Genomic DNA, 67,249 nt, shown 5'->3' with positions numbered 1-67,249 from the left:
TTGGCCAGGCCGACCGAAGCAGCAGGTACCCTTAAGAACTACGGTGTGTACCACAGTCAGATAGGGGTGTGCCACATTCACTACCCTACTGTAGGCTCTCCAGAGTACTCCACGCCCCCAGCCTGTGTGCCCCAGGCTCTATCCGAAGCGCGCCCAGCTCCCGATAGGAACCCCAGGGTGGCCCCAAGGGAACCAACGTCATCGCCGCCGCCTTGCACACTAGCGGCCGGGCTGGGTTATAGAAGTGGCGAGGCATGAACCTGCAGAGGGAACATGGCCACCCGGTTGCCCACGTAGCCACGGACTACATGGCTCTGAATAGAGAGCACCCGGCACTCGCCCTCCATGCCGGGCTAGCCTTGGTTGCTGAGGTCACAGTTGCTGTTACGGTCTGCGGATCAGCTCGCTTGTCCCTCCGCGCAGGCGTAGTTTTTGGACTTGGGTGAACTGAGTCTTGGAGTCCCGCTCCGCTAGGGGTGAGCTGGAGGCGGGGCCTCGCTCGTGCCTCGCCTCTCCGGGAAACCAGCTCTGTGGTACTGACCCCTACCCGCTCCTCTGAGCTAGTGCAGCACATCGGCGCCCAAGCCCTCTCTGCACACCCAGGTTAGCACCAAGCCATCTCATCTGGGATTCGCTCCTCAGTGTGGTTAATTCATTCCACGCTGTTCCAACCCGTTGGCCTATGGCGCTGATCACCCCATGGGTGGCACTCCTAAATGCTGCTGTCTAAAAGCTCCCACCCAGCTCCAGTGCTGTAAGACCCTCAGAGATCGGGTGGACTCCTCCAGCCTCATGGCCTCCGTGGAATCCCAGACCCGGTCAGCCGTGTGCTCGGCTGTCTGAACTCTGAACCCCGGGGGTACCTATTCCAGCGATTTCCGGGCTCATGTTCACCTTCTTAGAGCCACTCATGGGTACAACAGACTTGAAGCTGCTGCTCTGGCTTTCCTATTTTCATGCCTCCCCACACACGTGCAATCCTCTCAGTCTTAGAGAAAGTGCACCTCTCTGTCCCATCTCCAGACCTACACTTGGCACTCCTGTGGTCACGGACACATCAGGTTCACAGATCAGCGGCACAGGCCAGCGTGTAAAGTTTGCTTTGTCTTAATGAAATTACTGGGGATGAATGAGGCCAGAGTGAGTGGGGCTAAGAGAAGAAAGGAAGAAAGGAAGGAAGGAAGGAAGGAAGGAAGGAAGGAAGGAAGGAAGGAAGGAAGGAAAGAAGACAGAAAGAAAGAAAGAAAGAAAGAAAGAAAGAAAGAAAGAAAGAAAGAAAGAAAGAAAGAAAGAAAGAAAGAACGAACTGGGGACCAGATCTGCTCTGAAGAGAAAGGAGGAACCCCATTGCTTGGGGAACAGATCAGAAAGAGGAAGTGGTATTGAGGCTCCGTTGGTGGAGTGCATATCAAGGTCCTAGCTTTAACCCCAATCCCTAAAAAGGCAAACAATAAGGAGAAACACATTGTAAGGAATTGTCTTAGTCAGGATTTCTATTCCTGCATAAACATCATGACCAAAAAGCAAATTGGGGGCCGGGCGTGGTGGCACACGCTTTTAATCCTAGCACTTTGGAGGCAGAAGCAGGCAGATTTCTGAGTTCGAGGCCAGCCTGGTCTACAAAGTGAGTTCCAGGACAGCCAGGGCTACACAGAGAAACCCTGTCTCAATAAACCCAAGGGGGGAAAAAAAAGCAAATTGGGGAGGAAAGGGTTTATTCAGCTTACACGTGGCTGTGCATCACCAAAGGAAGTCAGGACTGGAACTCAAGCAAGTCAGGAAGCAGGAGCTGATGCAGAGGCCATGGAAGGATGTTACTTATTGGCTTGCTTCCCCTATCTTGCTCAGCTTGCTTTCTTATAGAACCAAAGACTATCAGCCCAGGCATGGTACCACCCACAATGGACCCTCCCACCCTTGATCACTAATTGAGAAAATGCCTTACAGCTGGATCTCACGGAGGTTCCTCAAGGGAGGCCCCTTTCTCTGTGAAAACTCCAGCTTGTGTCAAGTCAACACAAAATCAGCCAGTACAGGGATGCTTGCCTGGAATAAACTAAATGGAATTGCATTGTAGGAATAATTGTTTGCTGATAGTAACATTTGCTAGATAATATGTATGTGCTGAACACTCCTTGTAACATTTCCTGGAGCAATGGTGCACATTTATAATCCCAGAATTTGGGAGGTAGAGGCAGAAGGATTAGAAGGTTAAGGTCATGCTCAGCTACACAGCAAGCCAGAGGACAGTCTGGGCTACAGGAAACGTAAGACCTGGAGTGGAGGGCAGGGCAGCAGATCTTTGCAATACCCCAGTAAAGTCATTTCACAAACATGGGTCAGGAGAGACCAAAAACCAGTACCATTTTGAAAATAAGGAAAAGAGGGGCTGGAGAGATAGATGGCTAAGCAATTAAGAGCACTGACTGCTCTTCAAGAGGTCCTGAGTTCAATTCCCAGCAACCCCATGGTGGCTTACAACCATCTGTAGTGGAATCTGGTGCCCTCTTCTGGTGTGTCTGTTTGAGTGTTTTTCTGCCTTTGGATGAGGATGTAAGATTTCAGCCCTATTCCTGCCTGCTGCCGTTCTCCATGCCTTATGGCCATTGACCTACCCTCTGAGACTGTAAGCAAAACCCTGGTGCTTTTTGTTTGCTTGCTTGCTTACTTGTTTCCTTGGTCATGGTGTCTCTTCACAGCAATAGAATAGTCATTGAAACACTAGCTGTGGTGGCCATGGAGCGCACGATTGGTAATGATTTAAGAAAACCTTCTCTTTGCAACCACCCAGATGTTTACGAGCACATGCCAGTAACGACTAATTGCCAGTCCCTATCTGTCCACTCTTTCAAGATCTTTTGATTTACCTGAACTAAAGTTGTGATGGGGAGTGGGGGGGGGGGGTTCTTCTTGGCTTTGTTTGTTGTAATCATGATGCAGACTTGCCAGCATTAGAACTCAGTATACAGCCTAGGCTGACTTCTCATGGGTATCTGACTGTTTCCATGCCCAGTGAAGAGACTGTTTAGGAAGTTTGCCCTGTGAGGGAGCAGGGGCATATGTGGCTGATCTAGGGAGGGGGAGGGAGGGAGATGCATATGCATGTGGATCTGGACACAGCATCAGTGCCCTTGCACTTGGATATAACATCCAGAGAATGTTTGAGCAACAGCCTCCCAGCCAACTCGAGGTTCCCTGCGTCAGCACAAGGACCATTATAATTCCTCTTCCATAAAATGAGTGATGCTCTGGTCTTGTATTTGGCCAGCAGTGCCAACAAGTGAGCAGCTGGGGTTGTGATCACAGACTACAGCTTGATGGAGCAGCTCAACTGCCAGAATTCCCTTCCCCCTTCTAGAGGCTTATGAGTCTGAGATCAAAGTGCTGATAGATCCATTCCTGGAGAGGGCCTGGTATACCCACGACCTTCAAGGTGCCTGGGACTGATGCATTCAAAGAGCTGTGTTTTAGCAGACCATTTTAATAAACCCAAGCTAGTCAAATGGCACTGACTACCGAAATGACTGCTAACTTTGTAGGCTTGCCTGCTTCTACCATGACATAGCTGAAAAATCCCACATGAAGACAGGAAAGGGGAGTAAACCCCACTCCTAGAAAAGTCAAACCCACTTCTAGAATTCTCTTTTTCGGTTCTTTTTTTTTAAAGATTTATTTATTTATTATATGTAAGTACACTGTAGCTGTCTTCAGACACTCCAGAAGAGGGCGTCAGATCTTGTTACAGATGGTTGTGAGCCATCATGTGGTTGCTGGGATTTGAACTCCTGACCTTCGGGAGAGCAGTCGGGTGCTCTTACCCACTGAGCCATCTCACCAGCCCTCTTTTTTTTAAAGTACTTTTTTTGTTTCATTTTTTTGTTTTTTGTTTTTTTCAAAACAGGGTTTCTCTGTGTAGCCCTGGCTGTCCTGAAACTCACTCTGTAGACCAGGCTGGCCTCGAACTCAGAAATTCACCTGCCTCTGCCTCCCAAGTGCTGGGATTAAAGACGTGGGCCACCACCGCCCGGCTTTCAAAGTATTTTTTAATTTATCTACTTAATGTATATGAGTACACTGTTGCTATCTCCAGCCACACCAAAAGAGGGCATCAGATCCCATCACAGATGATTGTGAGCCACCATGTGGTTGCTGGGAATTGAACTCAATCAGGGCCTCTGGAAGAGCAGTCGGTGCTCTTAACTGCTGAGCCATCTCTCCAGCCCTCTTTTTCCTTTCCTTTTTTTTAAATTTTTTTATTTATTATGTATACAGTGTTCTCCCTGCATGTATGCCTGCAAGCCAGAAGAGGGGCATCAGATCTCATTATAGATGGTTGTGAGCCAACATGTGGTTGCTGGGATTTGAACTCAGGACCTCTGGAAGATCGGCCAGTGCTCTTAACCTCTTAACCATCTCTCCAGTCCTCTTTTTCTCCTCTCTCTCTCTCTCTCTCTCTCTCTCTCTCTCTCTCTCTCTCTCTCTCTCTTTCTATCTTTCTTTCTTTCTTTCTTTCTTTCTTTCTTTCTTTCTTTCTTTTGTTTTTTGTTTTTTTGGTGTTTTGGGTTTCTGGAGACAGGGTTTCTCTGTGTAGCCCTAGCTGTCCTCACTCTGTAGACCAGGCTGGCCTCGAACTCAGAAATCCACCTGCCTCTGCCTCCCAAGTGCTGGGATTAAAGGCATGTGCCACCACTGCCTGGCTCTTTTTCATCTATTAAACATGGATAATCCTACTACCATTAAAATTTGTCCATAAGACACAATCCCATGATGCAGTTCTCCATGTTCCCTCTGAGAAGCCTACACCTTCCCTTGCATGTATACTGGAGACGGGGGAGGGGGGGCGGTGGGTTGTTTGTTGTTGTTTGTTTGTTTGTTTGTTTTTGAGACCTAGTCTCTTTATACAGCTATGCAGCTCTGGCTGTCTTGCAATTTGCTCTGAAACCAGGCTGGCCTTGATCTCAGAGATTCACCTGTCTCTGCCTCCCAGGTGCTAGGATTAAAGACATAGGCTACTACTATGTCTAACTAGAGTGAGATTAGCTTAATATTAGTATTAAATCTGTATCACAGCCTTTTCTTAATAAACCTAACCTTTTTGTGTGGTTTGGTTTGGTTTGGTTTGGTTTGGTTTGGTTTGGTTTGGTTGGAGACAAGGTCCCAACAGCTTGCCAAGGGCAGACATTAAAGGTGTTACGATGCCCAAAGCAACTGTTTTAAATGAACTCATCTCCAAATCCTTTCCTTTGGTTAAGCTCAGGATCCAGTTTCTCCTGAGGGGAGTCGTCTTTAAAAAGAACTCTGGCTCCACAGAGCCAGAGCTGCTTCTCCTACTAGTCAAAAGAAAGAAAAAAAAAAAAAAAGAAAGAAAAAGAAAAGAAAAAAGAAAAAAAAAACACCTCTCTTCCTCTTTTTTTGTATAGACATTAATCTCACCACATGACTTTTCCTCTCATGACCAATTCTGACTTGATCTTCTTTCTCGCTAAGGGCCAACTTCCTTCCCACACCACCACGTGTGGTTAGGCAAGGCTTCCCCACCCTGCTAACATGTTAATCCAGCTGCCTCATCTTTAGAGAAGAGTCCCGTGGACTGACTGACCTGGGAGAACACAATTCTACTTTCGTATCAGGATCACATTCTTCCCTGAGAAACCTTGCACATAACTGACTATGACAAGTCAGTCCCTGTCCCATTATACCTCCTGCCTCTGGGAACTCACATGTTGAGGTCCCAACCCCCAGGACTGCAGCACACAACCTCAGTGAGGTCTGTGCAGTGACTCTAACCCAGTATGACCAGCGTCAATAGCAGCAGGGACGGAGTCCCTTGTAGCCCACAGCAGTCTGAAGATTTCTCTTTATCCCTTAAAGCTATCCACACATAAAGCTAAGTCTTTGGGTTTCCATGAAGAAAGGAATTCCAGGATGAGCCAATGGGAAGGAGAGGTGTGATTTATTAGAGAGATTTTAGCCCGGCAGTGTTAACACATGCCTTTAATCCCAGAGCTCGGGAGGCAGAGGCAGGTAGATCTCTGAATTGGAGGCCAGCCTGGGCTACAGAATGCTTTCCAGGACAGTGAAGGCTACACAGAGAAACCCTGCCTCAGGGGGCAAGGTGGGGAGAGAATTAAACTATATTTTAAGTACAAGAGTAAGAGAAAGAAAGGCATTTTGAGAGGAAAGTAAGAAATAGTCAAGAGTGTGCCGTGTGGGCATCTCTACATCTCAAGCCTTCTCATCTTTATAATAATCACACGCACCATTGTGGTGGGTTTTGAAGCTAACATCTTCAAAAGGTTGCTGAAGGAACCTGAAGGGGTGACAGGGTGGATCCTGAGTGTACCTGATATGATCATGGCTGATAAGTTAAGACTCTAGATCTCAGGAATGCAGGAAGCTTGGATATCTCTGATGCTAACAAAAATGTCCCACGCGGCAGATGCCTAGAAAGTGCCTAGGGGAAGGATGGGACCCTAACCATGGTCATATACAGCCAGGACTTAGGTCTGGTCCCTTGTTATTTAATATGAAATCTCTCTGTACCGAAAGGATATTGTTTCTTTGTTGGCAACCTTCACAGCAAATGTCACTGGTGCTGGGATTCTTGCTTCTTAGACTCTAAGACGAGGGGTTCTTTTCCCAATCCACATCCCTATTAAGTCTTCTAATTCTATCTTGCCTCACTTATACAAAGGGTAAGTTTGGTGGCTCGCATACCTGTAACCACAGCGCTAAGGAGGCTGAGGTAAGAGCAATCTTGAGTTCAAGGCTAGACTGGGCTACACAATGAATGTTATCTTGAGCAACATGGGGGCAGGGGGAAGCCCCTGTCTCAAACTAAAAGGTGGGGAGAGTCAGGGATAAGGGCCTATCATAGTAGTGTACACCTTTAATCTCAGCGTTCAGGGGGCAGAGGAAGGGGGGAATCTCTGAGTTCAAGGCCAACCTGGTCTACAGAGTGAGACCTACTCTCAAAAAAAAAAAAAAAAAAAAAAAAGCAGAAAGATGGTGGTATGAAGACAGAAGAAGAGAGTAACCTCTAAGTCAAGGGGCAGAGTCTGCAGTAGATTCTTTAGGAAGAAACCAATCTAACCAACACCTTATTTTAGAGCCTGTTCTCCAGAAATGTGAAAGAGAACATCCCTATACATTGAGCCATCCAGCGTGTGGTACATTGCCATTCCCTGGCCAGCTGGTATACCTTGAGTGTGATTGAGGATGCCATGCTGCTGGGTGTGTGTGTGTGTGTGTGTGTGTGTGTGTGTGTGTGTGTGTGTGTGTGTGAATTCTGATTTCACTCTAACATTGCAACTGCTAGGCATCAAGCTTGTACACAATGATTCCAGGACATTGACATCGAACCCTATAGGTTCAGACAGTGCGTGCCAACAGGTTGTCAGCGCCTTTGCCAGTTTCAAGTGCTCTGTGCACTGAGCAGACTCTGGATGCTGAAGCCCGCTAAACACAGAGTGATGGTGGGCAGCTGTGGGCAGGAAGACAGTGTGAACCAGAACTCTGTCAATTGGCACTTGAACCTTGAACTTTCAGCTCCGGCAACAGCGAGGAAGTAATTCCTGAGAAATTCCTCGATCCTGTATTTTGCTCTAAGCAGATTAAGAAGCACTCAGAATGGCTTCTCAGCCAGGGTCTGGGTTCCACGACTATAATCCCAGCCCTCAGAAGCTGAAGCAGGAGGATTGTGAACTCAAAGCCAACCTGGAGAGTAACCAATAAGCAAGCAGAAACCACTCCTTTTGCCTTCTGGATCTTGGCTATTCTCCTCCTCCCCTGCCCCTCCTTTTTTTTTTTTTTTTTTTTTCTTTTTTTGAGTCAGAGTCTCTGAAAATATGAGTTCAAAAAATACATAATTTCTCAACTATGCAAAATATAAGGATGCAATACAAATTATTTGAGGGGCTTCTCGAATCTAAAGGGGAAAAAAAGCAGCCTTGCTGAGAGAAAGATCGGAAAGATACTAAGTGAGGAAGATAAGGAGATTTAGGGTGTGGCATTGATCTCAGGAGATCCCACCCACCTACGTATTTTGTTTTGTTTTGTTTTGTTTTGTTTTGTTTTGTTTTGTTTTGTTTTGTTTAGGCTTACAAAGAGCAGACAGATTCCTGAGTCCAAGGTCTGCCCCAGACAGAGGGAATTTAGGTTCAGACCCAGACTTGGAAGAAATGTTAATTTCAGGGCGGGATTCCACCCAGCTACCTTAAGTCTGTGCAAAGGCAGAATTCTGAAAGTTTTTGCAATATTAAAAAAAAAAAAGTGTGTGCTTGCTTGCTTGCTTGCTTTCTTCTAAGAATTAAGGGGCTGGAGTCATGGGCAAACCAAAAGGAAACCTGGAGTAAATGACTGGATTGATAAGTAAAATAACAGATTGGGCTTATGATCTGCAGGAGATGAGCTATGCAAAGAATTTTTTAGAATAGTAAGAGAACTGTTTGGAAAACTGTCTTGAGCAGAATGGGAGAGAGAGAGGGAGAGAAGGAGAGAGGGGAGAGAGAGAGAGGGAAGAGGAGGAGGGGGGAAGGAGGAGGAGGGGAGGAGAAGGAGGGGGAGGAGGAGGAGGAGGGAGGACAGGGGGAGAGGGAGAGAGAAAGAGACAGAGAGAGGGAGGGAGAGAGAGCTATCTAGAGATCTCCAAAAAAAACACAAAAAAACAGAGCGGAGAGAAAGCAGTCTGGGAAGCTGTCTCAAGCAAAAGATAGGTCGCCAGCTTGGATCCACGATTTGACTTCAGGTCCTTTGTTTCATGGCTCTCAGACACTCTTGGGTTCCCTGAGAACGCAAGCTGAGGCTGGTCCTTGGCACCAGACCACTCGCTCCCTCCCTATGGAGTGGACTTTGTTTCATTTGGCTGGGGAATGGCTGTTTTGAACTTGTAATGCTCTAGTTGTTTCTTGATGAGGGCAAACATTTTTATAGTGCACACCTACCTACCTTCTGGAGTTTAAGGCTCTGTGGACCAGCCCTTCCTAGATGCTTGGCTTGGCTTCCAGTTGGAGGTTGATGATTCAAGTCACAAACACGCCTGTCTTGCATCTTGGAGTGAATGGTGGGCCACATTCCACCTGAGATAGCTTCCAGACCTCTGCCCTCTGAGATAACCATTTGCTAACCCTCCACTCAGAGATACAGCCATGAGCTGAGCCTCTACTCCTGGCCACATGTGACACCTTATGTTTAGTGTCACACTCTCCTTGCAATCCAAGCACTAGAGAAGCAGAGATGGGAGGATTGCTATGAGTTCTAAAGCAGCCAAGACATGAATCTGTTCATGGTGGTACCTTTACAAAACAGAAGCAGAAAGACCACTGGGATTCCTAGACCAACCTGGTCTAATGGCAAAATCCTGTGTCAAAAAACTAAAAGCAGGGCAGAATGTATGGCAAGCCTGAGTCCTAAATTCAATTCCTATAACCATCATATACAAACTAACTTTTGGCCAGGCATTGTGAGGCAAGACTGTAGTCCTAGTACTTGTGAGAAAGAGGCAGAGGCAGGAGGATCGCATCAAGCTGGAAACTAGCCTGGCCTACCTGTCAAGCTGCAGGCGGGACAGAGCTGTAGAGAGAAACTCTTGTCTAATACAAACAAACAAAAATGTAATGAAATTAAATGCCCTAAATTCCAGGACCTTGCATATCAGATTCAATAAAACCAGACACAAGGTGAAAGCTAACTTAGAGGAATTCCAAGGCTTCAGGAATGGCCACCCTCCAGGTTCATTCCAGCCCCCAGCAGGGCAGCGGTCCTGCATACCCAGAGAGCTGCTGCTACAGAGGTCTGCAAAGGCTAAAAGAAGTCCAATATCTGCTGCTGGACGGACCAGCCCTTCACTGGGGCTGGAGGGGTCTGATGTGAGCCCCAGCAGCTAGGGTGGCCTGACACCATATGTGCCAAACCCGATTGGCTCTTGAACTTGGAAACCCACCAGGGGTCACAGATACCTCCTAACCCCTCAGGGATGTAGGTAGAAGGACCTGGGAAGGGGACAACTCAGCCCCATCACTAATGCTGTGCCCTGCCCAGCACCTGAGGCTTCCTCCCTTCTCCCCCCACCTCCTCTGTTCAGCATGTCCTACTTTTCTCTGATGCTTGAATTGGACCCACCCCCCACCCCCCGCAAAAAAAACCACCTCTCTCATGATCTCTGTTCTGCAGGCTGCTGGGCACAGGATCCTGGCTGGATGAAGGCAGGAACATGTCCTCATAGACAGGGACTTACTTGGCTGTGCAACTGGATGGATGCCAGGGAGTTCTTAGTCAAGGAGGCCTTGCACTTCAGAGCTAAACCTAGAAATGCTGTGGAGGTCAGAGGACAAATTGTGGGAGTTGATTCTCTCCTTCCACCAGGTAGGTCATGGGGATTGAACTCGGGTCATCAGGCTTAGCTGCAAGCACCCTTACCCACTGAGGCATCTTTCTGGCCTTATTTTGTGAGGCAGACTCTCTGTGTCGCCAATGCTGATCTCTGATTAATAATTCTCCTGCCACAGCTTCATGAGTGCTGGGATTATAGGTAAGTACTTGCACAACAAGAAAATCCTTTTTCTCCTTCTTCCTCTTCCTCCTCCTCTTCATCTTTTTTCCTCTTCTCCTTCTTCTTCTTCCTCTTCCTCCTCCTTCCCCTCCCACTTCTCCTCCTCCTTCTTCCTTTGACACAGGGTCTCACTGTGTATCCCTAGCAGGCTTAGAACTCACTAAGTAGACCCAGCTGGACTTGAACCCACAAAGCTCTGCCCGAATTTGCCTCCTATGTACTGGGATTAAAGATATGACTGGCAAATGCACATACCTATTGGGGTGACTTGGATACTGCAGAAGTCATCTATGTGTCTGTTTCAACAATGAGAGTCTTGTGGGAAGTAGGACACAGCCAACTGGCTTGTGGGGAGCAATAGTACTTTAAACAGGGGGTGGTGAATGATAAGGCTGAAGAGGGCATGAGGCTGAGACAAAGAATTTGAACTTGGCTAATCGAGTCTCGAGAGAGCCACCACACAAACACACCTGAATCCCGCCCCATCTCAGACACTGCTTCACAGCTTGTGTCTCAGCAGATCTCAGCACAAAATAATTTAAGACAAAGTCAACTTGTGCGACTGCCTTAGGGAGCAAATTGCATTCTGGGAAGTCAGATGAGTAACAGGCCACTGCCTTCCGAAAGTTATCACCGCCACTGTGCTGCCATGCAATCAATACTGCCCACTCTTTGGAAGGTGCAGCTTAAGCAGGAAGTGTCTCTGGTCACTTCCGGTTGAATACCTCTTCAGCTTTTGTTCCTGAGACCCAACACTGAGAACTAACGACAGGATTTTAAGATTGACAGACCCCGAAGCATTAGTCACCAGGCAATGAGTAACTCCAGGAAGAACTGAAGCAATTTTTAGCCTGGGTTCAGAAAGGCAGCGAGTCCCGAGAACAAAAGGCTCATTCTGAGCCTGGGAGGAACGCCAGCGCTGTGTCCATCAAGACGTAGGTGGTCCAGCCCCTGCTCGGTCCTCCCCGCTGCAGAAGTCAGGGACCCAACGTGATCTGCCTCCTCAGTGAAACGTGTCCCTGAGGAGAAGTGGGTACAGCTGACTGCTGGGGCAGTCTCCCCCAACCCCAGCAACTAGACACAGAGTGAGGCCAGCTTTCCTACCGCAGCCTGGCTCCAGGATTTTGGTCTCCCTTCCTACAGCTGCCTGCATCCCTATCTGCTGTCCATGGACTAGTGACTTCTGTGTAGCCCAGAAAGACTGACTTACTGGTGGAGAGTCTCCGGTTGGGTTACTATGGAAACAGACCCATGGTTCACAAGACCCTCAAGTCCCTCTTGAGAGCTATCCACCACATTGCAGGGGTTCAGGAAATCTAGGAGCCCTCCTGCCTAACAGGTGTGGAGGTCAAAAATTGTCTCCTCCCAGGTCGCTTCTTCCTCTTCTCTCCTTCCTCTCTTTGACCTCTCTTTGATCCTTTATCCTTTCTCCCATCTCCTTCCTCTTCCCTCTTCTCTTTTTCTCTTTATTTTCTGAGACAGGTCTCACTCTGCAGTCCAGACTAGCCTGGAATTCAAGGCAATCCTCCTGCCTCAGCTTGAGTGCTGAGATTACAGGTATAGGTCGTGTGCCCAGCACCCAGGTGACCCAGGGCATTGTCAGGGTAGAAATATGAAGTGATGGACACTTCAGTAGTGACCTTTCCTCTGTCTACTCTCTTGTCACCTCCTCCATCAACCAAAGCAGCCCTTCCCCTGCCTTCCTGAAGCCTCAAGTCCAGCTGTTCCTCCAGCTGGGGCCCAGTCCCACCTCTTCCTCCACCCAATCTTCCTCCAGAGGTCACCACAGAACCTATCCTGAACTCTAGCAATGTCAGGCTCCTGCATACTCCCACCGGTCTCCACAGCCTTCCTGACTGGCCTGTACCTGTCCAGTCCTCTGTTCTCTGCTATCCCAGATTTTTATGCCTATGACCTCTCTTCACACCTTGCCTCAGGGTTCCCTCTGTTCCTACTCCCAGCTTGTCGATGGATAACATCCTTCCACCTTTGGGTGTAGAGCAGCCTTGGCCTTTATCACGGCTGTGAGCCATGAGTGGGCTGGTTCCTTGTGACAGATGTCTGGGATGCAAGCACACCTGGCTTTCTGAGCCGGTGGCAGAACTACTGTCGATCACCTAGACTTGTTATATGGATTACACATTGGAATGATAACTTTTTGGTATTTCAGAGTAAATTTCTTTTTGTTGTTGTTGTTTTGTTTTGTTTTTCCAGACAGGGTTTCTCTGTATAGCCCTGGCTGTCCTGGAACTCACTTTGTAGACCAGGCTGGCCTCAAACTCAGAAATCTGCCTGCCTCTGCCTCCCGAGTGCTGGGATTAAAGGCGTGTGCCACCACTCCTGGCACCAGAGTAAATTTCAATTAATGTAGTATGCCAGTTTCCTTTTCCTTCTTCCCCTCCCCCAAGGTACCTCAAGATAATCTTACAACTATGGCTGGGTTAGTCTTGAAGTCATAAGTTCAAGGATCCTCCTGTCTCAGCTTCCAGAGGGTGGGAGATACAGACCTTTGTCCCTGTAGTGAGTTTTTTGTTATAAAGTGTGCCCATTAGGTGACCAAGTGGGTCACGCCTGTCATCCCAGGTGCCAGGTGTTAGGAAGCTGAGACAAGAGGGTTGCCACAAGTTCAAGGTCAGCTTGGGCTACATAGGGAGTATCAGGGTAATCAGAGCTTCACAGAGAGATCCTGCCAATAAGAGAGAGAAAAAAAAAAAGCTGGGCAGTGGTGGCACACGCCTTTAATCCCAGCCCTTGGGAGGCAGAGGCAGGCAGATTTGTGTGTTCGAGGCCAGCTTGAGTTCCAGGACAGCCAGGACTACACAGAGAAACCCTGTCTCACAAAACCAAGAGAGAGACAGAGACAGATTCAGAGACACACACAGAGAGATCTGGTATCCATCTTTCTTTCTTTTTTTGTTTTTTTGAGACAGGGTTTCTCTGTGTAGTCCTGGCTGTCCTGAAACTTAGGCTGCAGACCAGGTTGGCCTCGAACTCAGAAATCTACCTGCCTCTGCCTCCCAAGGGCTGGAATTAAAGGCGTGCGCCACCACTGCCCGACGCTGGTGCACATCTTTAAACCCAGCCCTGGGGAGGCAAAAGTAAGCAGATCTCTGTCAGTTCAGGGCCAGCCTGGTCTACATAGTGAGTTCTAGGACAACCAGGGCTATATAGTCAGATTCTGCCTAAAAGCCCTAAGTAAGTGAGCAAGTGAAGTATCTACCAGGAAAATGGAGGGGCCAGCAGGGGCAGTGGCTTGAGACTGTGACTTCTGTCGCACACCCCAGTCTGTGGGCATCTTTCCCATATCTCTTGGTGCCTGTCACTGGGCACTTGGCAGGGGCCAGATGTGGTTGCCCCAGGATAGCCCAATGATACCCTCTGTACTCACCTTCTACAAGAAGGGCTGTAGCTGCCGCTTGTCACCGTGTCTGCTGGCCCAAAGCCTGGTGGTAGCTGGTGTTGTGGCTGAGAGGTGCCCTGCCCAATCCTGAGGAGTCTCCAGTGAATTCAGGGAGCCACAGCAGAGCTTCTGCTGACTTTCGAGGGCTCAGAGAACACAAGTCCAGTTACTTTCTCCCTGCAGCTTTGAGGGCCTTTTGCTTGCTTGTTTGTTTTTGAATCAGTTCTTCTGATGTAGCCTGGGCTAGCCTGAACTCGAAAGCCTGCAGACTTAACCTCCCTAGTGCTGGAACCACAGACTCAGCTGCCCTGGGCTTTTAAACTAAACTTTGGCTTGTCTCAGGTTTCATTTACAGAGAGACACAGTATGTAGTTGGGGATGGAGAAAGCAAAATTTCCTCCAGTGCTCTGTCTGCTTGCTGTGCTAGCTCCCCCCATCCCCCATGGATGCAACCTGAGACTGTCCTGACCTCTTAGGTCCTAGGTTATACCCACATCTTCAGAGAGAGGTTTGTCCTTGTTCAGCTGCAGGGCCTGTTGGGAATGGTGATTTGTTGGGATGTGCTGCATCCCCACAGTGCCTGGCTCCATGCCCTGACTGGGTGTGGACCGGCTCCTTCGTGTGTTCCTAGAGATCATGCTGGCCTTGTTACTCAGAGCTGCTCTGAACTGCCAGGGCTGCCTCTCAAGCTGTAGGGATTCACATCCTGATACTGTCAGTGTGTGTGTGTGGGGGGGTGTCTGTCTGTCTGTCTGTCTGCCTTACCTAGAGCTGAAATAAAGGCCTTTTCTAGGCTAGCTTCCTGAGAGAGCCAGGAGGCTAATACTGGAAAAGTCATGGTAAGCAGCCCATCAGCGAGGCACTTGCCACAGAAAGGTCATAGCTCCCCTGCACCCCCAGAGCTGGACTACCTCAGGGCTGCCAGAGTCCACCAAGGGGCTATAATGTCCTTTAGATTTATGGAAAGGTCCTGTCTAGGTTTCATAGTCAGTGACTCTTGTCACCAAATATTGGAGACCAAGGCAGGGATCTGAGTTTGAAGCCTGTTTGAATTATATAGGGAAATCCTGCCACAAACCAACCCCACTCAGCAGAGAATGTGCTAAGGCAAAGCAGGGACTACTTCCTGACTGCACTGGGACTAAGGGAGAAATGCTAGTTGGTTTGTGATCTCCTGGAGTCACACTGCAGTCTGGCCACACTCTAGTCCATGTCACGTTACAGAAGGCTCAACACAGAGTGGCAAAGGCCTGAGGCTACTCCATGCCGAATGAGCAGAAAGAGGAAAAAAAAAAAAATGAAGGGACAGAAATCCTGAATAAGGCCACTTGCTTGCAGGAGCCTTATGCCAGGGAGCTCTGTCCACATTCAATCCCTAAATCCAAGTCCTCAGATGACCCACAGAGGAGGCAAGCCTATGCAGGAGAACTGAGGCTCAGCTCTGGGCTCCACGCACTGCCTGTCTGAAGGTGTCCTGCAGAATCTGAGAGCTGCGTATAAACGCCCCACAGTTCCCTGGGCTAGGGGACAGAAGGACATATGAGCTCTGAGTCACATTTATTCTTATTAACAGTGACAATGTCAACCATTCAAGAGCTGTCCTTTAGAGTTTCTTCTTAACCCTCCCTCGACCCAGCATGCCAAGCAAAAAACAACTGAATCACTAAGATGTCAAAGGTTTAAAAAAATTGTGTAATCCAGGGAGCAAGTAATTGACTAAGGTGAGAGCGCTTGGCACAAAACCAGGATTTGTGGATTCCTGGAACCCACACGGTGGAAGGAAAGAACCAACTCCTCCTGCAAGTTGTCCTCTGACCTCCGCATGTGCACCGTGGCGTGTGTGTGCACCACTCGCACTTGAATTAAATACAAATGTAAATTTAAAACTTTTTGCCCGGGCACGGTGGCACACCCCTTTAATCTCAGTACTCAGGGGGTGAAGAGTGGTAGATCTGATTCTGAGACCAACTCAGAGTACATAGCAAGTTCGAGTCCAGCCAGGACTACATAGTGAGTCCTTGCCTAAACAAACAAACAAAAGAACAGAATTTATTTATTTATTGGGTTTTTATTTTTTGAGACAGGTTTTGTCTGTATAGCCCTAGTCGTCCTGAAACTCATTCTGTAGACCAGGCTATTCTCGAACTCAGAAATCTGCCTGCCTCTGCCTCCCAAGTGCTGGGATTAAAGGTGTGAGCCACCACTGCCTGGTTAGAACAGCATTTGTAACCTCAGCAATGAGGAATAGAAACAGGTAGATCCCAGGGGCTTCATAACCAGGAAGCCTAGACAAACTAAGAGAGAACTTCCGGGTCCTAGTAGGGTATCTAAGTAAATGAATACATAAAATAAATCCAAGGCAGTTCCAGGTGTGGTGGCATACACCTTTAATCCTGGCACTCAAGTTAGGTGGGTCTCTGAGTTCAAAGCCAGCTTGGCTTAGATAGTGAGCTGGATCAGGGAGAGAGACATCATGAGACCTTGTCTCAAAAAAGCTAAAGAAAAGCTCAAAGTGAATTGCCCCTCCCTAAGTATAACACCAGAGGTCTTCTATACACATACACAAACACAGAAATGCCGGGATTATAAATGTACACCATTGCTCCAGGCTAGCAAGATTCAGTTACAAGAAATGTTTAGCACATACATAGTATCCAGCAAACGTTACTATCAGCAAGCAATTAATTATTCCTCCAATGTACTTCCATTTAGTTGATTCCAGTCAAGCCTTCCTAACAACTTGGTTCTTCTTTACAGCTTTTCTGGTGCTGGGGCCTTGGTATGCACCCCACCAACGGAGCCTCAAAACCACTTCCTTTTTCTGATCTGTTCCCCAAGCAATGGGAATGTTCCTTTCTCTTCAGAGCAGATCTGGTCCCCAGTACTCTCTCTCACCAAGATAAAGCAAACTTGACATACTGGCCTGTGCCACTGATCTGTGACCCTGGTGTGTCCGTGACCACAGGAGTGCCAAGTGTAGGTCTGGAGATGGGACAGGAAGAGAGGTGCGCTTTCCCTAGGACTGAGAGGACTTGGTGGGTAGTGAAGAGGGGAAGACCAGTGCAGCCCCTTCAAATCTGTCCCCATGAGTGGCTCTAAGCAGACTTGAGCCTAGAGAAGATCTCTTATTATATTGAGAAGGGGCACGTGACTCCTGACTCAGGGTAGCCTGAGATCAGATGCCTGTGAGCCCTACTGGGTCTGGGATTCCACGCAGGCCGCGTGGCTGGAAAGGATCTCCTGATCTCTGAGGGTCTTCAGGCTCTGGAGCTCAGTGGAAACTCTTTGGACAGCAGCTCCGGAGTATGCCACCCATGGAGTGATCAGCGCCGCGGGCCAAGGAGGTGGAACAGTGTGTACTGAAAGTACCGTGCTGTGGAGTGTGATACAGGCGAACCCCCTGACGCACAGACAGATCTGCAAAAAGGGATGTGAGGCCACGTGATGGAGCACAGAGGAAGGAGCTCATGTGCTGGATTCCACAGGTCCCGTTGCCCGGAGGGGCGGGGCCTGCGTGAGGCACCGCCTTCAGCCCGCCCCTCGCCGCGCGGGACTCGCGGGTTAGCAGCCGGCCTGTTGAGGTCAGAGGAGGCGGGGAGCGCGTCCAAGCCTAGCGACTGCGCGTGCTTAAAGCGCTCGGAGCAGAATCCGAGCGAGCGGCCTGAGCAACCCCAGCCTGTGACACCACCTGGACCACGCGCCACTACAGCTTTCCCGGCATGGAGGGCGAATGCCGGGTGCTCTCCATCCAGAGCCATGTTGTCCGTGGCTACGTGGGTAACAGAGCGGCCATGTTCCCTCTGCAGGTATGCGCTCCACTGCTTATGTAACCGGGCCGGGCTGCTCACTTGCGGGTCTACGGGTTCGCTGCGTGGCCTTTTCCGACTAATGACCTTGGCCCCCTGTGGCCATCCTTTTGGGTCCCTATTGAGCGCTGGGCGCGCTGAGGGCAGATCCTGGCGCAGGCAGGCCGGGGGCGTGGACTACCCTGGGGAGCTTACAGCGGGGTGGTGCAGGTGGCACGAAGCCCCCTGCCCGGCTGTGGCGCACACGGTAGCGCCTGAGGGTCCCTGTTGCTTCCGTCTGCCTGACCAACAGTGGGCAGGGGCTTCCCGAAGCGTTAAAATGCTGAGCTGGGAGAATCCTTTCCTTTGGGAGCGCGGAGAGCCTCTTGGTAGACACATTGGCTAGTGATTGCTCGCTCTCTGCAGACATCCACGTTCTGCTTCTACCCATTCTATGAACTTGGACCAAGGAGGAAGCTGGGCCCACGCTTGGGTCTGAACACTCTTAGGGTGGTCTGTCACCCGCAGAGATGGGGCTGGAACTCTGCACCTCCCGCGTGCTTGCTTTTATTCCTAAAAGACAGCATAGTTTGCTGAGTTTGGCTTTGGAAGCAACCTGTTAGAAGGGCTGTAGCCTTTTCTTCCCAGATCCTATCTCCTGTGAGATGTGTGATGAATGAGGCTATCTCTGATCATTTCTGGCAGGTGGTGCTTCCTGCTTGTGACTGGTTGCCCTTGGAGGGAACCAGGTTGTCATGGGCATTAGAATAGGGGTCATAGGCAATATCAGCTGACTGGAGCTTCCTTGCCTGGCCGGTCCAGCAGGAAGATTGGGCTGGCCTGGGCAACCAGGTGGTGGCCTCTTGCAATGTATCTTTTTTGGCTGGTCACTGAGCAGGGTGGCAGGTCCCCGTTCCCCTTCCGCTCATGTCTAGCCATTAAACTGATTCCTGGGAGATGTTAGGGTGTAGCCTCTGGCTACCATGGACCTGAAAGAAGGACTTGGAAGGAAAACAGGTGGCTGGAACTGCATTTAAGGACAATAGAGGACTGTCCTGAATCAGGCTTGCTTGCCAGACAAATAGAGCAATTGATTGTTATTATACAGCATAGGAGATCAAAGTCTGTAGGCAAGGGCAGTTGCTGAGTGTTTGAGCGCCTGTTGGTTGATAAACAGTGCTTCACCCACACGGTCTAGTGTAGGCATTCTTGTTCTATCCAGAATGCACTGGTCTGGTGCTTCATGCTCTTTACCTTTGCTCTCTAGCTTAAGGGGCCAGGATTGGGGTAACAAGGTCATTGAAGTAAGACTGTACTAAGGAGCCGGGTGTGGTGGCACATGCCTTTAATCCCAGCACTTGGGAGTCAAAGACAGGCGGATTTCTGAGTTCAAGGCCAACCTGGTCTACAGAGTGAGTTCCAGGACAGCCAGGGCTACACAGAGAAACCCTTTCTCAAAAAAAGACTGTACTAAGGAGCAAAGGGGCAGAGTCCTGAAGGAGGGACAGCCAGGGAGGGCGGGGCCAGGCTGAGCTTCATGCAGTTCCCTCACCTTGGGCAGAGGTGTGCCGGCTTCTGAGACCCCGTGTCCTGCGTTGCTTGCCTCTTCCACTTGCTGGTACTCTTCCTTCACCCAGCACACTGTCCCTGGGTCCCCTGGTCCTCTGTCCTCTAGACTGCACCAAGGGCTCAGTGTCCTTATTCAGGTTGAAGATATGGGGTTCCAACTGCTCAAGGGAGGGGATCCCTTCCCCTTCTCTCATTCCTCCTCCCTTTTTATTGAATTTCTCATCATGCTCCCCAATCCCACTCATCTCTCCCCCTGTACCCACCCTTTCAACCTCCCTCCCCCCAACAGTGGAAAAAAAGAAGGGCAAACAATCTCGTTGTGGAAGCTGTAGTGAGTCCCACAGTGTATCCTTATGTCCACACCGACTTTGCTTGTAAACGTTCATTGCAATGAGTCTGTCAGGTACAGGGAGGGCCTCTGCTACACCATCCATACTGAAACCACACTGGGACTCCCCTCAGATTCCCCATTGTTGCCCTGTGTCATAGAGATCCTGTAGTTTTGATCTATGGGACCGGCTCCATCACACACTCCAGCAGCTCATGGATGGGGTAGATGCTAAGGTGGGCCAATTCAAAGCCCTGGATCTGGGCCTGAGAGGTACCTGAGCTGGTCAGCCCACTATACCCACACCACGGAGGTGAGCTATTTTTCCCTGCCCTAGCTGACCCATCCAACAGAGCAGCCAGCAAGGAGGAGGGCTCTCCTGCCTTCAGCTATGGCTCTGTTGTGCTGTCCAGGAGAGATGCAGGGCTGGCTCTCTCCTGGAGTGGAGCAAATGAGGGGTGTGGCTAGCTCTTCTGCTCTCAGGCACTGGGGATGGCTCACCTGCAACCCTTGTAACCAGAGCCAGCTCTATCATGCTGCCCAGGCAAGGTGCAGGGCCCACTCTCCTGAGTGTTACAGCCTGTGAGAGACAGGGCCAGTTCTTTTACTTTCATGACCCTGGGATCAGCTCTCCCTCCTGCCATAGGTGGCAAGGGACAAGGGATGGTAGGAGGGCATCTGTCTTAGGGTTTCGTTGCTGTAAAGGGACATGACCAAGGCAACCCTTAGAAAACATTTCATTGAGGCTGGCTTACATACAGTTTCAGAGGTTCAGTCCATTATCATGGGAGGAAGCATGGCAGCTTGCAAGCAGACATGGTACTGGCGGAGCCAAGAGTTCTACATCTTGATCCAAAGGTAGCAGAAGTTATTCCTCCGGCAGCCAGGGGGAGGTGCTCTTCTGCACTTGGTGGAGCTTGAACAGACCTCAAAGCCCATCTACACAGTGACACATTTGCTCTGCTCCAACGAGGCCACATCTATTCCGTCCAAAAAAGGCCACACCTCCTAATAGTGCCACCTCCTGTGTGCCAAGCATTGATACACATGAGTCCCTGGGGACCAGATGTATTCATACCACCACAGCATCTCTTTCCTTATCCCAGCCACTGCCCAGCAGACAAGTCAGGACTAGCTTTGCTGTGGTCATACCCTCAGGGTCGGCTCACCTGCAGCCCCCCACATCTAGGGCATGCTCTACTACACGCTGCCCATTGAGGGTACAGGGCCTTCTCTCCAGGGTTTTGCAGCAGGTAAGGGTCAGGGGAGGGGTCTTGAGAGGTGCTTACTGACCTAGGGACTCCATCCTGGTCCATGTGGACTCTTGGCAGTTCACCACACCTCTGTGCAGCCCTGGACAGGGGAAAGTAGAGATGGAGGACACTCCAACATGGAGAGGCTCAGTGAGCACAGTGGGGCTGGCACTGGCAGTGTCTATGGTGGCCTGGGGCCAGCACTCTCCAGTCTTTGAGGAGCTATTTCAAGAGGAACACCCCTGGGTCCAGAGCTGTGCTAGTGGAGGCAGGGTGTATATATTCTTACTGTACAACCTGGAGTGCAGATCTCATTCACATTACTGAATATGGGGAAGCAGAGCAAGAGAGAGGATAGCCAGGCAGTGGTGGCACACGCCTTTAATCCTAGCACTTGGGAGGCAGAGGCAGGCGGATTTCTGAGTTGGAGCCAGCCTGGTCTACAGAGTGGGTTCCAGGACAGCCAGGGCTATAGAGAAAAACCCTGTCTCGGAAAAAAAAGGGGGTGGGGTGGGGTGGAGGGAAGATGGAGAATGTAGCCTTGGGCTGGGACCCTGAAGTTTGTCCCAGTGCTAATCCTAGAGGACCTCTAGGCAGAGGAGTCCCCCCTGGGACTGACCCAGGTGTCTACAGGTTGCACCATCAGGTGGCTGTCCATTCATACCAGATGTTTCTGGGCTTCCCCTGCACCAAGCTGTTGATGAACTAGTACCAGGACTTCTAGCTAGAGTCCCTGGTTCTGGGCCTGGCTTCTGCCTGTGGCTGGGGAGCTGCCTCTAGCTTCTGCCGTGTGTCACAGACTGTGCCCCCCCCCCCCCCACCATCAGCCCTGGCTCCCCAAAGCTCCCTGCAGAGTCTCCCAGGCTCACCCTTCCGGTACCCCACAGGCAGCCAGGATAAACAAACTCTCCAAGGAGGCAGCAAAACCTTGCCCCACCCCTACACACACACACACACACACACACACACACACACACACACACCGTTTTCATTTCTGCTTCTGGCCCGGGGCCAGGCTATAATGGCCAAGGGTTTCATGTGACCAGAGCCACAGAAGGTGGCTACCAGGTGGAATAGTTCAAAGTTTGCAGAGAAGGGAGAGGGTAAAGGGACAGTGGGGACAGACTCCTGGTCTCCTGGTCTCCTGTCCCTCCCCCTTTCTCACTCGGCTCTGCCTCAGTGGAGCGCCTGGAAAGAGGGGATTTCCTGCCGTTTTGGCTCTAGTCTGTAGGTGGGCAGGGAAGGGAAGGGTGAAATCAAGTGTATCTTGTTGCCTGCTCCCATCTACCAGGCACCACCTTGTCTTGCTTCCTAGTTTTCTGTGGTTCTGAGGGCTGAGCCCAGGGCCTCGGGAGTGTTAACTAGCTAGACTGAGCTCTGCCCTAATCCTCTGTCCCCTCCCTTTTAAAACAATGTCTCATCTTGGAGGCCTGGCTGGCCTGGAAGTGACAGATCATCAACCACTAGTGTGGGGATTCATGATGTGTGCCACCATGCCCAGCTTCCCAATACCCTTGTTAAATACTGCCGGGGATAGAGCCCAGGACCCTTCCCATACATGAGTAAATACTCCCAGGTATACCTCCAACCCACTTCCTGCTGCAAGAGGGAAGCTTTATTATCTCAGGGGGTGTGTATACTTGTGTATGTGTATATGTGTATACTTGTGTATGTGTATATGTCTGAGTCCTATGTGTATCTGCAGAGCCTTCCTGGCACCATGATTTGCCATCATGTTCTCTCTTTTTAGATGTATTTTATTTTGTGTGTGCTTTGCCTGAATGTATATCTGTCCCTCCCATGCTTGCATGGTGCCAAAGGAAGTGGTGAGGCTCCATGTGGGTGCTGGGAATCGAACCCTGGTCCTTTGCAAGAATAACAAGTACTCGTAAACACTGAGCCAACTCTCTCCAGTCACCCCATCTCTCTCTCTCTCTCTTAAAGATTTATTATATCTAAGTATACTTAGCTGTTTTCAGACACACCAGAAGAGGGCATCAGATCTCCTACTGGGTGGTTGTGAGACACCATGTGGTTGCCGGGATTTGAACTCAGGACCTTCAGAAGAGCAGTCAGTGCTCTTAACCGCTGAGCCATCTCACCAGCCCCCCCCCCTTTTTTTATTTTACCAACCCATGCTTTTTATGTGTAGGGAGGGGGGGGTCATCATGTCCCTATTCCATCTGCCTTCAGAGAGGACTGCATCCTGCCTTCAGCGCAATCTGAAAAACGGCCACGTTTAGGGTCTTGAGGAAGGCTGCAACCGTGGTGATGTCAAAATGTCCCTTTGTAAAGGAAAGGGAGCAGCAGGGACTGAGGTCCCCGAGCTCTGCATATAGCTGTGGTCTTCTGAGCCACGTGGCTGTGACGCCTCTGTGGCTGTGATGCCATCTGGAGATGCCTCTCCTCCTGCCCCATCTTCTTACCCTCAATGGTCTCCTGGAGAAGCAGCCCCTTAGGTAGCTTAGCTGGGGACAGCACTGAGGCCGCAAGGCATGGCCCACCCAGAGGCCAGCTGCCGTCAGCGGCTGTGAGATCCCATGAGTGGGAGCCTACTGCCCCCCCCCACTCTGGGACATCCTGGGGGCAGTGTGCAGGACACCCTGTGGTAGAGTGACCCTAGACCAGAGCAGGGATGGCTCTGAGGCAGTGGCCTCTAGGAGTGATCTAAGGCCACATTGAGCAACTCACTTGGTCAGGAATGCTGTTTTGGCAGCCCCCCTGCCCCTCTCCAGAAGCTCAGCCACTCCCAGCTGTCTGAGCCAGATGTGAGAACTGGCCAGCAAGGAGACAAAGGAGGTGGTGGGCATCTCCTGACCCGCTTGCTTCTCTGTGTCCATGCAGAGCATGTATTTGGGTTACCGAGTCTCAGTGACCTGGCAGCATCCCATGCTGTCACAGCGGTCATCCTAAGGATCCCACAGTGAGCTCAGCACAGCCCACCCAACACAGGCAGACCTCAACAGCTGCACATGGTCCCAGGCTATGCCTGCCTAGCACTGTAATCCTGGCATCAAGGGCTGTGAGCCAGGCTGGGGGTGGATGCAGGACCTGGAGTGAGCAGGGTAGGAGAGGAGATGCTGTGTGTGATGCAAGCTGTCTAGTAGCAATTTACCACGGAGAGCAGAGGGTGTGGTATGGCTGAGTGCAAAAGCTGATCAGAGACCAGTGGTGGGAGACAGAAAGGGATGTGTGACTTTTGACTGTTAGATTGCTCAGGGTGACAACAGTCCCAGGATGCTTGCCCAGCCTGCTTGCTGATTCCCATCTGAGAAAGGCTTAAGCATCAGCCTGGGACTGGGTGTCCAGGACTGGAAACACCTGTGGGCTCAGCCTGTGTCCCCCACCCCCACACTCCTCTCTGTCCCTAGATGCCTGTGGAAGAACCACACTGGAATATTCCAGAGCTCACCCCACTCCTGCTGTGCTGAGCAGCTCTGCCTCATTTGGAAGAAGAGATTAGCTGAGCTGTTGCTCTAAATGAGCCACATCTGGCTGTGTGGCTTCAGGCTGCTTGTGCAAGCCCCTTTGCTGGAGGCTTGGTGATGCAGCTATGGGGGTGAGCAAGGGGCCCCTGGGATGTGCATCACCTGCCCACAGCAGCCACCCCAGCACAGCACACGTCACTGGTGGAGAGGCAGGGCGGGGCGGGGTCTGAGGGTTGCATAAGGGATAAGGGGGAGGAGCCTCATCTGGCAGCCAGGGGCCGCAGGAAGTAGGAAAGGCAAGCTTCTCTTTGACTTTCTCTTTCCTGGGTGCCTTTTGCACTCTTGGACGTTGGTGGCCCTGACAGTGGAAGGGAGGAAGTATAACAGGCTGTGGTGGGGGGCTTTACCTCGGGGGACAGTCTGAGGCTTCTCCACAGAATAATGCTGTCCAGTTTGCCCAGCCCCCAGACTCATCCACCAACAGATCTGGAAGCCCTGCCTCCTGCTGGACACGCTGAGAGGCCGGCCCAAGTAGCACCTCAGCCAGATGTGGTTCTCAGCACAGCTGTCTCTCAGTACCAGTGTGTCTCCAGCACTAGTCACTGCTTCCGTGGTCAGCCAGACCGTTTACATCTGCTAGAGCTGTGTCTCCACTGAGTTTTGTATAATAGGTGCTTTTTCTAGTATACATCTTGGTTGAGACATTGAGGTCTAGAGGTAGAGGCAGATGGATCTCAGAGTCTGGGGCCAGCCTGTACTACAAAGAGAAATCCTATCTCAAAACAACTAACCACAGCTGGGCAGTGGTGGTGCATGCCTTTAATGCCAGCACTTGGGAGGCAGAGGCAGGTGGATTTCTGAGTTCAAGGTCAACAAAGTGAGTTCCAGGACCGCCAGGGCTATTCAGAGAAACCCTGTCTCCAAAAACCAATTGAAAAAACCGGAGAAGAGTACTTCTGGGGAAGAGTTGACCAGAGGACCGGTGCAGAGGCACACTGTCTTCCTGTTGGAAGTACTCAGCCACGAGCCACTACTTTGCAGGGAAGTAAGCTCCAGAGTTACAGCCATAGCCTCTCAGAGGGTGGACTAGCGCAAAGAGAAAGAGTCACCAACTGAAGCAAGGCCCCCGTCCTTGCCTTCTCAGCTGAGGATGGCTGAGCTCTGTATGTGCACTTTGGGAGGCAGATTCTGGAAATGTTGAAACTGACTTATGAAATACTGATTAATACACCACCTTTGACAGTCATATTTGAAATGGAAATGCTACCGTTGTGGCTCAGAGCCATCATTCAGAAGCGGAAAATAGCCAATTTTTCAGATCCGTGCGCCCGCTCCGAAGGATTAATTATCAACACACGCAGAAGCAGCGGTACAGGACAGCTTGGCAGGGTTTCCAGGACGCGTGTCATCGCTGCTTCCAGCTTGGCCCATCACAGTTGATGAGAATTAAGGGATTTGAGACGCTGGAAACTATATTGGTGCACAGAAGTCTGGAATAGATAGGCAAGAAAAAAAAAAGCCATTTTTATATTTCTGGATTAAAACCACTGCTAATTTCTATCACATTGCTCTGGTGAATACTGGCTCAACTGGATGAGTCTTTGGATGCAACCCGCAAGCACTTGAGCTTAGTGGCTTAGCACAAAGCAAAAACCAGCACACAGAGTGTGTGTGTGTGTGTGTGTGTGTGTGTGTGTGGCATGTTACCAGCACCCATTACCCCACCTTCTCGCTTCCAGGGCAGTCATTCTCTTGGTGCCGTTGCTCTCTCTCCTGGGCTCTCATTCTTTGTGCCCTGTCTTGCCTTGTCCAGGCAGTTCTGCAGGTGAGCCAGGCCACTTCCTATGTACGTACTGGGTTTGTTTTCTTTTGTGCTTTGGTGTTTTGCTTTTATGTCTATTTTAGAGTGTCAGATTTAGGAGTTATGGACAGTTGTGAGGGTGCCATGTGTGTGCTGGAATTTGAATGGGTCCTCCGGAGAAATCAGTGTCCTTACACACTGAGCCGTCTCTTGGTTATAATATTTTGGTTTTTTTTTTTCAGTTCTTTTTTTTCTTGGCCCCGCTCTGACCATATTTATTTCATATATGTGGGTACACGGTCACTGTCTTCAGACATAGCAGAAGACAGCATCCAATTCCTATTACCGATGGCCGTGAGCCACCATGTGGTTGCTGGGATTTGAACTCAGGACCTCTGGAAGAGCAGTTGGTGCTCTTAACCACCGAGCCATCTCTCCAGCCCAGTTTTTTGATTTTGTAATTTATTTAATTACATTTTTAAAAAAAAAACTATAGGGGTGCTCTGTCTGTATGTACACTTACGTGCTAGAAGAGGGTATTACCCATTATAGATGGCCATGAACCACTGTGTAGATGATAAGAATTGAACTCAAGAAGAAGAGCAGCCAGTGTGCTTAACTAACCACTGAGCCATCTCACCAACCCCCAGTCTGGAGTTTTAAAGTCATGCTACAAAGGGTCCTGTTCTCTGTCACTCCATGGTCACTGCCATCTCTCCCCTCTGTCGTCCGTGGGTCAGAGTCACAGGGCTGCTTTGTTCAGGTGGGGGGAAGTCCTCAGCTCTCTGTTTACATTGCAGTTCTGGCAAAGGTCTTAGAAGGCTTTCATACTCTTGACCTCTGTCCCTCTAGAGTCCTGTCTCTGTACACTGGCAGAGTCATGGCCACTAGGCCAGTTCCTCCTTATTCTGAGCTCCTGGCTTCCACACCCTGGCAGGCCCTCTTTCTGGCCCATCTCCTATTGGTGGTGTCTGCATTATGGGGTGTGTTTCCTTGGGGTCTTGTTCAGTGGTCCTGGCCTGGCATTGCTATAGAGTGGATTTTGGGTGTGGCTTTTTTTTTGGGGGGGGGGACCCAGACTAAGAGGAACTCTGGTTCTAGGGATAGCCACCTGATGATGGGGAACGATATGTCGGGGGCTGGGGGGGCTGAGGGAGAGTCCTGGCAGGCGGACCACCCAAAGGTTGCTAAGTGTGAAGAGGCAAAGACAGAGAAAAGGCAACAGGAGGAAACTCTCTAGCTCTGTGTCACATGGGGTGTGCCTGAAAGTAGCTTCTGGTTGGCCTGGGCCATCTAGACAGAATCCTTTGCCAGAATCCTTGTTTTAGTATGTAGAGGAAAGGTCCCTATGTGTGTGGTTGCCTGTGTGCATGGGGAGGGCCCAGAGATCAACGCTGAGTGCCACTCTCCAGATGTGTACCCCTATAAAGGATTGGTTTACTTACTGGTGTCTGGGTATGTGATTTACCTGTGTATGAAGTCTCCTGCAGTCACCCCCCTCTCTCTTGGCCTGTTCTGTGAGGCGAGGTGTCCCTGAACCTGGGGCACATGTGGTTTTTGTTTTCTGTTTTTTGTTTTTCTCAGCCAGACTGGAAGCCAGCAAGCCCCAGCAACCCTGGTTTAATCCCCTAAGAAGCTGGAGTTGGTTACAAGTGTGTATAGAACACCCAGCTTCTTACAGTGGGTGCTGGCATCTAAACATTGGTCTCTGTGATTGCCCAGGAAGCAACTCTGTCCCCAGTCCCCTCCTTGGTTTTTTTTGAGACAGGATCTCTAACTAGCCTCAAGTTCTCAGTTAGGCTAGGCTGGCTGGCCACAGAGCCCCAGGAACCCTTCCCAGCACTGGATTTATGGGCCAACACTGCCGTACTAGGCTTATTTGTTTTGTTTTTAATTTTGTTTTTTAAGACAGGCTATCTCTGTATAGCCCTGACTACCCTGAAACTCTCTTAGTAGACCAGGCTGGCCTGAAACTCAGAGATCTGCCTCCCAAAGGCATGCAGCACCACAGACCACAAACTAGGACTTCTAGTTTGTTATAGAGATTGAATTCAGGTCCTCCTGCTCACACAGAAAGCACGTTATTGACTGTATTACACCAGTGTGGCCTCTTATTTTAAAATAAAAGGCTTTTGCTCTCAGTGATGGCTTTAGGGACATTCTGAGGTGCACAATTCAGTTTGGTTTAGTGAGCTGTCTGTGTGCTAAGGGGGAACAGCTGACCACAGAGAGCCTCAGCCTCTGCCCAGAGTGTCTCAGGAAGCCCATTTGTCTCATCTGGATGACTCCCACAAGAGCTATGAGAGGCCATTCAGAGAGGCAAACTGATCAATAAATGTGGTTGTTCTTGGGGACCTCAGCCCTGACGTGAGACCTCCTTTCCCTGGTTGACAAGGAAAGAGGAAGAGTTTGCTGGCTGGTGCTGTAGAGGCTGGTTAAGTTGACCCTCCCTGCTGGGTCTGGCTCTTAACCCTTCAGGGATGGGTTTGGAAACTAACATGCCCTTCTTTGCTAACTGGACAGACAGGTGCTTGTGGGGGGGCTTTCTTTGTCCACCAGTGAGTTCTTTGGGGATGCTGCATAAATCCTTCAGTGCATGAAGGCAAAGGGGAGGGGTCTCTCCGCCCTGGCCTTTGGGTAATTTTCCTGAGTGACTGAACCATGGAGTCAGGCTTGTGTGGCCCTGAAACGCAAACATCTGGCTGGCTTGGCCAGGGGTTCGTGTTCCCACCTTGCTGCCTCCTGCCTGGGGGCCACCTGGCTGGTCTCCTTGCTACCCTCCTCAAGTTGGGACTCCAACTATGAAGGGGGCCCCATCTCTGGGTTCTAGGGGTCACAGAAGGACACTGTCACACTCTTCTGCTTGTCCTGCAGGTTTTGGGATTTGAGGTTGATGCCGTGAACTCTGTGCAGTTTTCAAACCACACAGGTAGGACTTCAAGGTGGTTGTCATGGTGGACCTGAGCTTGGCCTGTAACCTGGCCCTGGGGGAGGGAGTGATTACCACTTCTTGAGGTGGGCATGGGTTGGGGCGGGGGGGGGGGGGATGGATCCCAGAAGGGTCACTCTGTGCAGGGCAGACCCTTCTTACACCATGTTGATCTGCATGCCCACTGTTCTGGAGCTAACAGGTGGGAAAAGCTCTCTTTGCCTCAGCATCCTCCTCTGCTAAGCTGACAGCCATGGCACTTTGGTAGGGGAGCTGAACAGATAAGTCCCAGAGAGTGCCGCTGTGTCCTCCTGCAGTTAGCTGGTGACCTGCATGCATGTGTGCTTCTCCACTATGGCAATACCTTATGCATGGGAGAGCCCCCGTGTGGCTCCAGACTCAGCCCCAGCAGCAGGGGAAGGGTTGTGTGCGTGTGTGTGTGTGTGTGTGTGTGTGTGTGTGTGTGTCTTGTTCTGGGGACCCAAATAGAGCACTGCTTATTGCTAAGGAACTGTCCTTGAAAGCCCCTTGAATTGTTTGATGCAAGTGTGTGCTCCGCACAGCCCTGACCTGTGGCCTCTGGCGTCCATGGAGAGTGTAGCTCTCCCTGTTCTCTGTGCTGGCAAGAGAACAAAGCCACTCTGGTGTTTAATAGTGCCTGTCCTGACATTGTTCTGAACACAGAGGGGACTTTGGGAGCTCAAAGTGTCCCAGAGCAGCCCAGCTGGTCACCAGGCAGCTGTCGAAGCTGGATTTAACACACTTCCGAGTGTAATAGGCTTTAAACAGGGAGGAAGATAGGAGCCTCAGATAGGAGCTGACAGTGGGCCTCCATGGTCAGTGGCTGCTCAGTACCCGTGCCCATGTGTCTGAAGTCCCAGATGGCCCAGGGCCTCCAGTGAACTGCCTGGACCCCACTGACTCTCACTGCTGCGTTGAGGACTATTTTTCCTACTTGTGTTTAAATGAGAGCTTGGATGTTGAGCAGTGCAGTTGAGTTCAGTTCAGAGGAACATGCTGTGTGGGATCACCATCATTCTGGGAGGGATCACTGCCATGCTGTGCTCCAGCTGGTGCTCCACAGGCCCTAAAAACACCTGGGTCCCTTAGAGGGGCTGTGTGTGTACCTGGAAGACTGAAGATGCTGAATGGACATAGTTTGCTTTGGTGAAATTCAGGGTGTCAATGGATGGCCCCACCTGGCATCTATATTTCTATAGAGTTGGTGCCCAGGTGTCCTGCATCTCAAGAAGGGTCCCAGAGGCCTGGGGTCCAGGCCATATCAGTTAGAAGGGCAGGTTGTATGCCCGGACCAGACCTATTTCTTGTTCATGCTTGTCTCTTGCTAGGATTTGACCCATGACTTGTTTTGGCAGGGATTTGACTTGTTTGTGGGAGAGAGAGACTGGGAGGGTACAGGATAAGCCCTTACCCGCCAGGGGTGTCAGGCAACAGCGACCCAGCAACTTGGCTTTGGCTAGAAACACATAGAGGAGACTGGGGACTAGACTGGTCTCAGGGATAGGGATTGGGTGGGCTGCCCTGAGATGCCCTGTTGAATAGAGTAATAAACAGCTGTGTGTGCCCGTGCGTTCCTACCCATGTCCCATCTTCTGGGGCACCGAGTCTCTACTGCCCTGTATTGATTTGATAGGAACCAGGCTTGGGAGGGTGGAGACCAATGTTCAGCCCCCAGTGTAGGAACAGGGTTGCTTTGGGTATTGGGGTCCCACTGAGGCTCTGGGCACAGGGCATCTAGTCTGGGGCTAAGGCCAGTCCTCAGAAGACCACCTCACTGGGTCTCCTCAAGGAGGGGCCTGTCATGAGCTGAGATGGCCACAAGGGAGGCCTGATCTCCCCATCCATAATTAACTTATTTTCTTCCTGCAGGCTACGCCCATTGGAAGGGCCAGGTGCTGAAGTCCCAGGAACTTCATGAGCTGTACGAGGGTCTCAAGGTGAACGATGTCAATAAGTATGACTACGTGCTCACTGGTAAGCAGCCCCAGGGTCCCCATCCTGCTGGGGACAGGGATCGGCCCAGATTTCCCTCCCCGGGCTCTTACCTGGTTCCTGCCTCCTTCGCAGAGGGTCTTGGGTGTCTAGGCACCAGTACCATGCAGAGGCACTTGTAGATCAGCATCCCGTCCCACCCCCGCCACCCCAGGTTGAGGGTGCAATACTGCTACCCAAAAGTCATCTGTGATGTTTCTGGTTGCATTTACTACCTATTAGTCTAATATGTTGTGTGTTCATGTGCACAAGTGTGCACGTGTGCGTCCACATTCACACAGTTGCATGCGCATGCACACAGTGCCAAAGCATGGGTGTGGAGTCTTTCTCCCATGTAGGTTCCAGGGATTGATTTTGGGTTTTAGACTTGGCAACAGGCATCCCCACTCAGTCCGTCATCGTAGCAGCCCCCAACTTAGTTTTCTGTAAATCGTTAAAAGTGCCATGTTTTGTCTGAATGTGGTGGTAGTACACACCTACAATTCCCTTATACACAGGCAGGTGGCACTCTGAGTACAACAGCAGCAGCCTGGTCTACTTAGTGAGTTTTTAGATGAGCCAGAGCTTTAAAGTGAGACCCTGCCTCCAAAAAGAAAATTTAGTTCTGTATTATGTATATAGGTGTTTTGTGCACACCCGAAAATGGCCTTGGATCCGGTGGGATCTGTTATGTAGGTGCTGGGAACTGAACTTAGGACACGGGGCAGAACAGCTCTTAGCCACGGAGCCATCTCTCCAGCCTCGCAACCATCTCCTGACTTCCGAGGACTCATGCCCACACTTGGTGCGTGGACATAGTCAGGCACACACACATACACACAAAATTAATTATTTTTGGAAAGATATGTCTTGAAAGTTCAGTTACATGTCAATTATCTAACCTCCCATCCATCAAAACCCCTCATGTACTTCTGGGATCTTCCTGCCTTCCCGTCCATGAGTTCAGACCATTGGGAACACCCTGCATCCCTAGCCACAGCCTCTGGCCTGTCCCTACACAGATGCTTGCTTGATTTAATGGTACCCGTGATGGAGATGGTGGTCAGTGTGCCCTGTCTTGAGCCGATAAACCTGAATTTTTTTTTCCTCCCAAGGTTACACGAGAGACAAGTCTTTCCTGGCCATGGTGGTGGACATTGTGCGGGAGCTGAAGCAACAGAACTCTCGCCTTGTGTATGGTTAGTACCCCTTTATGCTGCTTCTAACATGGAAGGGAACACCCCACACACACACACACACACTCCTGTCTTCTGGCCACCTCTCTTCCTGCCTAGTCTTTACCTATTAGTTGTTTGACTCATGAGACCTCTAAGGAGAAGCCTTGTGGCTTCGTCATCAGGAAGATTGGGAAGTTTTTCAGGGTGACTCCAGGTTTCACATGGAAGGCATGAGAAAGAAGGGGTTAATTATGGAGGAAGACCTGGGGTGCCCAAGGTGCAAGATGTCTGACCTTAAAGAGGTTGAGGTTCGGTTGATACCCCAGGCAGGGTAAACTGTTGTAGGTGGTAGTGAGGAGGTGGCCTGCATAGTTGTCTGCATAGTGTGGGGGACACTACCCTGCCTACCAGGTAACAAGGATTCATGTGCCACATGGAGCAGAGATAGTATTACCAGACTCATAGTCCAAGGCTGGATCCTGACTACCAGTCTCCCAGAGCTCAGTTCCAGGTACCTACTCTGGTGGCTCACAGCTGCCTGTAAGTCCCGTTACAGGTGATCTCCTGCTCTTGTGTGACGTCCTGGGCATCTGCACATGTGCTGCATGTACATACATGCCTGTACAGATGTACATACATACTGGCACACACTCATACACATCAAATAAAGCTTAAAAATTAAGAAATGAGATACTTGCACCATCTAGGCTAGTGTAATAAAAACACATAAAAGCTGCAGGAAAATAGAAACAGTGAGAGTTGGCGAGACTGTGGAGAGCTCGGAGCCCTGCATTGCTGATGTGGATGTCAGGTAGGGCAGTCACTATGGAAACCTGCCTTAACCTGTCAGTTAAGAGAAAAAGGTGGGTGTGAGGCTGAGCGTATTGTGTGGGAGGTGGGTTTAAGGCTATCCTGGGCTACACACCGAGACCCTGTCTTAAACAAGAAAAGAAAAAGCAGACAGCACACATATCCATGGTTGGAAGCCACAGCAAGCAGCTGCTGACCAGATGTTCTGTCCCCGCAGTGTGTGACCCTGTGATGGGCGACAAGTGGAATGGGGAAGGCTCCATGGTGAGTGGACTCACACCTCCCGCTGTTAACGTATGGTCTGTCATCTGCTTTGAACCAAGTGAGGGTCCCCTTCCCAGGTAAACCAGGGTGGCCCTCTACAGGCAGGTGTGTAGCATCTATGCCTGCATAGGCTACCCATGTGTCCTATGGCAGCCATAGACAGTCTGTCAACAGTGGGCGAGCTGTTCAGTAACCCTCCAGGTGTGGACCCTGAAGCGAATGTCCTATGAGGTTTTCATGTTGTGGATGGTATTCCCAGAAAGCTTGATTGGAAGCTCCGGCAGGGAGGAGGGCTAGCCATTTGCCCCTGACTGCAGGACAGTGCTCCTCCTTCCAGTGGAGGCATCATGGGGGTCAAGCCCGTGGCCTCTCACATTACCAGCCACATACTCTGCCACTGAGATGTGTGTCAGCCACCAAACACGGTTATGTAAGAAGTTTTTTGATTCCACAAACAGACCCAAGTCTAGGGGTTACACTTTGTAGGTGGCCCAATCTATCTTTAGCTCTTTTCCAGTTTGTGCCAGCCAGCAGGTGTCCATCAGGGTAGGACCTTAGGCTTTCAGGTTAACTGGAAGGGCAACGATTGGAACCCTGGACCACACACTAGTGCTGCAAAGCATCATGGGAGCAAACAGTTATTTCCCTATCACGTGGGACTCTGATGTCAGGAGGCAGGCAGTGGGCATCTGTAATCCTAGTTACTTGGAGGCTGAGGCAGGAAGAGTGCAAGTCTGAGGCTAGGCGGAATCCAATTTTTTAAAAAGAAGCTTGGAGTAGTAGACCATGCTAGCCCGACTGGTAAAAGGCCCTGGGTCCATCCTCAGCGTGGAGGTAATAATAAACAAAAGGTAAAGATAGTTCTAAACTGGCCTTGGTGAGTCACACCTGTAACCACAGTACTTGGAAAAAATAGGAAAATTGCTATGAGTTCTAGCCTGGGCTACAGAATAAGAACTCATGTGGTTCCTGCTGGCAGGGCCCGAAGGTCTGATGTTGCCTAAGTCACCCTGTGTGGTCCTGTGTCTTAGCTCCCTATCTCCCTTCCTCCCTTCTTGGTTCTAGTGAGCTGAGGTCCTGCCCCAGGCCCTTCTCTGTCCATGTCACCTGTGACTCGGGTCTGCGGGTCCTCAGTTGTGTATTTCCTCATGGTGGCAATGCCAGGTGTCCCCTCAGAATTTGGGCTTTGGGATTGTTCTCTCTCCTTCCATGTGAGTGAGCCTCCTCCTTTGTCTCCTGTGCTCTCCAGTACGTTCCCCAGGACCTCCTCCCCGTGTACAGGGACAAAGTGGTACCCGTGGCTGACATCATCACTCCCAACCAGTTTGAGGCTGAGTAAGTAACCACATGGCCACAAGGACCAGATACCCCAGAGAGCCCTGCAGAGCCTGGGCCTGTCTTCACATGTGCCCTGGCAGCCCCACATATGCCCCTCAGGCCTCTAGGTGGCCCTTAGAAAGCCTGGCCTGTACTAAACTGATCATATCGCCCTGGCCTGTAAACCTGGACCCTAACCCTGGAGTGGTTCTAGGGAATAACAAGCACTCTTGCCCTCTGGTTCTTGGTCCATGATCCTGTTGCCCCACAACACCTCCCTGCTGGCCAGATGCTCCAAGGAGACAAAGAGGTCATGCATGTCCAACTGAGGGCTGATGTGGCTAGGAAGGCTCAGGTGGAGCTGCAGGTCGAAGATCTCTCTCAGAGCTCAGCTCACGTGGCCCTGATTAGCTACAGAGCCAGCTTCCAAAAAAAACACTGCCAGTTACCCAGCCTGGCAGGGCACAGGCCTTTCTGCCCTGTGAGCAGGGTCCTGCAAGCCCTGTATACACACTCACTGGTGGGTATTGCTAGACTCAGCAGCTGAGGGCCCTCTGCTTCCAGCAGGCTGAGGCAGACAGGTGGGGAGTCGCTGGTCTTTCCAGCCCTCAGAGTGCCTTGAGTATTGGTTACCTGACTGAGCTGTGGTAGAAGTCAGTGGGCATGTAGGTGCTGTTTCTGACTACGGTCTTCTATAGGGTTCACCACTGTTGGGAGCATCACCATGTATACAATTTCCCATACCACACACATCACCCTTGACTTTCCCACCTCTCATTTTGTGTTCAGACCTTGCCTGGTTCTCATGGCCAGTAGATGCTGTGATGGCTCCTGTGGGGATATAGGTCAGGCGGGCGTCAGGATGGCTGTACTGAAGGGTCTGTACTGAAGGCTCACCCCTCCCATCTGTGTTCCAGGTTGCTGAGTGGCAGAAAAATCCACAGCCAAGAAGAAGCCTTCGAGGTAAGGAAGCTTCACATACTGCCCTGTTCACGGGGGAGGAGACAGACACCCATCTTCAGGAAGGCATGGGCACCTGGTGGGTACTGAGTTCTGACCCTGGGTGTGATGTGCACCTTGTCACTGACTGATCTGTCAGCTCTATACTCAGTCCACCATGTGTCCCTGTCTGTGACCTTGCAGCTGCCACAGCAAAGTGTTCTCTCTCAGCTCTGGAGACTGAAGGTCCAAAATGCAGGGGCAGGTGGGGTACACTCTCTCTGTGGCCCCCAAAGGTCCTTCCACCTCCAGCTTCTTCTGATGGGAGTGTGCTGTGTTGGCTCATGGCTTCATCTGCCTCGTGATACAGCTCAGCTGTCACCATGCTTTAGAGGACAGCAGTCATCCTTCTAAGACTCTGGGTCTGCGGGCCGCTCAGCTGTGGCCTCAGAGTACAGTGTGTCTTTTCACACATCAGCCCAGGGCAGTCAGTGTGTGTGATGAGTGCCTACTGTGTGTCAGGCACTGTGTGAGCTCTGGACATGATCTCATCTATTGAGCCACACAGCCCGCTGTGTGCCAGCCACCTGAGTCACCATCATGTCCCAACACTGTTCTGGTTAGCTTCAAATCACACCATCCTACCCAGAAACAAGCAGTTGGCAGGAAGGAGCCACCCAGAAGGGACTCACTGGGCCTGGGAGCTACATGTGTCCAGGGCTGATAGGCATCTTCTATTTTTTGTTTGTTTGTTTGTTGGTTTGGTTTGGTTTGGTTTGGTTTGGTTTGGTTTGGTTTAGTTTGGTTTTCAAGACAGGGTTTCTCTGTAAAGTCCTGACTGTCCTGGAACTCACTTTGTAGACCAGGCTGTCCTCGAACTCTGAAATCTGCCTGCCTCTGCCTCCCAAGTGCTGGGATTAAAAGGCATCTTCCATTTTTAAAGACTTATCTATTTGTAGCTTCTGTGAGTTTTCCTGCATGTGTATGTGTGTACCATGTGTATGTCTTGTATCCTCAGAGCCAGAAGAGGGTATCAGATCCCTTGGAATTGGAGTTAAGGACAGTTGAGAGCCACCATGGTGGTGTTAGTAACTGACGCTGAGTCCTCTGTGAGAGCAGCTAGTGCTCTTAAGTGCTGATCCATCCCTCCAGCCTCTTGATGGGGATCTTCAGTGACACACCCAAGCAGCTCCATATACCACTGAAACCATCCTTTCCACCCTCTGTGACCCTAGAGAGTTCAGTGTGTGTAGTATATAAGTCCATGTATGTCATTTCCCGCTGAGTGGACAGTGGCTAAGTCCACACCTTGATCCGCTTGTATAGGCACCCAAGAGTGTGCCCTCTGAGGATGGCGATACAGACTAGGGTATCCATCAGGTTTAAACCCGCTTGAGCCTCGTGTCATGGCTCACAGCATTTAAAAGAAAGATGCAGTGACCTCTCTTTGAGTTCAAGACCAGCGTGGTCTACATACAAGTTCAGATCAGCCAGGACTGTATAGTATGATCCTGTCTCAATCAATAAATAAATAAACAAACAAAACAATACAAGCCAGCTCAGAGGGAAGCTTTCTCCTCATTGGTGGGTATGACTAGCTTCCTAGGTCCTCAGGAGTTGGGGTGCGACCCCCTCACTTCCTCATTGTACACTCTCAACTCCCAATGGTGTCACTCCCAATGGCTGGGCACTGGCTTGGCCATGTGTCTGCAAAGTTCCAGGGTCTCTGGAAGCCCATCAAGCATGCTGGTCATGCCTGGCTGCTCCATCTCTAATTGCAGAGAGGACAGTGACCTACAGGGGCCTGTCCCCTTGGGAAGCTTGCCTGTCAGGGAGAGCCCCAGTGTGTGGATGCTGACACTCTCCCTTGTGCTGGCAGGTGATGGACATGCTGCACTGTATGGGTCCCGACACTGTGGTCATCACCAGCTCTGACCTGCCCTCCTCACAGGGCAGCGACTACCTGATCGCGCTGGGTAGCCAGAGGATGCGTAAGTGCCTGTCCCACCTGCTCCTGCATGCTCCTGGGCCCATTGTTTACGTAGCCCATGGCATTCAGGCCTCAGAGGATGTTTGGGGCTCAATAGGAAGAAGCTCATACTGGGTCAGCAAGGGGCTGGTTGCTCTTGTCCCCCAGGAGAGTCAGACAGACAGAAGGCGGGCTCAGGACAGGGCTCTGTGGAGCCTGGTGGGGCTGGATGGGGTGCTGGGGACATAAGCAGACTCACCCACCCCCACTTCCTGTGCCTGAATTGGCAAGTTCTCATGTCTGGTGAGCTCCCCTACTGTGGGCCTGTGGCCTCTATTCCAGAGGCCAGCTGCATCTGGCTTCTGTGGCCTAGGTGGCCAGAGGGTGTAGATATCTGTTGGGCTGTGGTGACTTCGTATACAAGCAGCACCTTAATTAATTGTTTGAACAATATTACAATGCACAGAGCTGAGCCACTGGCTCTCAGGAACCCCAAGTTCACACCCACTGGCTCCAGTGAGCATTCTGGATGCACAAGGGTCTAGGGTTGTGTATCTGAATGCTTGTGTGCTGCACACATGCATGTAGATACAGACAGGCAATGCATCCAGGCAGTTCCTGGCACACTGAGTGTTCAACACCATGCTGACGTCATCTTCTAGGGACTCTCTCCTTTGGGACAGTGGAGGCATTTGGGGGTTGGTTATGATAGTCCACACGAGTCCCAGAACTACTGAAGGATGCCACACGCCACACCACATCTGTGTGACCATCTGAAGGATGGGCAGTGCTGACCTTCCTGTCACTTAAGAGATGTGGGGACAAGTTGGGCTGATAGGTTCTTCTCGATCTCTTTTTTTTTTTTTTTTTTTTTTGAGACAGGGTTTCTCTGTAGCCCTGGCTGTCCTGGAACTCACTTTGTAGACCAGGCTGGCCTCAAACTCAGAAATCCGCCTGCCTCTGCCTCCCGAGTGCTGGGATTAAAGGCGTGTGCCACCACACCAGGCAACAGGTTCTTACTGTAGGGGTGACCAGTGTCTGACTGAGAAGTCTCAGACCCAGTGACCTGGCTTATGTCCTCCCCCAGGGAAACCTGACGGCTCCACGGTGACCCAGCGCATCCGGATGGAGATGCGCAAAGTGGAAGCTGTCTTCGTGGGCACCGGGGACCTCTTCGCTGCCATGCTTCTGGCGTGGACACACAAGCACCCGGACAATCTCAAGGTCAGTTGTACCTGTTGCTCCTCTCCACCATTCCCTCAGTACTCCTGGTGGGAAGGTAGTGTGCTATGGTTCTAACCATGAGAGAGAAGAGCAGGTTAGTAGGGCCTGGGCCTGAGCCAAGAGTCTGTGGGAGGGTGGAGGGGACCATGTTTACATGTTTGGGAAGTGATGGCGTGGAAACAAAAACCTCAGGGGCTAAGATTTAAAAGTTGGTACTCAGGTAGCTCAGGATGTATGTCTAGTGCATGCATATGACCTGGGTTTTGACCCTCAGAGTGTAAAAGGTAGATTAATTTAAAAAATTAAAAGGACAGAAACTACCATTCACACAGGATTCAGCCAGAAATCCTGGGCCCATGCAGCCTTTCAGACTCCTCCTTGGTGGGCCAGGAGCCACTTCTGTTGCTGGTCTTTGCTACTTTGTGGGTTCCTTTTTGCACCCTTTATCCCCTGGTTTTACCCCCTAACTGGAGAGGAGAGAATGAAGGGTTAGAGAGAGGGAGAGAGAGAGAGGAAGAGAGAGAGAGAGAGAATCTGAGTCTAATTTCTTTCTTGTTTCTTCTTTGAGCACAATTACTAACTGAGGCCCTAGCATTTATATACCCTCTGAAGAGTTCCCAGAATTCCAAACGGCACACAATCTGCAGCTGGCAAAACCATGCCTTTGCTGGAGCCTGTGGCAAATCATAGTCACCTGCTACAGACCATCTGAAGTAGCTCATATCCCATACCTGGGATTAAAATGAAAGCATATTATAGTGTTTCTGTGTGTACATGTGTAGTGTGTATGTGTGCATGTGTAGTGTGTGTGTGTTTTTTTAAGAAACCAAGATTCCATTATTCTCACCGCATTTCCCAGTGCATAGCCCAGATTGTTTCCTGCTATGTAGCCATTGCCAGATTTAACAGACACCGACCTTCGGGGTAAAAAGGCAGTAAGCTGAGAATGCACACTGAAGTGTAGTCCCTCTGCTCTTATGCCTGTCATGGAGATAGGTCTTTCTATGGTTGTTTGTCCATCCCTTGTGTAGACTTACGTTGTGTGGAGATAGGACCAAATTAGTACTAGGGGTGCATCCTAGCCACATCGGAGCTCAGGTGAGACGGAGCTGTTTTGGGTGGGTCATGCTGGGGCTTTTTCTTGTGCAGTATGCAATTCAATGTGTGCCAGCTGGGGCAGAGGAGTTTTCTTAAGGCAATGCCCTTGCATCTGTGTTCTCCTGGCCTGTGACCAGAAAAGCTGCATGATGACCAAGCAGCAGGTCCTTTACACAACTCCCCAGCAGCTCGAAGCCAGCATGTCCTCCCCCAGTGCTGTTAAAGGCAAGTCGCAAGGGCTGGGCTCATGACTCAGTGGAGCACTTACCTTGCACACACAAGGCCTGGGTTCCATGCCAGCAATAGCAAATACAAAAAAAAAGAACAGAGTTGGAACAGTCCCTACCCAGTGTAGACTGTCCCAGCCCTGCAGATGGTTGATGCCCCTCACTGTAAGGGACATGGTTGCATAGCTAGGTGAGGGCTGCCTTCCTTAGACTGGAGGAGGAAGAGAGGATCTGTCCCTGGCCTGTCCCGTAACTCTTCCTACCCTGCTCTGTCCACATCTGACTCCTTGCCTTTATAATAGAGAGGGGAAGCAGGCTCTTATGTGTCAAGTCCTTTGAAAACTCTGAATTTAGGTCCAGTATGCTCACTCCTTTTCTCTTGTACTGGCTCTCCTCCAGCCTCCCTCAGGTATAGGGCAAGCCAGGCTTGTCCTGTCTAATTGGCAGCAGTGGGGGTTCCACTGCACAGAGCAGCAGAGTTTTGGCAGCTCTCGTCCTATGGAGCCTCACTGCGGGGCTCCCAAGACAAGCCCTGGTCCTTCCAATCCATGTCAGGGAATTGAGGAGTGTCTGGGTACTGGCAGGGTCCTCTGGCCTTGAACTTGGGGTGGGCCAGAGCTCTTTTCCTTTTTAGAGTCTTTAAAACTAATTATTCTTAGGAATTGTAATTAAGCACCTGCTGTGTGCCAGGTGCACCCAATGTTGTCAAGTCGTCCCAAGGTCAATGATGTCACATCCAGAGATGCATCTCGGTCCACAGGGAAGTGGGTAATTAGCATCAGCTTGGCTCTTTCTCCACTGCTGTAACAAAACACCGGAGATCCTTTATAAAGAGGGAAGGTTTCTGTCTACTCATGGTTTTAGAGGTATCTGTCCCTGGTGAGCTGACCTTGTTGCTTTGCAACTTGTAGCTGTGCATCACGGTGGCATCTAGGAAGCAAAGACCTTGCACCAGGCCCCACCTCCAGAAGCTGCTATCCCTCCAATAGCACCCCAGACAGAGGGCTTAGCCTCTAGCATGTGCTCTGGGGGACCCTCCAGATACAGATTGATGCAGAAACATCTGTGGAGTGGGGGGGGGGGGGGAGCTATCCTGCAGTCAGCCCAGTGGGGGCCCCGCTGTGTCCAGTGTGGGTGTGAGGGACAGTGAGGCCATCTCCGTGGTGACTGGGGGAGCTGATACTTGAGGATGCCCTCTGTACAGGAATGCTCAGCAGGTGGGCCATTGCCTGTGTCTCTGTCCTCTCTATAGGTGGCCTGTGAGAAAACCGTGTCTGCCATGCAGCACGTCCTACAGAGGACCATCCGGTGTGCAAAAGGTACCTGTCTGTGCTCTGTCTTCCACGGGAGTAGTCCCTGATTGGAGGTGGACAAGAGGGAGGGGGAGCTCTCCCTTCCAGCCTCTGCCTCCTGCTATGTTAGAAGTGAGGCAGCAGGGGGCAGTGTGGCACCCCCTCCTGAAGCAGGAATTCAGAACTATGGGAGAGGGAAGGGTGTCTTAGGTTCCATCCTGCCTGCTCTGATCTTCCCTGTGCTCTGCAGCTGAAGCAGGAGAAGGACAGAAGCCCAGCCCCGCTCAGCTGGAGCTGAGGATGGTCCAGAGCAAAAGGGACATCGAGGACCCCGAGATCGTCGTGCAGGCCACAGTGCTGTGAGGACCACACCCACTCGCCCCGACACACAGCCAGCTGAGGTGTCCGTCTCCATCCCTGTGAAAAGCTGTAACGTCTGCCTTAGAGCCATGACTGAAACTCGACATCCGTGTTCCTTCCCGAGAGTCGGGTCTCAGCCAGTCTCTAGCGTGAAAAATGTGCCATTGTGCTATTTTTTTAAAAAATGACAAAGCCGTCGTAGAAATGTGTGATTCACAACCATGGTCCCTTCCCCAAAGGCCCTGGGCCTCTGACTGCCTCATGTTGCCTCATAGGTATGTGGAAGGTAGGTGGAGGAGACCAGCCTGCTGCCTCTGGACCTTTCTGTTGGTCACTGGCTGCCATTGCCCCCTGTGTATGTATACACAGTCCTGATTGTGTATAGACTCTGCCTGTGTCGGCGCTGTCTTTAAAATGGGGTTAGGTCTTAACCGTTGGCATTGGAAGAATTATGCCAAATATCTTCTTTGCCATTCTGGTCTTTCCCTTGTTCCTGCATTAGAGTTTCTGTGTCTCTGCTGCTCTTTGGGTGGTGTCCCAGAATGTCAGACGAATGCAGCTGCTGGTCTGCGAGGGAAGGTTTCATATCCCCGTGCTTGCACAAGCATGCGGTCACTGTGACAGGGACCTTTTAAGGAACGGGAACATTCCAGGACATCTGCAAGCCGTCTGGGTGTCTGCAGGGTCTCCTGTAACTCTGGAGCTGAGTGCAGGGCAGCTTGGGAATTCAGGGAAGTTTGCCTCACTGGGCTTTTTTTTTTTTTTGGTTTTGGTTTTGGTTTTGATTTTTCAAGACAAGGTTTCTCTGTGTAGCCCTGGCTGTCCTGGAACTCACTTTGTAGACCAGGCTGACCACAAACTCAGAAATCCGCCTGCCTCTGCCTCCCGAGTGCTGGTATTAAAGGCGTGGACCACCATGCCCGGCTCTCACTGGGCTCTTGTGGGCACTCACACAGCCCCTGCAGGACTGTCAGGTGGCAGTTCACCTGCCACATGCTGCTGGGGACAGTGCATTGCTGCACAGGGGGTTGGACAGACAGGGAAGGAGAGACAGAGGTGGCTCCTGCCCCCTGGTGGCAGACTGAAGTGCGGGTTTTCTCCACTCCCCTCACCCTCATTTCTGGATTCTGTGCCCACCTCATGCTGAGGGGCCAGGGGCCCTGATGTGAAGCCAGGGCCTCTGCCTCCTTGGAAGGTCTTCTCCTCTACAGAGCACATTGGCATTGTGTATGCAGGGGCAGCTCTTAGACCCCAGCTGGGGACTGTGACGTGTCCCATTGTCTACTGCTCGGGGGTGAACTTCCTGGCTCTGCTTTCCAGAGTTTAGGGTCCCTAATCATGGCTGCGAGCCGCACCCATATCCCTGCTCCTCAGTCCTTAAGATATCTATCTTCTGAGAAGCCACAGCCTAAGGAGACCAGGGAGACTGGGAGAGGTGAAGAGTGCATTATGCCTACCTCTTCCCCAGAAGCATAGGGTCTCCATGGAGCTCTGAGAGCGACACCCTTTCCCCATTATGATGCCCCAGATGGAGGAGATAGATGCTGGTCCACATGGACCTGAACCAGCCCGTATTCTGAGGTGTCCGTTAATAAGCCTTTTACAGCTTTGAAGGAAGCAGAGAACTGGGCTCTCTCTCTCTCTCTCTCTCTCTCTCTCTCTCTCTCTCTCTCTCTCTCTCTCTCTCTCTCTCTCTGTCACACACACACAATGTAATTTTAAAAAGTACTTTGGTCATCAGTACCCCAGGACAAGATTAGCAAGCTCTCTGTTAAGGCCATGAAGCCTGACATGTGTCCAAACCTGGTGCCAATGTGGCACCTCTGAGCCCCAAGAAAAAAGAAAGCAAAGACAGCAGGCCCCTAGTATCCAAATCAGAATTGGCTTTTACTTTTACTTTATTTTAGTAAGGAAGTAATGTGCTTGGGAAGGAAGCTGCATTAGCCCAGGGTTAGCCGCTTCCTATTGGGGACATTGATTCTGTCTCAAAGTATCTCCTTCCACCTCCTGAATACTAGGAAGGAATCACCACACCACATATGACCAGTGCTCCCTTTTATTGCTGCTATCTGGGGTGCCTCTCTTCCAGACATCCACGCAGCTACCTGCACTGAGAGGTCCTGGAAAGCCATGTCTGTCCATGTGACAGATGGATGCTGACCACAAAAGCCACCAGTGGATGCTAAGAATGGGTGTCCCTCCAAGGGGCAGTTCTGGGAGGTCAGGTTCAATGTGAGGTTACAATAGAGCTGCAGTCTCTGTAGGGAAAGCGGTGAGTCAGGGAAGGCTTGAACCTGGTTCCCAGGTCTGAGTGAATGTCACTCCCCAACCCCCTGAATGATAGAGACGCACCCTGGGATGGAGGTGCGGCTGGACATGCATGTGCCAGTCCTGATGCTTTCCCACACTTTCTGTGACAGCTGTAGATGGTGCCAGTCCTGCAGAACCAGAGAAGAGAGGTTTCTACCTCCACTTGCAGTTTCAGTATCCACCAGCAGGGGTCGGGGTGGAGCCGGAGCAGTGTCAGAGGCCCAGGTGGATGCTGGTACCAGCAGATTAAACAGCAGCCATCCTGCTGGGAGATTTGGTGGTTGTTTTTTACTGTGTACATCTTTCTGTTGGGCCTCAGACTTGGCGTTGTGCAACACCTGACAGTAAGTGGGAGTCAGTGTGTCCCCAGGTCAGCCTGACATCCCAGGAAGCCATTGTGTCGTCAGCATGGCCAGAACTGACAGTTTGTGTTTCCTTGCTGACTCTGGTTTATTCTTGTGGCAGGCACCCTAGAGGCTGAGGCAGCAGGAGAGCTATGGAGTAAGACACCCACACTCACACCGCCCACCCACCCACCTACCCACTCTTGCCTCCTTCCTTACATCCTCCCTCCCTCCCTTCTTCCTTCTCTTCCTTTCTTTTTTAATTTCTAGTGGAATAAACACAATTTTAAGATTCCCCACTATTGAAGCAGGCAGAGGATATCCTCAGAGCAGGCGTCTCCATCTCCCTTGGATTACCTCCCTGCTTGTGGCTGAGCTCCCCTGGGCCAGCATCTCCTCATTCCTTCCCCTGTTTCACCATCAGGCAGTTTCTGGTCTTTGTGCAATAGGATACACATTCCAGGTGGAAAAGGTCTCCCTGATGCCGTGGGAACCCCACTCTGTCCCCGTGGGAACCCCACCCTGTCCCCGTCAGCTCTTGAATAGCCAGTTAGGGCTGCCTCTGCCCTGAAGCTACAGATGGGTGGGAACAGACATCCATGGCTGGAAGCTCCCAGAAGGCCTTGGGTATAACCTTGGCCATACCTCACTGCCCATCCTATAGAGCCAGCAGGTCCCATGAGACGTTGGGTAAAGCCATGACTGCACCTCATGGCCTGCCTTGCAGGGCTAGGCAGTGCCCCATGCAGGCAGGTGTAGGTGACTTGGACTGGGGGCTCTGGAAGCCTCTGAGCTGCCAGTTTCATGCCTGACATGGAGGATATGTCCGGGGGGGGGGGGGCGGTGACAGAACACAATAGAGGACATGGGCTTAGCATATCCTTCTCATATCCCACAGAGCAGGAAGATCCCCTCAAAGCTCAGGCCTGAGTGAGTCCCAAAAAAACATCCTGAAACCATTTTCTGAATGATGGGGGAGGGGTCAGTGTTTTGTGAATGGAGGATGAGACACAGGCTCCTCAAATGCTCCTAGCTTCATAGCTGCCCATTCCTGACACACAGCCTGTCAGAACTTCAGCCGTGTGTTGAGAACCTGGACCAATTGGAGGATGGGCTGCACCTGTGGGGCTGGCCCGACCCTGCTAGTCCTCCCCAGAGACCACCCCTCTGTGGAGTCCCCTGGCCTTCAGAGCAAAGCACAGTTGGCCCCTCAGTCCCTGCTGCGCAGGAGGGGTGTGCTCCGGGCTCAGGTGGTCTCCTGCCCAAGTCCCCAAGCCCTGTGTACTGTGTCCCCTGTCAATGTGTTTGTGGACATGAGCACCTGTCAGCACTGTGTAGCTGTGTCTGTTTTGTGCTGGTCTGTTGTCTTCTATGACTATCCACAAATAAATATTTTCATTGCAGTTGTCTTAGTGTGGTCATTTCTCCCCTGCTGGTCCCTGGTGGTTACTGCTCAGAAAGAGCACCTGGATTCCCCAAAACAGTCCTCAAAGGAAAGCGTGTGCTTGTGGTGGCCGGCAGCTCACCCTTCACTCTCTTCTGTCTCAGGGAACTATTGGGTGCTTTAGGGCCAGCCCTAAGGCTTCCCGAATAATTCTCTGGTGGGCACTGAGAGATGGAGTATGCCCAGGTGATCCACCTGCAAGGAGCTGAAGACCAGCCATTGGCTAACGATCCAACAGTTCAGTTGCTCCTGAGTTCTCGTGCCACCTGGCTCCTTGACCTTTGACAGTGACGTTGAATGGTGAGACTTAGGAGTTCCATGACCATAACTTTGTTAAGGACTTAGGTGTAAAGCATTGGAGCAAATCAGAGGAAGGCAAGGGGGTAGGAGGGTCTTAGAGAAGAGATCCTTGGGTCCCTATTTGGCCATTCAGCACGAGGGGATGTGGGGTCCTGCAGAGGCTGACAGGGACAGAACAGACAGTCTGGTGTCCAGAGACTACTGCCTACTTCTTCCATTTAAGGAGACCTTTGTTATTTAGAGATCGAGAGGCTGGGTGTATTCAGGTGAGATGGCAGCATCAGCTGCTTCTGAAAGTGCCAGGCACAAGGCTGAAGCACTTTGGGCTTGTGGCCCTTTCTCCGTGTTTGCTATCAGACACAGCACCTTTCAAGTCTCACGATTCAGACCTTCCCGCTTCCTAATGTGTGACACTGGACCCCACAGCAATTAGGATCACCTACCACTTGAGACCTCCATTGAATCCTGTCATCAGAGCCTTTGCCATGCCAGGTACCATCTCTGCAGGTTCCAGGATATGGCCATCTTTGGAGGCCATTCCTTAGGGGGCCACATCCTGAGACAACAGTGGTATAGGGTGGGGGTCTTGAGTTGGTCATCTCTCCCTGGGATCTGAGTTGAACCTCCCCCTGAGGCTCACAGTTAATCTCACCCAACTCAAGGTCTCCCCTCGGGAGGGGGGGAAGGCCAGCTTCCAGCTCACTACCCTCAGGGGTTCCAAGCTGGTGCCTGGACTAGGAAGTCAAGGTCATCCAAGTGTCCAGCCAGTAGTGAGGGACATGCCCTTGCTAGAGCAAGAGCAGCAGAGGTGGGACAGGTGGTCCCAGGGTGTGTAGTAGCCAGAGGACTTGTGGGTTTCTAGGCCTCATTAGACTGCCAGCAAGATCTGGTCATTACAGCGCCTGGGGACAGCTCCCTCCAGTGCATCTGGTCTCTCCTGAGCACTTCTGGCCCTAGCTGAGTCCAATTCTGACTTGCCAGTTTGCCCCTGTGACCTGGTGGGGTCTTGTGCCATCTGTTGCCTTCAACTCTGTGTGAGGGCAGGGAGTCTAGAGACCTGGCCAGTGCTTGCTAAGCCAGACTTCCACTACCTCAGGGAGTTATCAGGACCAGGCTAAGCTGGGCAGGGGCGGTACTTCTTCCCTCCAGAGGCTGACCCAAGCCGTCAATGCTTCCCTGTGGCATGGCTTTACCCACACTTGAAGGGTCTCCTTGCCGTATCCAGAACCCAGCCAGGGAAGCAGGAGAGGACAAAGGGTTCTGACACCACCACTCTGATCCCTTGTCGCAATATAGCACATCACAGTGGTTGACCCACTCGGAATGAGAAGTCAGGATGTGGCTGTAAAATGCAAGTGGAGAGCAAAATGAACTCTAGATAGATGTCTGTTCCCCTGGTGAGGTCTTCCAAACACCACAGTTAGGATGAGGACAGGCTGGACTGGGACCCTGCCTCACGTCTGGTGTCTTAACAAGAATATGGTCCGTGGTTAGTACACTACAGTCCAGGGCCATGGAACTCCTCGGCCCTACCCCTGGAGAACTAGATCAACACATTCCTTCCAAACAAGGTCCCCAGGAGCACAGAGTAGTCCCTGAGCCAAGACAAGGGACCGGGACGGTCTGGCCTGAGGTCTCCCTCCAGCCTCCTCACTGAGGAGAGTACCACTCATCTGGGCTGGATCTGGGGCACAGCTGAGGGCAACAGGGGAGGAATGCACTTGGTCCCTGCATATGTGCCTGTAGCTGCTGGAGCTCTTGGGCCATCACTGCCCAGATAAACCAGAAGGATAAGCTGTCCTCACTTCCCAGGATGGCCTTTCTGTGACAGTGAGCATGAGCAGAACCTGGTGGGTGAGAACAGGGCATCAGATAGAAGCAGCTCCGACCCTGATATTCACCATGACAGTGACCCAGGGTTAATTGAGTCCCTAAAAGAATGTCCCCATCTTGACACCCCAGGCCTGTGCCCATGACCTCTTTTAGAATGAAACAGTTGATAGGGAATTGGTGGCCGTATTGATAGGGAATTAGGTGGCAGTGTTCAACCCATGACTGCTGTCCTTGCAGAAGGGAAATTTGGAGATACAGAAGTTGGGATATGGAGACAGGAGACTGGAGGAGGGCAGCCCAGAGCCAGGGCAAGGGCAGGAGCACCAGTGTGTGGGCAGCAAGGGCAGCAGACACAATGCCTACAGAAAGAGCATCCCCCACCAGCCCTTGCCCACTCCTGGATTTTTTACCTAAGGCAACAAAACTGTCAGAAGATTAGTTCTTGATGCTTAAGCCATTGGTTGTGACAATTTCTGGACAATATGCTTGGTGCCTCTGCTCAGGCATGGACCCAGGTATTTAAAAAAAGGGGGGGGGGAGGCGGTTCTCTGTGTAGCCCTGGCTGTTCTGGAACTATTTCTATAGACCATGCCAACTCACAGAAATCCACCTACACCTGCCTCTCAAGTGCTGGGATTAAAGGTGTGGGCCACCACTGCCCACTTTAAACCCAGCTTTTTTTTTTCTTTTAATGACGAGGACACTGTAGCTATCTTCAGCTACACACCAGAAGAGGACATCTGATCCCATTACAGATGGTTGTGAGCCACCATGTGGTTGCTGGGAATTGAACTCAGGACCTCTGGAAGAGCAGTTGGTGTTCTTAACCACTGAACTGTCTCCCCAGCCCAAACCCAGATATTCTTGTTTTGTTTTGTTTTGTTTTGTTTTTGTTTTTCCGGAGACAGGGTTTCTCTGTATAATCCTGGCTGTCCTGGAACTCACTCTGTAGACCAGGCTGGCCTCGAAATCAGAAATCCGCCTGCCTCTGCCTCCCGAGTGCTGGGATTAAAGGCGTGCACCACCACACCTGGCCCCAGCTATTCTTAAAGCTTGGCCTACAGCAGACAGCCTCTCCTGGCTGCTAGGCATGTCTCTGCAACAAGCTGACCTCCCTCTCTGCTCCCAGTCCTCCTGTGGCTCCCTATCTGCCTCCCATCAGAACCACCACAGGGTGTTATGCATGGAGGCTCCTAGCCCCACGTCCACAGAACCTGCCCTGTTCTGCTTCTCCAGTGACTCTGTTGTCATCCAGGCAGGAACAGTTATGCTACCTCCAAGCAACCCATTAGGGCTCCTGCACATTCGGGTAATGGAACGATTCCTCCCCTCAGGTCTGCAATTTTCCCTTGCACGATATGCATCCAATTAAGATCGCATGCATTATCATCAGTGGCTTAAAGGGCTCTAATGTCATCCAATCAGCAGCACCTAACTGCACCTCTTTCCAGTGCAGGCTGAAGAGCAGGAGGGTGTGGTGACACCAGCTGACTTTTCTCCCTGCAGCCAAGGACACTGTTAACATTCCTGGATGCCCTGCTAGGGCTCTCAGACGTCACCCAGCCCAGTACATGGCTACTCCACCCAACTAAAAGTAGACACTGGATGCAAATCCTTCAGAACAGTAACTGAGTCCTCTTGATGCCTGAGGGCTGGGTCCCAGTGCTTGCTGCTTGGCTCTGAGATCCTTCTTGGGAAGGAGTACCCTTTAATTAGCACTTTCTCAATTCCATTCCCACCAGGGCAACATTGAGGAACATCTGTCAAGAAGTTGGGTTCATATGTGGAGGCAGAGTGAGCACCTTCAAACCTCCTTTGCCACAGAAACCCCAGCTTGGAGCTGTTCACTCTTTTTTTAAAGATTTGTACATAAAACAATGAATATGAGTACACTGTAGCTGTACAAATGGTTGTGAGCCTTCATGTGCCGCTGGGAATCAAACTCAGGACCTCCGCTCATTCCAGCCCTGATCACTCCAGCCCAAAGATTTATTTTTTATTATATGCAAGTACATTGTAGCTGTCTTCAGACACACCAGAAGAGGGCATCAGATCTCATTACAGATGGTTGTGAGCCACCATGTGGTTGCTGGGATTTGAACTCAGGACCTTCGGAAGAGCGGTCAGTACTTCCAACGGCTGAGCCATCTCTCCAGCCGGAGCAGTCCATTCTTGCCTATGCTGTGGCAAGGCATCCTTCACCCGTCTCTCCCATCTGGACTTAAATGTGGTGCAGGTGCTCGAAACAGCATCAGTGCATGGTGATGCTGTCAGCCTGCACAACACTGACACATGCCAATCATTTTCCTTCCAAGGGGGCAGAGGTGGTGAGATGTCAGGCAGGTGCCAGCCTCTGGAGCAGGGCTTGACCTAGGCACAGGGAGAAGCCTCACCTACCATGGGGTACCACAAGCAATGAATTGCTTTGCTTAACTCTTGAGTCTTTTGTTCACATTGCTCAGGCAGGACACTGAGGCAAGGCACATCCATAAAAATCATAAGAACATCTGCATTCCAGTGTCTAGAAGGGTCCTAGCCCATCATAAGTCCTTAGTGAGGGTGTGACTTTGTTGCCTGCCCACTGTTCCAGAATGAGCGTCTAGTGAGGCTGGGGACCCAGCATCTTTATTGGTACAGAAGGTTGGGCTTCCTAACCAGCAGCTTGCTAGGCCTCCAAGCCATTAGCTCTGGTTCTTCTTGGCACACAGATCCTGCAAGCAGAATGTCTCCACATGGCTCCCAAGGAATCTTCAAGGCCTTCCGGACATGTCTGCGCTCCCTCCTTCAGTGTTCTCTCCCAGCATGTGCCTTCATTCTGCTACAGCCTGGCAGTTGGAGACACCTCTCAGCTCCCATGACCTCCTTCTCAGATCTCAAGGGGAACATGGCTCCTTTCACCCACCCATCAGGCCCCCACCTCTCATTCACACCCACCCGACTTGTCTGCTGTGGTTTAGGTGTGAAACACCCTCCAGGGCTGGCAAGATGGCTCAGTGTTTAAGAGCACTGACTGCTCTTCCGAAGTTCCTGAGTTCAAATCCCAGCAACCTCATGATGGCTCACAACCACCCGTAATGAGATCTGATGCCCTCTTCTGGTGCATCTGAAGGCAGCTACAGTGTACTTAGATATAATAATAAATAAATCTTTGGGCCAGAGCAAGCAGGGACTGAGCAAGCGGGGTTGACCAGAGTGAGCAGAGGTCCAAAATTCAATTCCCAACAACCACATGAAGGCTCACAATCATCTGTACAGCTACAGTGTACTCATATACATAAAAATAAATAAATAAATAAATCTTTAAAAAAAAAAAAAAAGAAAGAAAGGCACTCCCCTCCCCCCAAAGACTCTCACACTGGAGGCTTGGTCCCACAGCAGTGTTCTGAAGTGACCCGCATGGGAGAGTGACTTCATCAATGGCTAATCCAAGAATGAGTTCATAGATAAACCACCTTTAGGAGGAGGGGCCTGGCTGGAGGAAGGAGGTCACTGGGGCTGTACCTTTGAAGTACATAACTGGACCTCCTTGGTCCCTTCCTGCCTCCATCGGCCTTCTGGTTACCATGGATGCCACTCTGCCCAATCACATGCTCCCTCCTAGTTCTGATGCCCTACCTCACTACACACAGAGCCAGAGGCCACCGAGCTCGTCCTTCCCTTGTTTTCTCAGGTGAGGGAAAAAAAATCTAACAGCCTCCTGTGTTGCGCCAGAGAAACGTTAGTGATTCCCCCCAAAACACATACAGGAGCTGATCTGATGCAACTCACAGCAGGGTCTTTATTCTATTATAGCTAGCTAGGGCTCCCCCAATGCACCACCGTCACGCAGGACAGTTTTGGTGGTAGGGATCTCCGAATGTCTATTGGGGTAAGGTTTTATAGTAAGCAGCAAGCAAGGAATACGTGTGTGAGCATCTAGTTGGAAAGCTATTATGGCCTTTAACACAATTGACTGGTGTTGGGAGTCCTATCATAAACTTTACTTCTGCTCCCCTCTGCATTGGTGGCCGTTAGGCAAGGGGTGGGCTTGTAACCTGGGGTGCAGGTTTGTTGGGGGAATAATCTAGAGACACTGGTCTTGTTGAGGGTGTAACCTGGAGACTCTGGTCTTGTTGGGGATTAGCCTAGAGACTGGAGCTAGGCTTAGGTTTTGTTGGGGGGCAACTTGGAAACTAATGCTCCATACCAGCCTGTTAGTTTATCTGAGTTCAAACTTAGGTCAGGTTCTCTAAAACGGAGTCTGAACATAACAAAGCTTTAGCATCATTGGGCAGTGGTGGTGCATTTAATCCCAGCACTTGGGAGGCAGAGGCAGGTGGATTTCTGAGTTCGAGGCTAGCCTGATCTACAGTGTGAGTTCTAGGACAGCCAGGGTTACACAGAGAAACCCTGTCTCAAAAAACCCAAAACACCAAAAAAAAAAAAAAAAAAAAAAAAACCAAAAACAAACAAACAAACAAAAAACTGTAGCATCTCACCAGTTTGCTGTGAGCTCCAGGATGGCCTGAGGTGATATCATTCTGCTATACATTTCCTGCAGGAGTTAATCAGCTCTTCAGCTATCATGGTGCACACCCTGGGTCTGTGGTCCTGGTATCACAGTGTCCCAGCAACCTCCAATCTGCTGTCTCCTCCATCCTCTCCGGGGGAAGCATTTGATGACGCTGGCCACCTTGTAGAAATCACTTTACCCACAGTCTTAGTGAGAGTTTCTATTGCTGGGAAGAGATACCATGACCACAGCAACTCTTACAAAGGGCAACATTTCATTGGGGCTGGCTTATAGGTTCAGAGGTCTAGTCCATTATCATCATGGTGGGAAGCATGGCAGGGTTTGGGCAGACATGGTGCTAGAGGAGCCGAGAGTTCTACATCTTGATCCAAAGGCAGCCAGAAGACTCTCTTTCCACACTGGGCGGAGCCTGAGCATAGAAGCCCTCAAAGCCCACCTACACAAGGACACAAGGCCATACTTCCTAATAGTGTCACTCCCTATGGCCAAGCCTTCATACACTTGAATCTATGGGGGCCATACCTATTCAATCCACCATACCCACCCATGTCCGTACCAGGCCCCCTGTCAGTTACAGCTTGTATCCATGGCCCTACAGTGACCTTGCTCCGTGTATCCTGCTTGCACAACTTCTAATCCTAAGCACAGCGTCTGCCTACTCTGGTTGCTCATTGTAGGAAGAGGGGATTTCCAGCCACAGCTGCTGACTCATCTCCCTTTGGATGACATTTTGGCCCCTTCTTACACCCTCAGGGGCATCTGCATTACCTGCTGTCTCATGCACTGAGCGGGGACATGTCAGGTCTCCGGAGCAAAGCAGGTTTCACTTTGTTTGTTTTTGTTTGTTTTGTTTTGTTTTGTTTTGTTTTTTGGTTTTGGTTTGGTTTTTTGTTTGTTTTGATTTTTGAGACAGGCTTTCTCTGTACACAGACGGCTTTGGCCGTCTTGAAATTCTCTTAGACCAGGCTAGACTCAAATTCAGAGATCCACCTGCCTCTGCCTCTGTCTCTCAGCCTCGCTACCACCGCCTGACCACTATGCATGTTTTCACTGTCTGCTGTCTTTGGTGCTGGGGATCCAATCATGGCGACTGCTCAGCAGGCATCTCTGAGTTACAGGCTTGTTCTTGAGGCCCTGTGTGGCACAGGAGGCTGAGCCCACTATTCACTGCACCACCAACTCCCCAGCTCTGGGAGCTCACCGGAGACCCCTCACTGTCCTTATCACCAGGGTTCAAAAGTCTGTCTGCAGACAGTCTCGAGGTGCCTTGAAGGTGACTGCAGTTCAGCAGACCTCAGTACTGTGTTTGCAACATGACTCTGAACTCAAGAATGTCACCTCTCTTCATCTAGCACTGACCTTCCTAAGGGAAGCAGGTTCGGGAAGGCCGACTGGTCAGGACGAACACAAAGGTCCAGGTTGTGCTCTGAGGAGACTGAGCCATGGGAACCAATAGCCATGGCTGGGATGAGCAATGTTGGAAGGGTGGATGCTAGGTCCTGACTCTCCCACCTAGGTGCTATGACTCAGCGAACAAGGTCACTCCCCTGCCCTAGATCAGAAAGACTTTCCCAGGCTTGCTCAGGTCATGTCTATCACAGAAGGGACTCTACCCACTGGGTCACTTCAGCTATGAATTGTTGGGATGACCCATCCTCACACGTGTTGTATCAATTGGCTATGGAGGTGTGTTCCTGTATTCTCAATTGTTACTTGCTGTGTTGGCAGCGCCAGGATATGTAAATCGGGCTTCCTCACCTGCCCAAAAAGAAAAAAAACCGCAAACTGCCTTGGTGGAAGTCACGCGATCCCCAGTCTGGCCAATGGGCAACAGGGCGGAGCGTAGTCTAGCTGCTGATTGGCTCAGATTGGATGATGAATAAAGAGCTTGTGGCTGAAGCTCCACGTCTTCATGTCTTTATTCTTAAACCTAAAGCGAGATCCCCCAAAAGCCCCCACAATAATGAATCACTGTGTTTTTGCGATGCTGGGCATTACACCAGAGCCTGATACCAGTTTATGAACGGTTCAGTGGCTAAAGACACTTGCTGTCATTCCTCATGACCTGAGTTCAATCCCAGGAAGCAATATGGTGGAAGGAGAGACTCACCTCCAGCAGGTTGTCCTCGGACCTCCAATGTGCACCGCGGCATGAACGTATATGCTCATGAGCATATCCGCCCGTAAATAAATGTAGAAGTAAAATAAACACATCACTTGCCTTTTCTTGGTATAGCTACATTATAACTGTGATTTGTTTGTTTGGAGACAGGGTTTCTCCGTGTAGCCCTGGGTGTCCTGGAACTCACTCAGTAGACCGACCAGTCTGGCCTTAACCTCCTGAGTACTGGGATTAAAGGCATGAGCCACCACTGCCTGGTGTGACTGTGATTTTTCAAACAAAGGGGAAAAAAATTAAAACTAAGGACACAATTCATATAGTCTCTAAAAATATATATTTAGAGAGATCATATACAGTTTTCTGAAAATAATTATTTGGAAGGATGCAAAATACAACGCAGTTTGAGAATCACAACAGAAGCTGCTCAACTCCCTTCTCTCCATCACCGAGGGGGGTTTTACTACGTGGTCCCAAACACAGGTGCAAAGGAGCCCCGAATCAGAAGTAGGAGAGCTCATCGTGCCTTTCTTTGTTGGTCTGATAGGAAGACAGGGTCAAAGGCTTGTTTTCATGGGGGAGGGGTTGAAACACCCTCAAGTGCACGCATTTATCTCCACCAACATCAACCTGGAGGAAGACAGACAGACAGACATGTGAGTGAAAGGTAAGGTTCCAGTTCCAGGCTTAACCCAGCCTTAGAAACTGAGCCAGAACAGGCCACCAGCCACTAACTTAGCCAGTGATAACCCTTGTCTCCTCCTTTAAGGCCGGGAACCCTAACACCCCAAATTCATCCTCTCAGAACATGTACATGTCCCCTTAAGGGGTTCTCTGCAGGAAGTTGCAGGACACTCTGCTCTACTCTGAGACTATGTCCCCAGTTCATGCCAAGCTACTATCAGTACCCACCTTGATGAAGAGGTTGGTGCCAGCCACTATCTGTCTCTTGAAGGATATGGCTTTAAAGACATCAAACTTCTGATTTTCTTTCGATTCAAGCTGGGACTTCACCTGGATGGTGGGTGAGAAGGAAGGACTTAGATTCATGCACAGGTGCCCCCACACACACACACTGCCAGCCTTCAATACTCCTCATTCCGGGGGACATGGTAAACTGTTGGCCCCACTGATAAAGAACAACACAGCTCCTTTTTTTTGGGGGGGGGGGGGACAGGGTCTCACTATGTAGCTATGGCTGGCATGGAACTAAGCAAACTGGGCTGGCTTCAAATTCAGAGAGACTCGCCTGTCTCTGCCTCCTGAGTGCTGATGTGGCACGTGGCCAAGGTTCCCTTGCCTGGCCAGTGTGTCTGTAACATTTCCTCATTTCTAGGGTCTCATGGAGCTGACTCACTCCTTCTTGGCCACTTCAGTCAGAGCAAACACCTCCCAAGATCAGCTAGGCTTAGTGGACAGGGTCCTGGGCTTGGGGCGTGGCAGGAGAGCTGAAGAGAGGATTTGTTTAACTTTTCTTCTCTTGCTAATACCCTGAACCTCCCCCTACCTTGTACTGAATCTCTGCTCTGCTAACAGTCACAGGAAGGGCAGCCCAGGCCCAAGGTCCACCCCCTCGTTTCAGACTAGGCACAAGCAAGTTCTACAACTTCTGGTTTTGATCCTTTTTTTTTTCCCTGAGGGGCGGTGTTGGTGATGGTGGTGGTGGTATCAGTTGAATTCCTGCCACTGAGCTAAACAGTCCTAGCTCTTTCTTTTGAGGAGACAAGCACAGTAGCCCAGTCTGGCTTTCTCTTGTTTAGGCCTGGGTGTAAGTCAAAAAGGTGCCGTCTAGGTTCTAACAGCTGCCTTCCTGAATTCTCTGGGACCACCGGATCCCTCCACCGATCCCGGGGCTAGTTCCCTAATAGGTGAGTGGCCCTCTTGTATGCAAGCGGCAGAAGACTCGCCCCAGTTCCCGGCCCTGAATCTTCCAACCAGATCCAGAGCCCCCAGCTCCCAGTCACACTTGTGGCCGCCCCGGAAACCCGCTGCAGGACCTGACCAGTCTGGGCAGGCCGGTCCCTGAGGCCGCCGGGTCTCCGCAGGCCTGGCTCAGACTGGCCTGACCTGGGCCCAGCCTCACCTGGTCGGCGACCTCCTGCGTCTCGGCCGTGGCTGGCATTGTGGCAGATGGCGCGCCACACATCATCTTGGCAGCAGTAGTCGGGGTAGCACGGAGAAGCTGAAGACAGATCCAACTAGGAGACCTGGGTGCCTGGACCCTAGAAAAACCTGGCTTGGCTCCGCCCCCCCGGACCCGTAGCACGTGACAGAGCGACGGGGCGGGGCGCCGCACCCTCTCGCTCGCTCTCTTTACTGTCACCACCCTCCGTTCCAGGCAGAGTCAGGAGACCCAGGCTGGGCGTGGGCGGAGGGTGAGGCATGGTGGGTGCTTCACGTCCTTTCCCTGAACGGACGCTAAGAAGGGTTTGGAGGCTGGGAGTCCTGATTGCCCCTCAATGGTCGTGAAGTGATTGTAGGAGTATCTCTGACCCGGCTTAGGGGCTTCCGGGTCCTCACAGGATGCAGAGATGTGAGAAGGGGTCCTAGTCTTTCCATGGAGTAGGTGGACACGAAGTACAGCCCTGGACATCTCAATTTCCCCTTGTCCTGTGACTATTAAGTGGGGGTCTTGATGGGTCCCTATCCCTCCTTCCATAGAGTGGATACAGAAATAGATGATTGAGGACCTAGAAGTCTCAGATCCCTGTTCCTTGACCCCTGGCCCCATCCTTTCCTCCCCTCCCCAACGTGGACTTAGTTTTTGGGTCCGGATAACCCCATGAAATAAGAGCTTATCTGGGAATTCCATTCTTTTTGAATGACATGGCCTTGTCAGGCGGTAGGCGGGGCTTGGGGATCCCAGCCCCAGCCCCACAGAGCTGGGTAGGTGGTCTATTCTGGGTGAGACTCTATTCTCACACACCCAACACAGGCTGGGAACCATGAGGACCCCGGATATGCCCTCTGTCAGTGCTCTTACTTGAGTGACCTTCAAACCCGAGTTTCCGTTTGCAAAACTGTCACAGTTGGATAGCAGGACATGATGGTATACACCTGCAATCCTGGCACTTGAGAGGCTAAGCTAACCTGACTATGCAGTGAGACCTTGGCTTAAAAAAAATAATTTGGGGGTGCAGAGGTAGCTCATGGTAAGGGGCTTGCCACGGAAGTGCGACAGCCTGAATTTGATATTTGGAACCCAGTCAAAGAGCCAAGTGAGGGGCTGGAGAGATGGCTCAGCAGTTAAGAAAACTGGCTGCTCTTCCAGAGGACCTGAGTTCAATTCTCAGCTCCCACATACTAGCTCACAACTCCAGTTCCATGGGATCCTATTTCTCCACCCCCTGGCCTCAATGGGCACTAGGGATGCAAGTGGTGCCCAGACATACATGGAGACTTGTGGTGGTGGCAGTCAACCCAAACTAAAACAGAAGTTAGTACCAGACACTGGAGTATTGCTGGGATTAGGCCTGGCCATGCTTTTGTTTGGAGGAATGTGGATTTTGGGTTAGAAAAGCAATTGATCACTTAATAGTTCATAGGGCCATAGTAGTAGGAATATGGAAGACAGTGGTGATGAAGGTGATGTGAGCTTTGGGGGTCTGGTTCAAGAGGTTTCAGAGGACAAAACTATTTGTATGTGGCCTACAGACTGTTCTCGAGCTTTGGCTAAGAACGTGGTTGCTTTTTTGCTCTTGTCTAAAAAGTCTTCGTGAGGCTAAATTTAAGTCTTTGGGATTAGTTGAGCTGGCAGAGGAAATTTCAAAATGGCCCAGTATCGACTCTCTTGTGTGGTTGTTAGTGGTCACTCTTATGAAGATCTATAATGAAAAGGAGCAAGCTGAGGAAGTAAAAAATACAAAATGTACAGAAAAGGGGGCACCAGGAAGTGGAAAGGAGCTAAATCCTGTTTTTTAAGGAGTTAAACAGGTAACAGAAAAGCCAAATGTTTACATAAAGGGAATGGTGACTTCAGGGCAAGAGTCTGCCCAGCTAAGCTTTCAGCCTGTGAAAAGGAATTAAAAGAAAGTTTAGAGCCAGGTGTGGCGGTGCATGCCTTTAATCCCAGCAGTTGTGTGAAGCCAGTTTTGTCTTCAGATCAAGTTTCAGGACAACCAAGCTCAGGCAGTGAAGGAAAGCAGGGGGTCAGTTCCCAGCCTCAGCAAGCAGCAGAACTTGGCAGCTTCGGTCACATGGTTCTGGCTTTAGAGGCAAGGATAGAAGACAGGGGTTATGGAATCTCCCTCTGAGGTCAAGGGAAGCTGCTGAGGCCAGGTATTGTCATGGGTGGAGGCCTATAGAGGCCATCACGTGAAGCTATGAAGCCTGGATTGCCTTGGAGAAACCAAGATATTGGAGATACCAGAGCCGAGGGATAGCTGTTGAGGAAAGCTGCTAACAGGGAGTGGAGCCAGCCCAGGAGAGAGAGGAATGCTGCAGCCAACACAGCTGAAAGAGTTGGAAATCTGAAGAGCACTTTGGCGTCAGACTTGGAGATGCAGAGCTTGGACTTTGCCCAGCTGGTTTTAGTCTTGCTTTGGTCCAGTATTCCCTTCCTGTGCTTGCCTTTATCCCTTTTGGAATGGTGATGGATATCCTGTGCTATTATATGTTGGAAGTATGTGATCTGCTTTCTGATTTTGATTTTTGCAGGGACTTACAGTTGAGAGATTGCATGAGTCTCAGAAGAGACTCTAAACTTTGGATTTTAAAAAAGTTTGATGGGGGTGGGGGGCTGGAGAGACGGCTCAGTGGTTAAGAGCACTGACTGCTCTTCCAGAGGTCCTGAGTTCAATTCCCAGCAACCACATGGTGGCTCACAACCATCTGTAATGGGATCTGATGCCCTCTTCTGGTGTGTCTGAAGACAGTGACAGTGTACTCATGTACATAAAATAAATAAACAAATCTTAAACAAGTTTGAGACTGTTACAGATTATCAGGACTGTGAAGTTGGACTAGATACACTTTGCATTATGATATGGCTATAAGCCTGTTGGGGCTAAGGAGTGCAATGTGGTTGCTTGAATAGACATTTCTCCCATAAGGAGGGGCACTAACAGGAGGTGTGGCTTTGCTGGAGTAGGTGTGGCCTTGTTGAAGGAAGTGTGTCACTAGGACAGGCTTTGAGGTCTCAGTTTCCTCATGCTGCCTGTGGATCAAGATATAGAAGTCTCAGCTCTTTCTCCAGCCAGCGCCACATCTACTTGCATGCTACAATGCTTCCTGGCATAAAGATAATGGACTGAACCTCTGAAACTGTAATCCAGGCCCAATTTAAATGTTTTCATGAGAGTTGCCTTGGCCGCGGGTCTCTTCCCAGAAAATAACAATAACAAAACTCTAAGACACAGGCAAAGCACCTCTACACATTTTAAAAAATCAAGACAGGTGGGATGGCTGGCTCTTACAGTTCCTGCATAGGACAGGTGAATCCCCGGAATGGCAGGGTAGGCAGCCTGATCCTTATCCGTGAGCCAGATCCAAGGGAACAATCCTATCTCAAAAAATAAGGTGGACATCTCTTGAGGAATGATGCTTGAGTTTGAATTCTAGTCTCCATGTGCTTGCTCCAACATGTGTGCCCATGAGCATATACATGTATGCATGCATACACGCATGCACACATACATATAATAATAAAGAATTGATTGAATTGATTGTAGATTAAATCCCAACCTTAGTAACTCTCTGGAAGAAAAAGAAGGAATAAGTGTTTATTTCTATTATATATTATATTATTTATAATAAGTCTCTATAACCCAGTTAAGCCTGGCATATCCCTGACTAGTAAAAACCATCGAGAGCCAGGAAGCTGTTTGACACAGTTCACGAAGCAAAGCCGGATGCTGTCTTCGCCACTGTGCTGTCTTTAACCTGGGTTTCTGATCGCTACGTGTTACATCTGTGGGGGGCTTTTTACATTAGGATTCATTTATGTCTTTTCCCCAGAAAATGATTTCTGCTCTCAAAGAAGTAAACTTATCCAGCCTTACTCGAGAATCTTCATTGCCATGGAGATTGTGAAACGGACAAAGACGTTGGATCGCCCTAGAGTTCTCTTGGCACACCTGCCCCTAAGCAAACTCATTGGTGATGGCTCGGATTGCAGGCTTCCTCCTATATGTAGTCTATAGGACATTGCCCCCAGGGGAAAAAAAACTTAATAACAAAGTTAGTTTGCCTACAACAACCTTTGATAATATATATAGATGACATAAAAATAATATAAAAGAAATATAAGAATTTACCAACCATAAACAGACTGACTCACCTTAAGTTATGATGAACTCTTAAAAGACACAGAGAAGACAAATGAATAGAACAGGCTAGCCTGCAGCCTGGGAGAGCTTTCTAACTTTTAAACCAGGCTAACTCACAGCTGTACCTCAATCACTGTGCAGTGTTCAAGGCTTGGGAGCTCGCTTAGACTGACTCAGATGTTTTTCTCTCTGATTAATGGTTCACTGTCCTGAAGAACAGAATGTCATATGTCATAAATGCTCAGGTAGTATATAAATTTATTTGAGTATGATAATGACCGTTCTCTATTTGTAACATTTGTCCGGGGACAAAAACGATATGATCTATATGTCTTTTGAAATCTTAAGGTTGCCCTTTTTTTGTGAAATGTGTAAAATAATGAAACATCCTGGTTGTTAGTCAGTCAGACACACAAGATTCACTCAGTCATGATCTCTGACTCATTCATCTCTCTTCCACCTGCCCTCATGTGCTCTGTTGGGACCTGTCTGATGCTGGGGCTGGCCCTCTGGCTCTGCCCACTATAAAGGGAAACTACAGGAAATAGGGGCCCAGCATGTTGCAGAACAGGCCAATCAGGGTGCTGCCTCCCATGCTGGGGTTACGCTTGGTTGACTGGCAAGGGACACCACAGGAAAGAGACAGTGACTTTGCTGGGACCCCTCTATGTGAGCCATCTCTAAGGGGACAGAGAGCTCACAAGAGTGGATAAGTCAAGGGAGCGAATGTATAATTTTATTTTGTTTTGATTTTTTCTTTGTGTGTATATGTATCCACACACATGCGTGTTTGCATATATGTGGGTGTACCCTGTGCATGTGTGTTCGCATACATGTGGGGAGGCCCAAGTAGATGTCCGGTGTCTTCCTCAGCTTGCTCTCTACCTTGCTCAGTGAGGCAGGTTCTCTCAGAGCTTACTAATGTCTGGATAGCCAGTTGATTCCGAGGCTACTGTAAATAGCCAGCCTGTTCCAAGGAGCTCTAGTCTCTGTACCCTGTGAGAACCACGTTGCCCACCCAGCATTTATGTGTGTTAGAGAGATCTACACTCTGGTCTCCACACTTGGTGCAGAAAGCACTTTATCCTCTGATCCTTCTGTCTCCTCCCTGTTGGTTCTTAGTTTTGATACCTGAGCCCGTAGGTCAGGCTGGTCTTGAGCTCAGATGCTCCTGCCTCAGCTTCCTCAGTCTGGAGACTGAGAGCGTGGACCAGCAAAAAGGTTTGCCTTGGTTGCTTGCTTTTTGGTTTTTTTGGAGACAGGGTTTCTCTTTGTAACTGTCCTGGCTGCCCTGGAACTCCATTTGTAGACCAGGCTGGCCTCAAACTCAGAGATCTGCCTGCTTCTGCCTCCTGAGCTACCACACCTGGCCCAGTAAGAAGTTTTATGTGTCTGTGGCTATGAACTAAGAGATAGGCAGAAATATATATATATATATAATGTATTTTTATTTATATGAATACACTGTAGCTGTCTTCAAACACACACCAGAAGAGGGCATCAGATCCCATTACAGATGGCTGTAAGCCACCATGTGATTGCTGGGAATTGAACTCAGGACCTCTGGAAGAGCAGTCAGTGCTTTTAACCCCTGAGCCATCTCTCCAGCTCCAGAAGTTCTTTTTTTTTTTTTTTTTTTTTTTTAATCTTAGAATCATGGAGGGAAGCAGGAGAGGAGATGCAGACCACGGAGGGGTAGTTTCCTTCTTGGCTACAGCTGCTGACTCTGCTCCTGACAGACTAGAGATGCAGGTGGATTGTGCCTTCGAGATTTCCCCAGCAGACAGACAGTTCTTTGTTGATACTGCCTTGTGGGTGCCCACACTTTCCCCGTAGGAGGTGGACACCTGTGGAAACAGACAGGCCAGCCCCAGAGAAAACAAGTAAGGCTGTTTATCCAGGGCTCACTGTGTGAGGGCGTCAGTGTGTCATAGTGTGGGTAGAGACAGAGGCAGGAAGAAGAGGGGAAGGCCTAACAACTAGAATTGGCCTTAAAAGGCTAGATTCCTTGCCTATTAAAAAAAAAAAAGTTTATTCATTTATTTATTTTATGTATATATGAATACACTGTCACTCTCTTCAGACACACCAGCAGAGGGCATTAGATCCAATTACAGATGGTTGTGAGCCACCATTGGTTGCTGGGAATTGAACTCATGACCTTTGGAAGAGCAGCTAGTGCTCTTAAACACTGAGCCATCTCTCCAGCCCCTTCCTTGACTATTTTGCTAGACAAACCCTTTACCAGTGAGCCATATCCCAGGCTCTTTAATTCATTTTTCATCATGACACTGGGTCTAAGCTGCCCAGGCTGGTCTTGAACTCATTCACCTTTGTGCACTGAGCGAGATCATATTCAGTTACCCATGCCTTTAGATTCTCCAGCCTTGGCTTTCTGAATAGCTGGGATTACAGGCTTTTACTACCAAGTCTGCCCAAAAGATGACTTAAAGATATCATAACAAGTAGGCTCTTGGCTCTACCTGTTTTTATAAAACTCAGGACAAACAAACCCATACACACCCACCTTTGCTCAATTCTGCAAGAATTAGGTCAGCATGAGATCACTGGGAGAAGAGGCTGGGGACATGGAAAGGCACACTCCTTTCTGTGGCTGACTAATAACTCCTGCAGATATCTCTGCACTAAACCCAAGGCTGTGTTCTGTTCCCAAGGCTGTTTGATGGACAAATAGACAAGACACTCCCGACCCCCTTCCCCCAAGTTGGAAGCCAGCATGGAAGCAGAGACTGTGTCATCTCAGCACTTAGATGGCTGAAGCAAAATCAGAAATTTTGAGCTATTTTAGACTATCTAAAAAAACAATAATGAGCTGGGTGTGGTGGCACACGCTGTTAAACCCAGTAATTGGGAGGCAGAGGCAGGTGGATCTCTTTGAGTTTGAGACAAGCATGGTCTACAGAATGAGTTCTAGGACAGCCAGGGTTGCACAGAGGAATCCTGTCTCACAAAACCAAAATAAACAAATACTACAAAAAATAATAAATAACAAATCCCTGCCTTGGGAGCATATGGTGTCTATGACATTGGGAAATAGGTTTATGACCCAAATTCTTACAGATTAGACTAGAGTGGCTAGCTTGAATCCTAGCAATCCACCTACCTTCACCTCCCTGTTACTGGGGTTATAAGTACCTGCCATTGTGCCCAATTCTTTTTTTTTTTTTTTAAGATTTATTTATTTATGAGTACACTGTCGCTGTCTTCAGACACACCAGAAGAGGGCATCAGATCCCATTACAGATGGTTGTGAGCCACCATGTGGTTGCTGGGAATTGAACTCAGGACCTCTGGAAGAGCAGTCAGTGCTCTTAACCGCTGAGCCATCTCTCCAGCCTCCCGTGCCCAATTCTTTAATGGGCCCGGGAATCCAATTTAGGTCCTCAAGCTTGCAAGGCAAGCGCGTCAGCAACTGAGCCACCCAGCTCTCTAAGTCTACTCTGAGGTCTATTTTTATGTACCGCATTGCTGCTTTGATGAACTTTTCTGTCAGAGATTCATGCTGTGTCCTACTGAGATTCATCTCCAGCCTTGGTCTCTTCCCCTGTTTCTCACAGTTGTGATGAGTCAGCTCTGGCACATGTGTTTGTCATTTCATTGCCGGCTCTGTTGCCAGTGAAACGTGCCAGGAGCTCCTTTAGGTAGGGACCTCCTTTTGCTCACAGAGAATAGGCCTTGTGGTGGCCCACTTCTTTCACCCTAGCCCTCTGGAGACAGTGAGAGGCAAGTGGATCTCCAGGCCTGGCAGGGTTAGCTAATGAAACAGGGTGTGGGGTTGGGGGTTGGGGGTTGTGATGCAGAGAGAGAAGTGGGGGAGGGAGGGAGCAAGGGAAAAAGACAGCTTCGATGGACAGTATGAGGAGGCCGACAGAGAGAGGGAGAGAGAGAGAAAACACTATCAGCGAAATCTCTTACAACTTTCCAGCAGGTGAGGAATCCGGCTATAACTCCAAGCCAACTTTGGGTCCATAGGAGGAGAGTTGTTTGTTCAGAGTGGCAGAGGTAAGGGACACTTACCTACAAGTCCCTGCTGCCTCCATAGAAAGTAAAGAGTGGTGTGCCCGAGTTGTGGCCTGATTTCTGAGGGAAGGAGGAGGCAGCCAGACAGAGCCTCAACTTTCCCAACTTTTTCATTTACATAACAAACCAAATAGAGGAATGTTTCCACAGATAAGGGAGGGAGAGGGGGAGCCTCTGGGCCGATGGGTGTCAGGATCCAGGGATTAAATGCTTCATAGCGTCTTTCAGACAATTCTGTCTCTCCTGAAGACCTGGGATGCTGACATTCAACCTTGTCTTCCTCAGGCCTAGGGACGAGAGCCTGGCCTCATTGCCACATACAGACATGTGACTTGTGGCTGCAGAATTGTCAGCTACAGCCCCACGCAGCAGGAAGCATCATCTATGTGTCCTAAGTCCAACAGGTGACACCAGTGACTGGGAGTTAGATCGCTCCAGGTCCAAAGCCAGAAACCGTCTTGGGATGTTTTAGTCTGTGTAGCAGCCAGTGTGTGTCACCTACCTCTGTGTGTGACTTGGTGTTCTTGGAGCTCCAAAACTGTTTGACAAAGTTAACTATCAGGACATCTAAACTAAGTGAATCCACCAATGTCTCTTTCTCTCTTATGCCCTCCCTCAACCTTCCATATATGTATGTATGTATGTATGTATGTGTGTGTGTAAATATCCTATATATAAATACACCTTATATATACCATTTGTGTGTGTGTATATATATATATATATATATATATATATATATATATATATGTATATATATATATCACACATACCTTTGGAGTGCCTCCTACTCACCTCACCCATCTTAAAAAATTTCATTCAAAAAATTTGTTACCAGAAATCTTGCGACCTTCACCCCCTGACCTATATTTGTGATTTCTTCAAAAGATGGAGTTTGTTTGTTTGTTTGTTTGTTTGTTTGGGACAAGGTCTTACTACAGAACTCTGATTGGCTCGGAACTCACAGGGCAGACCCTGCTGACCAGGAATTCATGGAGATCCACCTGTCTCCGCTGGGTGGGACTACAGGCCTGAATCGCCACAACCTTAAACAACCATTTGACTTGTAGGCTGCTCTCTAGTCGGCCTGCTAACTCAGTTCTCTGAGTGCTCTTCAGCACCTTTCTTATGCCCTCATACATAAATCAGGGTATTGCCCTCTGCTTCCGAGACTCACACCTGGTTACTTGATAAGAGAGAAGAGGCTCCACCCTAGGTCTACTACACCCAGAGTCTCGAATTCAGCATCTGTTGTCCCTTGAGTGGCCTCCATCTCCCTTTCCTATGAAATAATTCCAATCTTTCTTTCTGTATATTTATCTATCTATCCATCCATCTATCTTTCTAAATATCTATCATCTATCTACCTACCTACCTACCTATTTATCATCTATTTTTTTAATCAATAGCTTTTTTTTAAGATTTATTTATTTATTATATGTAAGTACATTGTAGCTGTCTTCAGACACTCCAGAAGAGGGAGTCAGATCTCATTATGGATGGTTGTGAGCCACCATGTGGTTGCTGGGATTTGAACTCCAGACCTTTGGAAGAGCAGTCGGGTGCTCTTACCTGCTGAGCCATCTCACCAGCCCTCTATCATCTATTTATCATCTACCTATCATCTATTTATCATCTACCTACCTATCTATCTATCATCTAAGTATCTATCATCTATCTATATCTACCTATCATCCATCTATCTATCTATCTATCTATCTATCTATCTATCTATCATTTATCTATCTATGTATCTATCATTTATCTATATGTCATCTATATATGGCTCTCTCTTTACACACATAAACACTCATGCACACATATGCACACGGGCACTCTCTCACACACACATGCACACACTCACACATGCAGCGCCCATGGCTGTAAATGTTAGATCCCATGTCCCCAGACACCAAGCCACCCACCCCACCACCTCAACCCCCACCCCCCACAGCTTTCATCTTTATTTGTCCTATTAGGATACACTCCAAATCACTCAGGTAAACTTGGTCCTGGCTGTCCTGTCCTTCAGCTTACACCTCTTCTCCTTTGGAAAATCTTTCTTTGGACCCTTCCCCCGTAGCAGGCTATACTGAAGCTGAGCACTGAGCCTGGATCTTGGCTGACTTCCTGATTGATGTCACCCAACCCTGGTGTCTACAGGAATCAGACAAATAATAGTTTCTTCTGTGACCTGGAGTTTGGGAATGGGTAAAGCCAGGGAGCAGCTGCCTACTCTAACCTGTCCATTGTGGAACATTCCAAAAGTTGGACTTGGGCAGCTGACTATGGGCAAGCCTGGCCCAAGCAAATACTAATCTTTGTTCTAGAGATTTGCTCTTTTCAAAAGCAATTGATGAGTGTGGT

General features: G+C 50.1%; 2 protein-coding genes and 2 non-coding genes across 4 annotated transcripts; 2 read left to right on the top strand and 2 right to left on the bottom strand.

The window, feature by feature from the left end:
• Positions 1-17,567: 17,567 nt before the first annotated feature.
• Positions 17,568-45,769, top strand: Pdxk (pyridoxal (pyridoxine, vitamin B6) kinase). Its single transcript, NM_172134.2, has 11 exons — positions 17,568-17,755; positions 28,988-29,042; positions 30,933-31,037; positions 32,150-32,233; positions 33,240-33,286; positions 34,536-34,621; positions 35,521-35,566; positions 37,422-37,533; positions 38,599-38,735; positions 41,313-41,379; positions 41,603-45,769. Exons 1-11 carry the CDS (start codon positions 17,669-17,671, stop codon positions 41,713-41,715), a joined length of 939 nt encoding a protein of 312 aa, NP_742146.1. The 5' UTR covers positions 17,568-17,668; the 3' UTR covers positions 41,716-45,769.
• Mir6908 (microRNA 6908) lies at positions 37,359-37,421 on the top strand. Its single transcript, NR_105873.1, has one exon. It is a non-coding gene; the product is annotated as a microRNA 6908 (primary transcript).
• A 1,844-nt stretch (positions 45,770-47,613) lies between the features above and the next one.
• Positions 47,614-47,717, bottom strand: Mir6410 (microRNA 6410). The gene has a single exon (NR_105837.1). It is a non-coding gene; the product is annotated as a microRNA 6410 (primary transcript).
• A 7,176-nt stretch (positions 47,718-54,893) lies between these two features.
• On the bottom strand, positions 54,894-56,846 carry Cstb (cystatin B). Its single transcript, NM_007793.3, has 3 exons — positions 56,659-56,846; positions 55,488-55,589; positions 54,894-55,205 (listed from the first exon to the last, which is right to left on the bottom strand). Exons 1-3 carry the CDS (start codon positions 56,722-56,724, stop codon positions 55,077-55,079), a joined length of 297 nt encoding a protein of 98 aa, NP_031819.1. The 5' UTR covers positions 56,725-56,846; the 3' UTR covers positions 54,894-55,076.
• Between the last annotated feature and the right edge of the window lie 10,403 nt (positions 56,847-67,249).

This window comes from Mus musculus, chromosome 10, assembly GCF_000001635.26.
Source record: "Mus musculus strain C57BL/6J chromosome 10, GRCm38.p6 C57BL/6J".
Lineage (NCBI taxonomy): Eukaryota > Metazoa > Chordata > Mammalia > Rodentia > Muridae > Mus > Mus musculus.
The sequence above is the reverse complement of the archived record's forward strand: the minus strand, read 5'-3'. Positions and strand labels throughout refer to the sequence as shown.

What these genes read in the sequence shown, in the direction of transcription:
- Pdxk (NM_172134.2), top strand. Translation starts at nt 17,669, where the DNA reads ATGGAGGGCGAATGCCGGGTGCTCTCCATCCAGAGCCATGTTGTCCGT. An exon ending in GCAGTTTTCAAACCACACAG is followed by an intron (nt 29,043 to 30,932) that starts GTAGGACTTCAA and finishes TTCTTCCTGCAG; the next exon opens with GCTACGCCCATTGGAAGGGC. An exon ending in GCCAAGAAGAAGCCTTCGAG is followed by an intron (nt 35,567 to 37,421) that starts GTAAGGAAGCTT and finishes TTGTGCTGGCAG; the next exon opens with GTGATGGACATGCTGCACTG.
- Cstb (NM_007793.3), bottom strand. Translation starts at nt 56,724, where the DNA reads ATGATGTGTGGCGCGCCATCTGCCACAATGCCAGCCACGGCCGAGACG. An exon ending in CGCAGGAGGTCGCCGACCAG is followed by an intron (nt 55,590 to 56,658) that starts GTGAGGCTGGGC and finishes CCCACCATCCAG; the next exon opens with GTGAAGTCCCAGCTTGAATC. An exon ending in GCACCAACCTCTTCATCAAG is followed by an intron (nt 55,206 to 55,487) that starts GTGGGTACTGAT and finishes GTCTTCCTCCAG; the next exon opens with GTTGATGTTGGTGGAGATAA.